This window comes from Lepus europaeus, chromosome 13 (genome assembly GCF_033115175.1).
Source record: "Lepus europaeus isolate LE1 chromosome 13, mLepTim1.pri, whole genome shotgun sequence".
NCBI lineage: Eukaryota > Metazoa > Chordata > Mammalia > Lagomorpha > Leporidae > Lepus > Lepus europaeus.
In genome coordinates, this window is record NC_084839.1 from 34,886,555 (window position 1) to 34,958,643 (window position 72,089).

General features: G+C 42.0%; 1 protein-coding gene across 1 annotated transcript; it reads right to left on the reverse strand.

Moving 5' to 3' along the window:
- Window positions 1–13,754: 13,754 nt before the first annotated feature.
- Window positions 13,755–58,699, reverse strand: HNRNPLL (heterogeneous nuclear ribonucleoprotein L like). The gene is made up of 13 exons (XM_062209292.1): window positions 58,219–58,699; window positions 49,082–49,200; window positions 39,551–39,788; window positions 38,130–38,215; window positions 36,319–36,415; window positions 36,160–36,232; window positions 31,508–31,579; window positions 27,317–27,534; window positions 24,268–24,389; window positions 22,847–23,048; window positions 21,856–21,913; window positions 21,663–21,761; window positions 13,755–15,435 (listed from the first exon to the last, which is right to left on the reverse strand). The coding sequence occupies exons 1-13, from the start codon at window positions 58,411–58,413 to the stop codon at window positions 15,380–15,382; spliced, it is 1,635 nt and encodes a 544-aa protein (XP_062065276.1). The 5' UTR covers window positions 58,414–58,699; the 3' UTR covers window positions 13,755–15,379.
- Window positions 58,700–72,089: the final 13,390 nt, after the last annotated feature.

The following is a 72,089-nucleotide window of genomic DNA, read 5'->3' on the forward strand; positions in this document are numbered from 1 at the left end:
GAACAGAGAGAAATCAATTCCTATGTTTATAAGCTGCCCAGATTGTGGTCTTTTGTTACAGCAGCCCAACTGGACTAAGACTTGCTGAAACTTGGCTCGTTTTCCATCTTTTGCCATTCATATGAATTTTTACAAGCAGCTGTAAATGTCTAACTAGAAACACACACACACACACCCCGCTGGGATCTTGCATTAAATCTATAGGTCAAACTGGGGAGAATGGACATTTTATCTATATTGAATCTTTTGACCCATGAACAAGACGAATCTCTGAATTTATTTAGGTCTTCCTTAATGTCTCTTAGCAGTATTTTATAGTTTTCCGTGTACAAGCCTTGTATGTCTTTTGTCAGATTTATGCCTGATTAGCTCATACTTCATGCTAGTGTAACTGATATTTTTTAAATTGTGATATCTGATTTTTAGAAATCCTCCCCTAGTTTACCCAGAGGTTGCCACAAATCTGAGAGCCTGCTTGGAAGAAGGGGGGCTCGGACTGAGGTCCGGGGAGTCTCAGTCTTCCAGATGTAGATTTTCACCCCGTTTGCATTTTCGGGAGGTTGCCTTTGTTCCTCAGTCTGATGCTTCTCTAGTCGAAAGCTCCCCTGCGCTGAGGTCAGGGGCAGGCTGTGTAAGGGGGTTTGTAGTTCACCTGTTTCTTAAGAAGTCTCTCAACAAACGGTCCTGCTGGGAGCCCGATTCCCTCCAGCAGCTGAGGGTGCCCGCGGTTCGCGAACCTTCCGGGGCTCTGCCGAGCACACGGCTGGGTCAGTTGCTGTTGTCCTCCGCAGACGAACTCCGTGACTTTCTAGTGAGTGACTTCTGCTTCCCAAGCCTTCCATTTGCTTCCCGCCTTCCAATGTTTACGTACATCACTGATTCTCTGGCTTCTCCGTGCTGTGTGGCCTGGAAACACGGTTATCCTTGGCAGGACTGTGGAAACCACAACACCTCTAGGAGCCGAAGTAGCCTTGAGTTATCTAATAATGATCCTAACCCGCTGCCCTGCTCCTACTTCCCCTACAGGCAGTGGAGCCGGGTCTAAGGAAGGGAGTGAGGCTCAATGGTGAGCTCTGGTCCCCTAGTTAATTGGTTATTTTAAAACATTGTATGGTAGTTTCTAAAGATACATAAGAAAATGTAGACAGCCATTTCTATAACCTTTCTATAATGACAAACTGATTTTAAAAATTGCAATGTGTATGTCAGACAGATGGCTCTAATACAAAAAAAAAATGAAAAAATGCTTATAAATCGGCAAAAAGATGAACACCCAAAAGAAAAACACACAAATATGGCTGGAACATTTGGAAATATATTAAATGCATTACATTCAGATTAAAATAATATTGAGCTATTAAATAATATTGAGCTAACCCGCTTGGTGTGAAATAGGTCAAGATTTCCTGGAGGAAGAAATACACTTTGTTATTGTGTTGAAATCTGAAATGTATTTTTCAACAGAGAAATTCCAGTGCACAGGCAGATAAATGGACGCTTGCAAAACTATATCCACAAAAGCATTAGCATGGGATCAGCTATGTAAGTTTCCACTCTTGGGGCCAGTGCTGTTGCCTGGGACAGCAGCATCCCATATGGACATGGGCTGAGTCCCAGCTGCTCCACTTCCGATCCAGCTGCCTGCTAATGCAACTGGAAAACAGCAGAAGATGGCCCAAGTGCCTGGGTCCCTGCACCCATGTGGGAGACCTGGATGGAGCTCTTGGATCCTGGCTTTCAGCCTGGCCAGCCCTGACCCTTGCAGCCATCTGGCAGTGAACCAGTGGACAGAAGGTCTCTCTCTGTCTCTCTCTGTAACTCTTTCAAATAAATAAGTAAAAAAAAAAAGTTTCCATTGCAGCTCACAATGGAGGACTCAGCAGCAGTCTAAACAGAACTGAAATGATTGTTTTTGTTTATACCTTCTTATTAAGACTGCATCTTTTGTAATGAACGTCTTTCTTTCGAATCAGAAAAATCACAAAAGGCATCTTCACTTTATTCCCTTAGAAGCAATTCAGAATAGTAGTGGAGAGGATGACCTTTGGAGCCAAACTGCCTGGGTTCAGATCCCTGGTTCAGCCCTCAGCAAGGTTCTGAATGTCTCTGTCCCTGGCTAACAGGGATATGATAACATCTCCCTCTTCAGGTGGCTGTACGGACTAAGTAATGTAATATATGCAAAGCGCTCAGCAACCTCCTAGCACACCATAGGTCGTTGAAATGCATCCACTGTTATGGTTTCATTTGGGAAACACAGTGATAATTTAGTGATTCCTGTCTACTCTGTGTCCACATATTTCTGATGTCAAAGCAATTGATTCAAATGCCAATAGTCAATGGGAATAACAAAATGACAGGTTTAAAGACTGGAAACAGACAACTTGTAATTATTTGCAGATCATGTAATTGCCCACCTATCCAAGAGAACCAACTGAAAAATCATCAGGACTAAGAAAATTCAGCAGAATGGAGGCATAAAAGATAAATATTTTTATTTCAGGGGCTCATCCTAGACTGGAAATAACTAATTAGAAAGTAAAATGGAGGAGCAGGCATTTGGCGTGGTGGTTAAGATGTCCAAGCCCCACCTCAGACTGCCTGGGTTCAGTTCCTGACCCCAGTTCCCACCAACACAGACCCTGGAAAGCAATGGTAACGGCTCAAGTAGTTGTGTTCTTGCCACCCTTGTGGGAGACCTGAGTTGTGGTTCTGACCCCTGGCTCTGGCTCTGGCTCCAGCCCAGCCCCCATTATTATAGGCATTTGGCGAGTGAACCAGCCGGTAAGATCTCTCTCTTGTTCTCTCACTCTCTCTCTCTCCCCCTTCCCCCTTCAGCACCTCTCAAATAAATAAAAAAAAATTTTTTAATATAATGGGAAAAAGATCTGATTCACAATAACAAAAAAAATGTAAAACATCTAGGAGTAAGTTTCACAAGAAAGATATAAACTCTACATGAAGAAAATCACAAAAAATATATACTGGAAGATTTGCAAGGAGATCTGATTCTTCTGGCTAGAACAATCAAAACTGTAAAAAAAATTGACTTGTATATTAATCTATAAAATCTAATGTAATTGTAATGAAAATTCCAACAGGGCTTTTGAAAATATACTTGGCAAGTTGATCCTTAAATTAATCTAGAAGAATAAGCACTTGAGAATAGGGAAGACAAATGAGAAAAATAAGATGAATGAGGTGGCTTACACCGCCAGATATCAAATTAAACCATGGCACTGGTTCAGGAATAGATGATCTGTAAAACAGATTAGCGAATACAAATCCAGACGTAAGCTTTACCCAACATTTGGTACGAGTTAGTGAGAAAAATGGAATCAAACAGTAGATTTATTTTGGTGCAAAAAACCTTTCAATCCATAATACCTATTCCCCTGAACTTTTTGAAAGTTTCCCCTAATACATGGTAAAGCCCTTCACCTTGCTGAGACTGCTCAGGGAACCGTTGAGATGACTGGTTATGTACACTTAAAAATTTTACATTCGGGGTAAGCATTTGGTGCAGCAGTTTAAGTCACGCCCACATCTCATCTTGGAGTCCCTGGTTAGAGTCACAGCTGCTCTGCTTCTGATCCAGCTTCCTGCTAATGCACACTCGGGGAGGCAGCAGGTGAGGGCTCAAGTACTTGCCTCCCTGTTACCCTGTCACTCACCTGGGAGACCTGCACGGAGCTCCAGACTGCCTTGGTCTGGTCCAGCCTTGGATGTTGTAGGCCTTTGGGGAGTGAACCAGCCAATGGAAAATCTGCAGTGTGTGTGTATGTGTGTGCACGCGCGCGCGCACGCACGCCTTTCCAATCAAATGCAAATAAATTGTAAAAATTTGTAAATTCTTATGTTACATGATACATAAATAAATTCCCAGGTGGATCAAAATATGAATAAAAAAAGAAACCAATAAAGTACAGGGAAATATTTGCAGAATATTAGAATATGTTTTTTCTTTCAAATCAAGATTCATAATCTATCATCATTTTTTTAGTTAAAAAATATATGCATGAAGAGAGGTTATTAAATGTACAAACAAAAAAGTTAGGAAGATCCTGCAATGATAGTGGTTATTGTTTATGATCACAGTGCGCCATCACAATTTGTATTTTGAATCTTTGAATTTTGCTCGATCATCTTTGTAACAGAAAGAAAAACCTATATCGTATAGCTTGATGACTTACATCAAAACTCTTTAAAAAAAAAACATTGGAATCAGGCAAAGATAAGTATGTACTAAATGTATCAAATTTCTGAAGTGTTAAGATTTTGTGAATCCTAGGCCCATCCCTACGTTGATTTTATGTTTGATTCCCTTTAATTTGTTGGTGGCTCTCAAACATTGAATGAGAATTCCAGAAATACTCTGACCATCTACAAAACAGAAGAATATGATCTGAAACTAATGTTTTCCTATCTTTATTTTGTTACTTTTATTTTAGCTTTACCACAATATGGCATCACATTTAGATTGCAGTCAATAAAATTCCTCAACTGCCAGAATGGGGGTTTGGCCTCATGGTTAAGGTGCCCACGTTCCACATCCAAGTGCTTGGGTTCAACTCCCGACTCCGGCTCCTGATTCCAGCTTCCTGCTAATGCAGACTCTGGGAGGCAGTACTGATGGCTCAAATAATTGGATTCCTGCTGAACGTTGGGGAACTGGATTGAGTTCCTCGCTCCCGGACCCAGCACAGCCACTGTGGGCAAGGGAGTGAACCAACAAATGGGATCTCTCTCTCTCTTTCTTTCTCTCTTTTCCTCTAAATTAAATAAATTTTTAAAATATTTTAAAAAGCCAAGCTCCACAACTAGTTTTCTGTTGTAAAATGAATACAAGTTTATTGATTTTTCTATTCTTGCCATAACAAATTATAACAAATGTGATGGCTGGGGGCCGGCACCATGGCTCACTTGGTTAATCCTCTGCCTGCAGTGCCAGCATCCCATATGGGCGCCGGGTTCTAGTCCTGGTTGCTCCTCTTCCAGTTCAGCTCTCTGCTGTGGCCCGGGAAGACAGTGGAGGATGGCCCAGGTCCTTGGGCCCTGCCACCCGCATGGGAGACCTGGAGGAAGCTCCTGGCTCCTGGCTTTGGATCAGCATAGCTCCAGCCTTTGCAGCCATTTGGGGAGTGAACCAGCAGATGGAAGACCTCTCTCTCTCTCTCTCTCTCTCTCTCTCTTTCTCACTGTCTGTAACTCTACCTGTCAAATAAATTTTTAAAAATTTTTTAAATGTGATGGCTTAAAAGATACAAATTTATTATCACTCAGTTTGGTAGATCAGAAGTCTGACCCTGGACTCATTTGGCTAAAGCCAAAGTGTCAGTTCTGGGGAGAATCTATTTCCTTGCCTCGGGCTGTTGGGAGGATTCAGCCTCCTGCCATTGTGGGACTTAGAGCCCCGTTCCCTCGCCAGCTGTCAGCTAAGGGCTGTTCCCAGCTCCTAGAAGCTGCCCACGCTCTTCCAGCTTCAAAGTCAGCAACAGTAGATGGAGATTCTGTGCTTCAAATCTCCCCTTCTGTCTCTTCCCTCATGGAAGACAGGGAAGTTTCTCATAGGATTAGGCTGGACCCACCTGAATAACCCAGGATATTGTCCCCACCTAAAGGTCTATAACTACTCACACAGAAGGTCATATATTGACAAGTTCCAAGAATTAGGATATGAGCATGTTTGGCAGAGCGGGGAGTGGGTGAGGACACACATGGTAGTTAAGAGTGTGTGTTTTGGGCCGGTGCCGTGGCTTAACAGGCTAATCCTCTGCCTTGCGGCGCCGGCACACCGGGTTCTAGTCCCGGTCAGGGCACTGATCCTGTCCCGGTTGCCCCTCTTCCAGGCCAGCTCTCTGCTCTGGCCAGGGAATGCAGTGGAGGATGGCCCAAGTCCTTGGGCCCTGCACCCCATGGGAGACCAGGAGAAGCACCTGGCTCCTGCCATCGGATCAGCGCGGTGTGCCAGCCGCAGCGCGCCTACCGTGGCGGCCATTGGAGGGTGAACCAACGGCAAAGGAAGACCTTTCTCTCTGTCTCCCTCTACTGTCCACTCTGCCTGTCAAAAAAAAATTTTTTTTTTTAAATTTTTAAAAAGAATTAAAAAAAAAAAAAGAGTGTGTGTTTTGGAACCAAACCTCAGGGGCTGGAAATGGGGTTCTACCACTCAGTGACAGAGCAATCTTGTACCAATTAATCTCTCCATCTTCACACATTTTTATAATTTTTATTTTTATTTTATCTGAAAGGCAGAGACAGAGACAGGCAAGGAAAGACCTTCCCTTCACTGGTTCACTTTCTAAATGCTCCCAACACCCAGGGCTGGGCTAAGTGAAGCCAGGAGCCCAGCACTCAGTCTGGGTCTCTCATGAATGTGGTAGGGATCCAACTTACCTGAGCCATCACCTGCTGCCTCCCAGGGTGCATGTTAGCAGGAAGCTGGAGTCGGCAGCCGAGCTGGGATTCAAATCCAGACACTCATATGTGGTGTGGATGTCCCAAGCAGCACCTTAACTACTGTGCCAAGCCACCCCTCTATCTTCATAATAATGACCTTCCACCACATCCAATTGTCACACAAATTACATAGCATGTAGTAGATGTAGATGTAGTAGATGTAGTAGGACATCTAACATACTTAAGTGCTCAATAGATGCTATCAATGTTAAACTTAAACGAGGAGACTTTTCTTATTTCTGTTAGGTTTCATCTTAGTGTTTCCAGTTGGAGCCTATAGCTGTCAAGACAGTTTTTAATCTTGAGTCTGGGTCATCAGCATTAGAACTTCCTTCTAGATTTGTGTTATCTTCCTCTGGATATGCACACTTACAGTTGCAACATTAGGCTAAGTCAAGCCATGACTTTGGCACCAATGGAGACATCCATCATCTGTGAAAACAGCTTTATACAGGTGGTGCTCAGAAGGGGGAGAAAGTGTCAGATCCCTGCCCTAATGGGGTCTGTAGCTGCATAGCCATTTCCATAAATGGGGGGAAAAATAGGGTCATTGCAGCTGTATCCAAGTCCCACTCAAAGCCACTCAATTTGGGTTCAAATGGATAAGTGAAATAAGTAAGGGAGATACTAACATCCCTATGTATAGATTAATCAAAAGCTGAGGTTTGGAGCCAGCGCTGTGGTGTAGTAGTTACAGCTGCCATCTGCAGTGTGAGCATACCATATGGGCGGCCAGTTCGAGTCCCGGCTGCTCCACTTCTGATCCAGCTCCCTGCTATGGCCCTGGGAAAGCAGTGGAAGATGGTCTAAGTCCTAGGGCCCCTGCACCTGCGTAGGAGATCCGAAAGAAGCTCCTGGCTCCTGGCTTCTGGCTTCAAATTGGCCCAGCTCCAGCCATTGCAGCCATTTGGAGAGTGAACCAGTGGATGGAAGACCTCTCTCTCTTTCTCTTTCTGCTTCTGCCTCTCTGTAACTTCGCCTTTCAAATAAATAAATAAATAATATTATAAAAAAAAAAAAAGCTGAGGTTCAGGCCATTTGAAAAGACTTGCCCAGGATCACACAGGGTGGAGGAAAGAGAGCAGCCCAGGACCTCTAACTCCTAGCCCCACCTCCTTCCATCTCAGGGCTCTAGGCCTTTCAAGGATCTGCAAACTAAAATGGAAACAATTTCTTATGTTTATCTGAAACTGGGGTGCAGCGCCAACTTAGTATTTAGCTACTTTTTAATCTATAACCTCCGTTTGTATTGGTGAAAAAAATTCAAAGAAGCAGTTAACAGGCAGATGTTTGGCAAAGTAGTTAGGTCACTGCTTGGGATGCCTGTGTCCCGTATTAGAGTCCCTGGGTTCAAGTCCTGCCTCTGCTTCCAATCCTGCTTCCTGTTAATGCCCTTGCTGGAGGCAGCAGGGGATAGCTCAAGTACTTGGGTCCCTGCCATCTGTCTCTTTCTTTCTCTGACTTCTAAATAATAAATCATTTTTCAAAAAACCAATTTATTATTTATCTGAAAGTCACAGAGAGCTTCCATCCACTGGCTCACTCCTCAAATGGCCGCAATGGCCAGCACTAGGCCAGGCCAAAGCCAGGAGCCAGGAGCGAGGAACTTCATTCGGGACTCCCACGTGGGCGGCAGGGGTCCAAACGCTTAGGCCACCTTCTGCTGCTTTTCCCAGGCCATCAGCAGGGAGTTGTATAGGAAGTGGAGCAGCCAGCACACAAACCAGTGCCCAAATGGGATGCCGGCATTGCAGGTGGTGGCTTTACCAGCTACACCACAATGCCAGCCCCATAAACAATTTTTAAAAAGCAGCTGACTGTGGCTTTGCAAGTGACTGGTTGTGGCAGCCCCGTGTCACTCTAAGATGATGTGGAGACCCCGTCACTCCTGGAGATTTGCATGATCGCCGAAGCCATTTCCCTCCCGATGATTTAATTGTGAGATAAGCACATCAGGTATTACTATTGCTCCCGTTTCACACAAAAGGAACCTAAGGTTTACAATTACCTTCTGTGACTCCATTGTTCAGTGTCACCCAGCTCATTTGTGGCAGAACCGGAATAAGAAGCCAGGTTCTAACTCAGTGCTCTACCGCACAATGCTATTTCAATGTTGTTGGTAATTACTGTTGACCTACCCCAAATGACAGGAATGTAGTGAGTTTCTGTCCCAACACCAACACACTGTCGTGGTCCTTACTGTGCCCTAACTGAAAAATACCACTGCCTCCTACAGAATACCCAGTCACCTGTCAACACACAAATATTTCTTTCAAGAATCTTTAAGGCCAGTAAGATATGTATGTGATGAGAACAGGATTTGGGATTGATACTGTATGTCTATAGTCCAGCTAGCAGGCTATAATCCAAGTCTTACCAGCAAGGCCTCTCCTATGGAGCTGTTTGTAAAATGCTTATGATTGTTCCATGTCCCTACGAGATAGATGATGGCACAGTGATGTTTTGTTGTGACTAGAAATGCTAAGCTCAGGTTTTTTTTCAAAGTCAATGACCTCAGAGGAAAAAAGATCAAAATTCTAAATACTTTTTCTTTTTTCCAAGTCTGAGTTAGGAAAATAGCCTATCCCAGACATTCCTTCAAACTTGGAAAAGCTGGCCCTCAGGGTGGGCATTGTGGTAGGGCAGGTAAAGATACCACTTGGGACACCCACACCAGAGTGCTTGGGATCAGGTCCTGCCTATGCTCTCCATGCTTCGACTTCTTGCTAATAACGTACATCCTGGAGGCAGCAGACGGTGGCTCGTGTACTTGGTCCCTTCCATCCATGCGGGGACCCAGATAGGGTTCCTGCCTCCTGGCGTGGGGCTGGCCCAGCCCTGGCTAGTGCAGGCACTTGAGAAGTGAACCAGTGGATGGAAGGTCTCTCTCTCCACTGCTCTGCCTTCCAGATAAATCAAAACCTAAAAAAGGAAATTGAGTCCTTGAAGAGCACAGCTTTCAAGATACCCAAATCCAATGCCCACACTATCACTCCCATCCCAGTCATGACGACCCAGCCCAGATCCCGTCCCCACCCTCCTTACCCATAACCTGAATAAAAGGAGGTGATTGGTGTCACTGGGGATTCCCTAGACCCACGTGGAATGGATGGAACCCTTGCTGCTTCACAACTCAGCTAGTTTCCAACGTGCTGTTCCCAACCCAAGCTTCTCTCTGACCTACACCAGCTTTAAGGTGGGTGATCCTTTCCTTTATTTCCTAAAACTGTTGCTATAATAGCAAAATTACCTGAGCGGGGGAGGGGAGGGCAGTCATTAACTTGATCAACTTCAGAATCACCTGGATAACTTAGGCAAGAATAAAACTTCTACTCAGTAATAGTTTTACCTGTGTTATCCAAGTAACTTCAACAACTCTTTTTTCCACAAGTGATAACTGCTGGGTCAGAAAAACATATATATACTAGCGAATAGAACTGATTCATGAGCAAACCATGCCATCTAGCCTATAGCCCATGTTGTATAGATGAGGAACTGAGTGACAGGGATTCCTCCAGCCCAAGTCTCCTTCCTCACAGTCTCTGCCTGTTCCCCTGGACAGCGTTATCATCTTCATTGGAAAAGCACTACCAAGTGAGGTAAGGAGGAAGACTCAGAGGTGTTTTCCTTGTGAATTTTCAGTGTCTTGCTCTACAGTTTATAACCCACACGGTCTCCATTCACACACAATGGCAATGCTCCACCTTCCTCCAAAACATAAACCAAAACAATGCGTTTTACTGACCATGAAACTAGTTTGGAGCAGAAACTAGAGGGAGCAATGGGTGTCACACAGGTGCATAGAACAATGCACGAACCATTGAATTTTATATTTTTTTAAAGGTCTCCTAAAGCCCTCTGGAGGATTTATAAACACAGCAATGTTTTTGTTTTGATGCACGGTTGTCTGTACACATCAATCTGTTATTGAAATCCTCCTCAAGGCTTTGGAGCAGCTATGTCTGTTAACCATATGGGTCAAAGTCTAAACGAATCCATGTAAAGTTGGTAAGATAGTCTGTTGATTTTTCATGAAAATGTGAAATTCATGGAAGTCTCATCCAAGCTAAAGGTTCAGTGAGAGTGGCTCCAAACTAGTGAAGGCTGAATCCCAGCACAACCTAACCTGAGCAGCCAGTGCATCACTCCAGTATAGAAACGTACAGAAATTCTGTTTCTACTAATGAAAACCCTCAGATCCTCTTTTCCTAAGTGTCCATTGTGCACAAGGCCCCGCTGGGCTCTCTTCATTGGCTCCAATTCGCTTGCCCCATGGTCCGGAATACGGAAGCAGCCGGCCACCATAGCAATAGAACGATAAACCAGACCTGGAATCCCATCTCAAGCTGGTGCGGGCCTGAACACACATATGACCCCCATCCACCCGTTCTCCAGGTATGGAAGCAGCTATGCCGAAGCCCTGAAGCACTCTGCCAGGTACCAGCCCTTGTTTAAACAGAAGGGTCGCTGGCTGTTCTTTCCTACTGCAGTAAAATGTACGCCACACAAAATGACCGCTGCAGGCATTTCAAAGTATACAATTCAGTGACATTAGTACATTTATAACGTGCACAACTACCTCCGCTCTTTAGTTCCAGAGCAGAAATCCTGTACGGATGAGCACATCCCCAACCCCTTCCCCACCCCATGTGGCTGCACAACTTTGCGTTCTAACCATTTACCACAGCAACTAAAATAATCTGGATTAACATAACTCCATGAAAAGGGCCAATTACTTCAATGCATCAATGGAGCTTCTTGCATATGAATTTTGAGTTAGCATTTAACTCCATCATCTCCTAGGTTTGTTAAACTTGGCAGATCACAAAATCTGTGTCCTGCCCCTAATTTGAATTATCGCACCTTGCTCCCTACTGTCCCACCATTCCTGCACCCAGCTTTTCCAATATATAGTGGAAACCATAAAAGCTACATATTAGAGATTAGAAATTGAACAATGGGGGGGGGGGTGTGGAAGCCCCTGAGGGTAAGATTTACATTGAGTACCACCGAAGCCATTTCTCTGCAGATGATTTAATTGTGCGGTTTAAAATCCCTTACATAAGTTATTCTGTAGGACTTGGGCCATCTTCTGCTGCTTTCCCAGGCATATTAGCAGGGAGCTGGAGGGGAAGTGGAGCAGCTGGGACTCAGACTGGCACTCCTATAGGATACCAGCATCATAGGCAGCAGCTTAACCCACTGTGTTTAACACTGGCCCCTAGTCTATTGACTTTTTATTACCAATCTGGAATGCAGACTGGGTATCATGACTTGTACTACTTTTTTTTTTTTGGACAGGCAGAGTGGACAGTGAGAGAGAGACAGACAGAGACAGAGAGAAAGGTCTTCCCTTTTCCATTGGTTCACCCCACAATGGCCGCCCCGGCCGGCGCATCGTGCTGATCTGAAGCCAGGAGCTTCTCCTGGTCTCCCATGCGGGTGCAGGGCCCAGGCACTTGGGTAATCCTCCACTGCACTCCTGGGCCACAGCAGAGAGCTGGCCTGGAAGAGGGGCAACCAGGACAGAATCCGGTGCCCCGACCGGGACTAGAACCCGGTGTGCTGGCGCCGCAGGCGGAGGATTAGCCTATTGAGCCATGGCACCGGCCGACTTGTACTATTTTTTAAAGATTTATTTATTTGGAAGAGTTACACACGAGAGGTGGTTCACTCCCCAAATGGCCTCAATGGCCACAGCTAAGACAATCTGAAGCTAGAATGGATATGCAGAAGCCAGGACTCAAACCAGTTAACCCACTGTACCATAGCATCACAGCATTGGCCCCAATCTATTGGCTTTTTAAAGCTGTCTGCCTGAACTTAAGTTGGCTGGCACACCATGCACATTTGAGATATTGACACAATAAATTAGTTCAATGTCCAAGAAGCCAAATGGTTTCAAGTGACATATCTGCATTTTTTTTTTTTTTGTAGAAACTAAAAAGCTTTTTGGTTCAAGCTATCATTTCTTTCTTTGCATTTGTTACTTTACATTCATGCTTTGTGACATCATAAAACCCATAACTACCTCTCAAGTAAGTAAATTTTTTTAAAAAAAGGTAATTTACAAAATATATTAGGCTTAAGTCAACACTTGAATCTATTTGTTAGGTTTTAAAGGAAAAAATTATATCATGCATTAAAATTCTTCTAGACTTAAAATCCCAAATAACCTTTTTTTTAAAAAAAATTATTTTTACTTGAAAGTCAGAGTTACACAGAGAGAGGAGAGGTGAGCGAGCAAGCAAGCGAGCGAAAGAGGGAGAGAGGGAGGGAGAAAGGGAGAGAGAGAAAAAGATCTTCTATCCCCCGGTTCATTCCCCAACTGCTGCATAAGCCAGAGTCACACGGATACAAAGCCAGAGCCAGAGCTTCCTCCAGGTCTTCCACATGGGTGCAGGGGCCCAAAGACTTGAGCCATCCTCCACTGCTTTCCCAGGCCAGAGCACAGCTGGATGGGAAGTGGAGCAGCCAGGACACAACCGGCGCCCATATGGGATGCTGGCACTGCAGGCAGCGGCTTTGCCTGCTACACCACAGCACCGGCCCCCCAAATAACCTCTTTAGCTTAAACAGTACTCATCATCTATATTCTATCATTGGAAACCATAGAAAAAAATTTTTGAATAAAACAAAGGGATGGAAACTGTAAACCTTAATTTTTTGTTTCATCTAATATCAAACTTGTTTTTAAAGCTTAACTGAAAAGAATAACAGTAGCACAATGAATAAAACAGCTTGTTACTCTTCACATGGATTCTCATTGGACTAAGTCTCTTGAACCGAATATCTATAGGGAGCTAAGGTTACTGCAGTTCTCTTTCTTAAAAGACCTTTGCCACCTGAGGAACTTTTAAGTAAAGCAAAGCTCCTTTTGTTTTAGATTCTTCATTGTGGAAGAATGTTCTACACTCAAAATGTCTTTATCCAGAAAGAGAAGCATCACTGATAGCTACTAAAAAGCAGTTACCTAGCAACCTCTCTGTCCTTGTGGACAGCACTGAAAGAAAACATGTAGCAGAAGTGACTCCAGTTAGTCATTTTTTTCACTCCTTCTTGGTTTTGTTCAGGAATAAATAACCAAATCACGAAGATGCTGCAGTCTCATGTCAGCTTAGTTGCAAACATTTTTTCTTTGATGGGGTAACACTCTCCACAGGAGAATGGAACTTTAAAACCACCCCCCAAAAACTATAAAACTGACAACCCATATTTGTTTTCAGTGTAGGGAAAGGAGAGAACACAACTATTATGTAAGTCACAAATTACCTTTTAAAATTAAGACATTTCAATTCTGCAACAAAAGTAGAGAAATATTTATTTCTAGAGGAAAAACAGCTTTGTTTATTGTAAAGTTAGGAAAACTTAGGTATTAAATTGGCAATGAATGAGGAACATACATAGCCCAGTATCATACATTTACAGTTCACACACAAATTACCCTTGACATAACTTACTGGGTTCCATGATAAGGATCTACAATACTTCCAGATTGAATTTAAAAATTTTCTAGATCTTTTTAGGGCTAAAGGGACACTGATCCACTGCCAGCAAAATTCAAAGGGAAATAAATGTTAATGTGTATTTTGTTTCCCTCTAAACTTTCTATGCAACAGCTCTTAAATTATTTTAAACTCTTGCCTCATTTTTAAAAGCATAAGGATTTATTTAGAACCTCTGCACCTTTATTTAAAGTCTCAAAACCACAAAACTGCTATAACCAATTGCAGAATTTCCAGTTGTTCTAGATAAATGACACGTATTTTCCCTTCTTAAAGATGAAAATAAAAGTTATGTCAGACTTGTATTATAAAACAAAAGCTGCAACCTTGATAACAAGTGTGCTAGTTTCTTTTACTGTATTTAATCCTTAAATCATATTTCCCTATTTAGGGGATATATTTTAAAAAAAAATTCAGTGGGAGAAATAATGTTTAATAAATGGTACTGAGACAAATAGCTATCTGTTTGGATTAAAAACAAAATTAGATCCTTAAATCTTATACCATATAGAAAAATACATATATTACTCATGGATCCAAGAGTAAAAAATAAAAATGCAAATACCCAAAATCCTACACACAATTTTGGGGGGGGGGGGTTCATGGACTTTCTAAAGCCCATCCATGGACCCTTGATTGTTATATAGAAGAGGAATTGTTAATCATAGTTTCTATTAAAATCTCAATGTCAAATACTAGATGTATTTTCAAGATTAAATCACATGCAATAAATGAAGATGAACACATTAACTCATTGTCATAACTTTATAAAATCTTCAAACTGGAACTAGGAACAGAAGCATATCAATACAAATGGACAATGACTTAAAAAAAATACACCAATTTAAATAAGTTTGAGTGCATACTGTACAAGTGTATCCATATGTCTGTTAGCCTTTCAGAAATATAAAATCAGCTAAATCTGTAGTACTTAACATGTGCAATGTTATTCTCAAACTTGATTAAAATAATAAATACAAGTTATGTTTAATATGAGTAACTGCAACATACTTAAACATCTAAACATATAATAGGTATTCTATAATATTAAAATGCAATACTTTCACCTGCATTAGTCTCATACACAATGGAAAAATACTTGCAGATAATTAGCATTAAGAATGCAAATATATTTTTACTGTGAAAAAAATTATAGTAATAAGGTTAGAAATCATATATTTGCATAATCTACAGTGAGGCTGTAGATGGTCTACATTATGATGTTATATCTTAAAATTAAAACAATTCAATATTTAAGTTTACAACAAACTTACTCAAGGCAAAATATGTTTATTACAGAACAGGATCTTTAAGCAAGGCAACATTAGATCAACCATTTTAGATTATTTTTAATGAAATGTAGTTTTAAAACTGTAATAAAGCTGAACATAAAATTCTAACATGCTCTTCTCTTCTTATAAATGGGATGATGTAGAAAAGCAAAGCTTCAATGTGTACGGATTGGAACCATCTGCAAAAAAATTAAAAATAAAGTGAAGAGTTAGGCAAATTTTCAAAATCACCTTGAATTAGCAGAATAAATTATTTTATCTTTTTAAAGTATTAGAAGCAGGCATAAAAGTTTAAAGGAGGAAAATTTCTATGTAAGGTAAGCAAAGATTATTTATATGTAAATTTTCATTTCATTTTATTTGAAAGGCAGAGAGAGAGAAAGGAGAGAGGTTTGTCTTCTGCTAGTGTATTTCCCAAATGCCTACAACAGTTAAGTTGAAGCCGGGAGTCAGGAACTTAATCTGGATCTCCATGTGGGTGTCAGGGGCTCAATTACTTGAGCCATCATTTGCTGCCTTGCAGGGTGCACATTAGCAGGAAGCTGGACTGGAAGCAGAGTAGCTAGGATTTGAACCAGGCACTCCAACAGGGGAGATGTGAGTCCAAAGGGGCATCCTAATCGCTGCACCAAATGCCAGCCGCAGAGAACACTACTTTTGTTCATATCTACTAGAAGGTGAGCTTCATAAGGCAGGCACTTTGTCCATGCCTCCATTTCTATTGTTCTAAGCATTACCTGGCAAATAAAAGGCACTTCATTATTTTTTAGTGAATTAATCATTAAAGATAAACTGTGCCAGGATTAAACACTGGTCCAGCAGCAAAGCTTACTTTGTGGAAAAAATTGTCAATGGTAACTCTGTATAAAAGCAAAATCAAATACAGTCTAAGAAGTGGGACAAAACTGGGATGTACATGAAGATATCTATGATCCCAGTAGGGTCCAGGAGATTCAGTATTAAACCTCTAATCATCAACAGGGCATGAAGTCCTGAAAGTACTAAAAATTTGGGATATAATCTCCCAAATATTTCCATTTTATAAATTTTTCTTTAATTTTTCAGACCAAGCAGAAATAACTCTTTATCAACTGCTTCATATCTGACACACATCACATATCAGAGTGCCTAGGTCAAGTCCTAGCTGCACTCCTGATTCTAGCTTACCGATAACATACACTCTAGGACACAGCAGGTGATAGGTCCTGTACTTGGGTCCTTACCACCCATGTGGGAGACATGGGCTGAGTTATGGGCTCCTGCCTTCAGTATGACCCAACCCTAGCTGTTGCAGGCATTTGGGGAGTGAACCAGAAGATGGAAGATCTCTCTTGCTCCCAAAAAAATAAAATTTAATTTTTTAATTAGGAAAAAAAAAAAAAGCTATAGTTCTTTAAGGCAACAAAAGAATAAAAAAAATCCTGTAATGGAAAAAGCATATACAATAGTAACTATTTGTAAGACACTTTATTTATTTATTTATTTATTTGACAGGCAGAGTAGGCAGAGAGAGAGAGACAGAGAGGGAAAGGTCTTCCTTTACCATTGGTTCACCCCACAATGGCCTCTGCAGCCGGCGCACCACGCTGATCCGAAGCCAGGAGCCAGGTGCTTCTCCTGGTCTCCCATGCGGGTGCAGGGCCCAGGCACTTGGGCCATACTCCACTGCACTCCCGGGCCACAGCAGAGAGCTGGACTGGAAGAGGAGCAACTGGGACAGAATCTGGTACCCCGTCCGGGACTAGAACCCGGTGTGCCGGCGCTGCAGGTGGAGCATTAGCCTGTTAAGCCACGGCGCCGGCCAGGGGTCTTTTTTTTAAATTTTTTTTTATTTGACAGATAGAGTTAGACAGTGAGAGAGAGAGACAGAGAGAGAGGGATCCCTTCCATTGAACCGTGGCACCGGCTGTTAAGACACTTTAGAGGATAAAAAAATAACTGTCCCTGTCTCCAAGGAGTTTTTAATCAACTTAGTACCTTGGATATTATCTCATATACTCTGAACCTTTTAAAACTTTCTATCAAAAATAAATCATGGGGGCTGGCACTGTGGTGTAGCAGGTTAAGCCACTGCCTGCAGCGCCAAGGTCCTGTATGGACACAGGTTCCAGTCTGGCTGCTCCACTTCCAATCCAACTCTGCTCACTGGGAAAAGCAGTGGAAGACAGCCCAAGTGCTTAGGCTTCTGCACTCATGGGGGAAACCAAGATGAAGCTCCTGGCACCTGGCTTCAGTCTGGCCCAGCCCTGGCCACTGCAGCCATTTGGGGAGTGAATCAGTGGGTAGAAGCATCTCTCTCTTCCTTTAACTCTCTGTAACTGTGATTTACAGCTAACTAAATAAATCTTCATAAATAAATAAAAACTTACTTTTATGAATAAAAATAAGGTGGTATTTCTTTTATTTTTAACTTCTTAAGGAAATTTTTTACATAAAAAATACATATTAGTTTAATACATTCCCACATACCTATCACCCAGCTTCAGTATTATCAACATTTGGTATCACTATTTCCTCTGCCTACCTTCCAAGTACATTTTTGGGGACTAGAATTCCTTAAAACAAATTCCAGATAAGTTTTTCACTCATAAATCCTTCAGAGTGTATTTTTTTTCTTAACCACCATTCACCACCATACAAAATAAAATAATTAGTAATTGTCTTCTATTATTTAAATAAATGAGGTTTGAGGGCAGTTGTTTGGCCCAGTGGGTGAGAAGCATTACCATGCCTACATCCCAAACCTGAGTCCTGGGTTTGATCCCCTGTCTCCAGTCTTTTTTCTTTGAAGGCTTTATTTATTTGGGGCTAGCATGTGGTGCAGCAGGTTAAGGCACTATCTACAGTGCTGACATCCTGTATGGATATCAGTTCAAGTCCCAGCTGCTCTGCTTCTGATCTAGCTCCCTGCTAATCACCTGGGAAGGAGGTGGAGGATGGCCCAAATCCTTGGGCCCTTGCACCCACATGGGAGACCTGGAAGAAGTTCCTGGCTCCTGGCTTCAGACAGGCCCAGCTCTAACCCTTGGAGCCTTTTGGGGAGTGAACCAGAAGATGGACGATCTCTCTCTAACTCTGACTTTCAAATACTTACATAAATATTAAACACAATAAAAAGGATTTATTTATTTGAAAGGCAAAGTGACAAGGGAGAGAGGTGAGGGAGAGGTACAAAAAGGTGGGGGTGAAGGAGGAGGAGATCTTCTATCCTCTGGTTCACTCCCCAAATGACTACATCAACCAAGTATGGGCCAGGTCAAAGCCAGGAACCCACCCTCTGGTATTAGATACAAGTATCCTAAGCAGAAGCTTATAACACATGCTACCACCATGCCCACCAGCAGTCTCTAGTTCTTTTATTTTTTTTAAGATTTATTTATTTATTTGAAAGTCAGAGTTACACAGACAGAGAAAGAGAGAGAGGGAGGGACTGGGGGGAGAGAGAGGGAGAGAGAGGGAGAGGTCTTTCATCTACTGGTTCACTCTCCAGTTGGCCACAACAGCCAGAGATGCACTGATCTGAAGCCAGGAGCCAGGAGCTTCTTCCAGGTCTCCCACGTGGGGGCAGGGGCCCAAGGACTTGGGCCATCTTGTACTGCTTTCCCAGGCCATGGTAGAGAGCTGGATCGGAAGTGGACTCAAACTGGCGCCCATATGGGATGCTGGCACTGCAGGCAGCCACTTTACCCATACGTCACAGCACCGGCCCTAGTCCCTAGTTCTTGATTCCAGCTAATGTGGACTCTGCTAGGCAGTGGTGATGGCTGAAGAAACTGAGTCCTTGCCACTCAGGAGAAGTGGACTGAGTCCCTGGCTCCCAGTGTTGGCCCTAGGCAAGCCACAGACTCCTATCTATGCATCTATTTTAGGAAGGAACCAGTGGATTGTTAAGTGTTTGTTTTCTCTGTCCTTCTCAAATGACAAGTTAATTTATTTTATTTTATTTATTTTTTTTTTTTGACAGGCAGAGTTAGTGAGAGAGAGAAAGAGACAGAAAGGTCTTCCTTTCCGTTGGTTCACTCCTCAAATGGTTGCCACGGCCAACACGCTGCGCAGATCCGAGGCCAGGAGCCAGGTGCTTCCTCCTGGTCTCCCATGCCAGTGCAGGGCCCAAGCACTTGGGCCATCCTCCACTGCACTCCCGGGCCACAGCAGAGAGCTGGACTGGAAGAGGAGCAACCAGGACAGAATCCGGCGCCCCAACCGGAACTAGAACCCGGTGTGCCGGCCACAGGCGGAGGGTTAGCCAAGTGAGCAGTGGCACCGGCTGACAAGTTAATTTAAAAGTGAGGCTTATTATCCTTTAGATATAGGATTAAGGTAAATTAAACAGCACAAAGTTTCTAAAGCTGAACTTGAGTGTTCTTTGCACAATAAAAAAAGACCACTTATCGAGGCCACGCTGTGGCAGGTAAAGCTGTCACCTGCAGTGCCGGCATCCCATATGGGCACAAGTTTTGAGTCCTGGCTGCTCCACTTCCTATCCAGCTCTCTACTATGGCCTGGGAAAGCAGTACAAGATGGCCCAAGTCCTTGGGCCCCTGCACCCACGAGGGAGACCCAGAAGAAGCTCCCAGCTCCTGGCTTCAGACTGGCGCAGCTCCAGCCATTGCAGCCAATTGAGGAATGAAGCAGCAGATGGAAGACCTCTCCCTCCCTCTCTCTGTCTCTTTCTCTCTTTGTGCAACTGACTTTCAAATACATAAATAAATCTTAGAAAAAGACCAGTTACCATTATAGAGACAATAAACAAAGATGAGAATTTCACTTGTTACCAATTAAAACAATGGAATACCATTTTTTCATCAAACTGAAGTATTGGGCAATGTGCATTTTTTTAAAGATATATTTTACTTTCTTTTTTTATTTTGACAGGTAGAGTTATAGGCAGTGAGAGAGACAGAGAGAAAGGTCTTCCTTCTGTTGGTTTACCCCCCAAATGGCCGCCACAGCCGGCGGTATGCCGATCTGAAGCCAGGAACCACGTGCTACTCCTGGTCTCCCATGCAAGTGCAGGGCCCAAGCACTTGGGCCATCCTCCACTGCCTTCCTGGCCACAGCAGAGAGCTGGACTGGAAGAGGGGCAACCAGGACTGGAACCCAGCGCCCCTATGGGATGCCGGCGCTGCAAGTGGAGGATTAGCCAAGTGAGCCATGGCGCCGGCCCCGCAATATGCATTTTCATATACCGCAGGTGAGAATGTAAACTGCTTCAACCGGGGTCCAGCACTGTTGCATAGAATGTTAAGCCACTGCTTGCATCCCACACCAGAGTGCCAGTTTGAGTCCTATATACTCCACTCCAGTTCCCTGCTAATATGCTTGGGAAAGCCCTGCTACCCACATGGGAGACCCTGATGGAGTTTCAGGATCCTGGTACAAGCCTTGCAAAAACTTGGCCATTGCAACTGCTTGGGGAGTAAACCAGCAGATGGAAGACCTCTCTCTGTTTCTCTCTCTCTCTCTGCAACTCTACTTTTCAAATAAATAAAATAAATATTTAAAGCTGAATAAATAAATAAATTTTGGGGCCAGCATTGTGGCATAGCAGGTTAAGCTGCTGCCTGCAGCGTTGCCATCCCCTATGAGCACAGGTTCAAGTTCCATCGGCTCCACTCTTGATCCAGCTCCCTGCTAATGTGCCTGAGAAAGCAGCAGAAGATGGCTTAAGTGCTTGGCCCCGTGCACCCATATGGGAGGCCGGGAAGAAGCAACTGGCTTTGGCCTGGCCCAGCCCCAGCCATTGTGGCCATTTAGGGAGTGAACCAACAGATGGAAGACCTCTTTCTCTGTCTCTCCGTCCCTTTTTCTCTCTGTAACTTTATCTTTCAAATAAATAAAATAAATCTTTTTTAAAAATTTGCTGTTTTAAGTTGCTCTCTTTTTTTTTTTTTTAATTTGAAAGAGTTAGACATTGAGAGAGAGGGACAGAGAGAAAGGTCTTCCTTCCGTTGGTTCACACCCCAAATGGCCACTACGGCCGGAGCTACGCCAATCCGAAGCCAGGAGCCAGGTGGTTTTCCTGGTCTCCCACGCGGGTTCAGGTGCCCAAGCACTTGGGCCATCCTCCACTGCCTTTCCGAGCCACAGCAGGAGCTGGACTGGAAGAGGAGCAACCAGGACTAGAACCGGCACCCATATGGAATGCCAGCGCCACAGGCAGAGGATTAACCAAGTGAGCCACGGCACTGGCTTCTTAAGTTGCTTAATTTTATAGTGACTTGCTACACAGCAATTCATAAACCAACAGAAATTATGTGGGTTATAGAATTACACACCTTTTTTTCTCCTTTGTCCTGCTCAGGATTAAAAACAAACACTAATAAGCCATTATTTTAAAATTATTGTCAGTATTTAAGATAATTCCCATTGAATAATTCTGAGACAAACAAAGCATTTTACTTACTTGGGACTCTGATCTGGTAGTGATTAAGTGCTGTAAGAGCTTCTACTGCATCAGTTTTGCATTCCCATTCTAACAGACCGGAAAGTGTTTTGGCAGAAGCTAAAACAAATAAAAAAAGACAAACCCAGCTGTTACTTGCTTGTCATCAATGTAACCAGAAAACTTTAAAGGGAAAGAAGGAATGTTAACTTACGTTTTGCATCAAACACTTTATATTTGATAAATGTAAGAACTTCATGGTCATTACACAACTGCCAAAAAAGGTAAAACTTCATTAAAAATATGGCCAAAATGATATTGCTACTGTCCTATTTACAGCAACATTTAAGTTTTTGCAGCAGCAAGAATGAAGTAGGTTTTCATATTATAATCAAACTATATGAGAAAAAAATTTAAAAACTAAAAATCTGAAACTATGTAAGTAACTGCACTGCGCAGAGTTTACTAGGATTGATCTACTACCAAAGGTAGGGAACAGAGTTCAGAGAATTAATTCTTTTCTGAAGCATTTGTAAAGTTAGGGGGGAAAAAATGGCAAGGGCACTTAACATTGTTATGAGTAATACTGAAAGTCCTGGTAAAATATCTTTTTTTTTTTTTTTTTTTGACAGGCAGCGTGGACAGTGAGAGAGAGAGACAGAGAGAAAGGTCTTCCTTTGCTGTTGGTTCACCCTCCAATGGCTGCCGCACCGCGCTGATCCGATGGCAGGAGCCAGGTGCTTATCCTTGTCTCCCATGGGGTGCAGGGCCCAAGCACTTGGGCCATCCTCCACTGCACTCCCGGGCCACAGCAGAGAGCTGGCTTGGAAGAGGGGCAACCGGGACAGAATCTGGTGCCCCGACTGGGACTAGAATCCGGTGTGCTGGCGCCGCAGGCGGAGGATTAGCCTGTTAAGCCATGGCGCTGGCCATAAAATAACTATCTTAACCACCAGGCTAAATGCCTGTCCCTAGGTAAAATAACTTTCTCAATGTAGAAGTGAGAGTATCTCATTCTAATTCCAACTTTTAAAAGGATTAAGCACAAACCAATGAAGAACAGAGGCCAGAAAAGTATAATGGTCAGAATAAACAAACAATAAATAACCAAATAAAGAACGGAATACTAATAGTATCAAAAGCAGATGTCAGATCACAAAAACTTTAAATGGGGCTAAAATACTCACTGTATTTTAGTGTCTTACCTTTGTGAAGGTCTCTTCTGTGACACACAATGGAACATTATAATAGTGCAGCACACATGAGGGTGGCTGGATTATATTCTTAGATGCTTGGCCAGCACTTGTAAAGCGATTATTTTTGCTCATTGCAAAATCTTTATAGCTACTTGTACCATCTTCCAGCTCAAATATTTGACTTGGAACAACTGAATGTTGTTTAGATACACTGAAGATTGGGGGGAAAAAAAACAGAACATACATTAAGTAAAAAGCAGCAGAGGTAGTTAATCTCAAAATGCTAACATATTTTGCTTGCGTGGATCTTAACAAAAGAAGGCAAGTATAATTATTTAAGCATAGATAGTATAGAAGGCAGGACCACAGTTACCAAACTGAGGATGTTCAAGTCACTTATGTGAAGTGTCATTGTATCTGCATATAAAAAATATACATCGGCCGGCGCCGTGGCTTAACAGGCTAATCCTCCGCCTTGCGGCGCCGGCACACCGGGTTCTAGTCCCAGTCGGGGTGCCGGATTCTATCCCGGTTGCCCCTCTTCCAGGCCAGCTCTCTGTTATGGCCCAGCAAGGCGGTGGAGGATGGCCCAAGTCCTTGGGTCCTGCACCCGTATGGGAGACCAGGAGAAGCACCTGGCTCCTGGCTTCAGATCAGCGAGATGCGCCGGCCGCAGCGGCCATTGGAGGGTGAACCAACGGTAAAAAGGAAGACCTTTCTCTCTGTCTCTCTCTCTCTCACTATCCACTCTGCCTGTCAAAAAAACAACAACAACAACATACATCCTCCCGTATACTAAATCATCTCTAGATTACTCATCCTTTTAATATATTCTCATAATAGAAAACCTGAACATAAAAACTTGCCCATCTTAAAATGATATTTTATGATCACAAAACTAAAAACTAGGTATGGATAATCAAAATCTGAATTATATACCCCTAAAAATCACAATACTACAGCTGATAGTTTTAGATGGGTCCTTAGTTACATTAAAACATTCTAAAGTAGAGGGGCTGGTGTTGTGGCATAGCAGGTAAAGCCACCGCCTGCAGCACCAGCATCCCAGTTGCTCCACTTCCAATCTAACTCCCTGCTAATGCACCTAGGAAAGCAGCAGAAGATGGCCCAAGCATTAGGGCCTTTGTACCCACGTGGGAGATCTGCAAGTAGCACCTGACTCTTGGCTTCGATCTGGCCCAGCCTTTTAGCCATTGCGGCCATTTAGGGAATGAATCTGCAGATGGAAAATCTCAGTATCTATCTCTCTCTCTCTCTCTCTCTCTCTCCTCCCCTCCCCTCCCTGTAACTCTGCCTTTCAAATAAATAAAACATTTAAAATAAAAAATAAAATACTCTAAAGTTGAAATGCCTAATAAAAAGGACAAAGATTTTATAATATTTTCAAATATTATCACTCAAATAATTACCAAACATTAAGCCTCTTTCCAAATAATTTGACATTATTAAGGTGAGTGACAGCTCTTTCCACAGCATACTCATCACCCATTTCTACCAGTGCTGTACCAGGAATGGTCTTCATAAATTTTACCTATAAATACAAAATCCCAAAAAGGTTACCATTTAATTACTTTTAAAATAACAGAATTTTTAAAAGATAGTATAATTTATTCAGCAGTACAAGACACCCTTAATTCTTACCAGAACTCAAGAAATGTAAAAAAGAAGAATATCATTCTATTATATAATATACTCAAGAGGAACACAGGCTTATTCTGGCTCTTTTAATAACTGTATGATTTTGAACATTTAGTTAACTTCTCTGAGCCACAGACCGTACCTGTAAAATGGAGATAATGATAACATCTGGCAGAAGTCATCAATGCTTACTCACTCAACAAATGTTAACTTTCTAATTTGTTTTGATAAGCACAAATTTAATGGTAAACCTGGGGATTTAATGGTAAACCTAATTGACATTATCTTTCTGAATCTTATATTCTAGTAGAAAGGTAAGAAATCCAAAAGTAAACAAATAGTAGTTACAAACTACATAGGGTTCTGTTAAGGCAATATATAAGATGTTATACAAAAAATAATAGGCGTAGGCACTTGGTATAGATGTTAAGATGTCCCCATCTCATATTGTCTGGGTTCCAGCCTCAGCTCCATACTCTATTCCAGCCACTGCTGATGCACACTCATGGAGGCAATAGGTGATGACTTAAATAGTTGGGATCTAGCCAATCAGAAGAGATTTGGGACTGAATTTAGTGACCTGGTATTTGGGGAGTGAAACAGCAGATGGCATTTTTCTCTTCCAACTAAAAATTTTAAAAAATAAAATAAAAGTAGGAAGTTAGCCTCATTATTAAGACATCTGTGTTCCAAACTAGAATGCCTGGGCTGGACTCCCAGCTCAAGTTACTGATTCCAGCTTCCTGTTAGTGCAGATCCTGAGAGGCAGCAGTGATGGCTCAAGTGATTGGATTCAAGCTACCATGTGGGAGACCTGGCTCATGCCCTGCCCAGTGATAGCTGTGGATATCTAAAGAGTGGACCAGCCTAGGGGAACTCTGTCTTTTACCTCTCAAATAAATCAAACATTTTTTTAATTTTTAAAAAGTACAAAATTGTCTTAAGATGGCATGGCCAGCAGGGAGATTTGTGCAACACAGGAACAGTTTAAAAACTAAGCAATACTTCATGAGTTTTCACCAGCTCTTGAGCAAAGGCCACACTTACTTCTCACACCATTCCAACTTGTAAGGATTAGATGGGATAATGTATGATAACTCATTCAGCATAGTGCCCAGCCCTTGACAAGTCCCTACATAGTTATTAAACACCACTAATATACATGACATCATGAATGTACTTCCTTCTGACTGGTCAATCTCAAAGGAATACTGTCTCCCTCTCCTTTTCCCTCTCCCTTGCCCTCCCCATCTCTCCCTCTCTGTGGCTCTGTCTTTCAAATGAATAAATACACCTTTAAAAATAAATAAAAATGTTTAAAAATTTTGAGGAGATATAGCATGAGAGACCAGAATCAAAGAGCACATAGAAAACAGTTTCATGGAAAACAGTGATTTGGTTTTCTTACCATTTGAAACAACCAATAACACAAAAGAAACATCCACTAAACACACTGATTAAACTACTTGACTGTCTACATATGTGAAAAAGCACAAATACAAAAGTAGCACTGTGTCATGAAAGTCACAATATTCACTAAAGCCCATTTAGACACCAAACATGCAGTTCCCCGACTTTAAACACCAGTGCCTAAGAAAAATGTCTGTGTGAAAAACTTCTTTTCCTAAGCAGAAATAACTTACATATTATTCCCTAGACCAAATGTGGAAATTTTTTTTAGTATGATTGAATAATTGAGAAAATTCTCATTTCAAAAATTGGAAAAACTACTCCCTCAGATCAAGATTTTAGAAGTCATATATAACAAAGATCATCAACTCTCCAAGCCACACTAGCCTCCCACAATTCACATGTCTGTACTTTCTTATCCTTGTGAAAAGAACACTAAAATCTCTTAAAACAAGAGAAAATCACATTACTACAGTACTGATATTTAAATTAGCAAGTATATCAAACAACTGGTAATTCCAGATTACCACTCATTTGCCTAGGTCATTATTCTTAAAAAACAGTTTATCTTCTGCTTGCTGTCTGGCACTATATTCTAAGTTTCTGTGAAGCACTAATGAACAAAACTGTCACACAATTTGGGGAAGCCAGAGTTAGCTGGTGAAAATAAAGTTATAAATTCAAAAAGTTATAATTTCAAAATATGTAGATTTGAAATGTTTTACTACTACCAGCATCCCACATGAGTGCAGGTTCAAGTCCCTGCTGCCGCACTTCAGATCCAGCTCCCTGCTCATGTGTCTGGCAGAGCAGAGAAAGATGGTCTGAGTGCTTCGGCCCCTGCCGTCCGCATGAGAGACCCAGATGGAGTTCTGAGCTTCAGGCTTTGGCCTGCCCCAGCCCTGGCTATTGTGGTGATTTGAGAAGTGATCCAGTAAATGGAAGATCTCTCTCCCTCTCTCTGTAACTCTACCTTTCAAACAAATACATCTTTTGAAAAAAAAAAATAACACTTCTAGAGACATTTATAAATAAGTTAAAAGAAATAAAGAAAAAATCATAAATTAAACCACCATATATCAGACCATCTGGTAAAATTTTGAGTCATTGTATATAAATTAAGAGTTCAAATTTTAAAAAAAGAAAAAAAATCTGATATAAGATTTTATGCCCATAATACTCTACACATTAAATTACTGCTTTGAACTTTTTACATTTATTAAAAATACTTTTAGTATCAATCACTAATAAAAAACCCTTCTGAAATTCATATATATAATAGCTTTTAAGCTTATGTGGTCATTACTGAAGAATTTGGATGTTCCTGATATAAGAGGACACATATTTGCAGCCTGTTTAGAATTACTACTACAAACCCCAACAAAAGAATTAATATACACTGAAACTTACTTTTTCAATATTCCCATATAAGCAGAACAGGTTGAAGACTCTTGAACAATTCATCTTCAGTTGATGTAATCCACTGACCATTACAACTGAACCAGAGGGATTTCCTCCATGCATGTAGGAGGAAGAAGCCTGTGGTAATGGATAGGCAACAAGCTCAGGTGTATCTCGAGAACCCATTCTGTAACGACTTGGTAAAGGCAACAATGGTCCATGGGAGCCTAGAAAAATGAACAAAATAAATAAATATAGTACCATTTATAAACATTTTAGTAGATGCACTTCATCACATAGAAAATTAACTCAATATTAGCAAGTCTGACACATTTTAAACGATCTCAAGTGTATAAATAAACAAATTGTGGAAAAATAATTATATTTATTTGCACCATATATATATTTGTACAGGTCAATGGTACCTGGATGAACCAGGTTGTAAATTTACACTTTTAAAGACTATTTTAATCAGAAAAGTATGTAAGATTAGGTTATGCAAGGAATCAAGGTAAAATGTTAGGTCACTGTATTTAGACCTTAAATTTTCAAAAAATAGGCCGGCGCTGCGGCTCAATAGGCTAATCTTCCGCCTGCGTCACCGGCACCCCGGGTTCTAGTCCCGGTCGGGGCACCGAATTCTGTCCTGGTTGCTCCTCTTCCAGTCCAGCTCTCTGCTGTGGCCCGGGAGTGCAGTGGAGGATGGCCCAAGTGCTTGGGCTCTGCACCCGCATGGGAGACCAGGAGAAGCACCTGGCTCCTGGCTTTGGATCAGCGCGGTGCGCTGGCCGCAGCCTGCCAGTAACAGCGGCCATTGTGGGGTGAACCAACGGCAAAAGGAAGACCTTTCTTTCCGTCTCTCTCACTGTCCACTCTGCCTGTCAAAAAAAAATTTTCCAAATAATAAAAAAACTTCCTGTGAATATCTTTTGGGAGAGTAATATAAAGTGAGATGTAGGAAGCCATTTCTATACAGTTATAACAAAAAGAACACCTACTGTAGTTCCACTACAAAGTTGTCTCCTTGGATACACTGTACTATAACATACTTTCAGGCTAATATTTTATTCCGCTAATTCTAATTATTTTATCTACACACAGATATCTTACTATTCTGCAACTTTTACTTTTTTAAACAACATCAAGAATCCAGAAGGAAACAAAACCTATCTAAAACTGTTGTCTCTGTCTCTCACAAACACACACACACACACCCTACATCTCTTAAACTGAGAATCCTAAGAATCAACTTGCTAACTTTCGAGTCTTTCCAAACAACTTTATCTAGTTTTCCCATCCAAAACAGATTATTAGTAACAAGAAAAATAAAGCCGGAGTATGGAATGGAAAAGAATCAGTGTGTGTGTATAAACTGTGATACTACAGGTAGGCATAGAGCACATTTACGGCAAAAAGAGAGGCAGAACTCAGCAAAAGCAACTAAGACTGGGACACCTCGCTTAGAAAACATAAACCCTACACATCTTAGGTGCTCCAGCATTACTCAGCACAGAAGCAAAGTCCGAGGCACATGCAAGTGTCCTACAGATGTGCCAAACACCAGTCCAGAAACCTAAGTTCTTTCCTCATTTCTCAAGAAGTAAAGGATATGTAAGGCTACTACTTTCATTTTTATGTAGGACTAAGGGACACCTGTCATCTACTGAGTTACTAACAACTAGTAAATTTTGGTATTCATGCTGCTAAAGCTTACGGTAGACTCCAATTTTCAGTATTAAAAATATAGCTGCAATACATAAAAATACAGCAACTTTAACACTGAGCATACACTTATCAATACATCATATTCAAATGTGTCTTAAGTTGGTCATGGCTTTCAACTGTTCTAACTCCTAGTTTATCAAAACAATCAATGTAGTTCATGGTTAATGAGTTGCTATTAATTATATATATTCAGGCCCCTAACTTAGATAGTTACACATATATCAATATTCAATTATCAATCATTTTTATCCTATTGCAACAGTATACATATATGAGGGAGTTTGGGAAAGTTATGGAAAAACATAATATACATTTTCCTTAACTTTCTGAAGCCCCATCATACTTATTACACTGCCTTCCCCCAGTACTATATGCCTGTAATGATACTTCATTATTATCACTAAATTTTATTTTCATGGGAAGCAGACAGACATGCAGTACATGTCCATCCCTTTATTCATTCATTCTCCCTCTTCTCCTATGCCCCACTCTGTTTACTTTCCCAGGAAAGCCATATAAAATAACCTGAGTTAAATGTCTTAATGGACATACCTCAGAACAGATGCCCCTAAACAACCCATCACAACTATTCCCCCTCAACAGAACTCTCCAATCTCAATGATCCCTAGTTAACATCTGTCACTTCAAAGAATTTTACACTTCTCTTTATGTAAGTTTTTACTTAAAATTCACACACGAGTACAACAGGGCAGAAAACTGTCAATTTCACAATAGGTTTTTATAAAATAAAAAGCTCAAATAAGGCATATAATGTATTTTTGTTTGCATAATTTCTCAGTAAAATATATTTTATAAAGGAAAGCAAACTTGAGGCCGGCACCGCGGCTCACTTGACTAGTCCTCCGCCTGCGGCACCGGCACACGGGGTTCTAGTCCCAGTTGGGGCACCGGATTCTGTCCCAGTTGCTCCTCTTTCAGGCCAGCTCTCTGCTCTGCTGTGGCCCGGGAAGGCAGTGGAGGATGGCCCAAGTGCTTGGGCCCTGCACCCGCATGGGAGACCAGGAGGAAGCACCTGGCTCCTGGCTTTGGATCGGCGCTGCGTGCCGGCCTTAGCAGCCATTTGGGGGGTGAACCAAAGGAAGGAAGACCTTTCTCTCTGTCTATCTCTAACTCTGTCAAAAAAAAAAAAAAAAAGGAAAGCAAACTTGAAAATCTATACTAAAAAATCATTTGACACTACTACAGTAGTTTCTTGTCCTTCAATAATTGTTTCAGATTTTTCTAGTACATTTGGCAAAACATTTAACCAGTTTTCAGCCTTCAGCTGATTGTCATAATATATTTGACTCCTTAACTACATTATCAACTTTGTAAACTTTTTGTCACCCTCCATTATGCAAAGCACAACAGGCTCCAAGTCTTTATTGCAGAATCAGAATTATCCAGACAACTATATTTAATATTTATTCTATTACAGGAGAAATGACCAAGGATCATACTCAATAAAATAACTGTAGTAAAATGTTTTTGTTTTGACATAATATAAAGAGTCTCTCCCTCTCCTCTGCCATATAGACCATTATGGTACCTCGAATAATATCTAGTCAAAGTCTCTCTTTGAGACTTTGTACGCACGCGCGCACACACACGATAAATTCCTAGAGTTAAAAAAAGAAGACATTAGGGAATAAGCTAAAACATCTAAGAATGGTCATTAAACTAAACTAGGTAATTTGAAAACATTTAGGACAATAGGCAACACCAAGAACTTTCTACAGATAAATTCTGAGAGTACAGTATAGCAATTTCTATTTTCTACCACTTCTCATAGTACTATACGTCAACTACATACCACAAAATAGGTGGGGATCAAAACCACGAAAAACTAAAAAAAAAAAATACTTAAAAACAATTTACAGCCAGTTACAATCTTATCAATTGAAATTCTCAACCATCTACCTACAAGAACAGTCTGATACCTAAATTTACCCAGAGGAAGATTCTTATTCTAGATTTCATAATTTGAACTTTATAAACAAAATTAACCAAAACCAAAATACCAAGTCCAGAACTAAAACCAGACCTAACAAGAAGCACGTTCCTTTTTGACAAATAACTCAATCTTTCTGCCTTTATTACTCAAAATTCCTCTTTGCTCCTAATTGCTGGAAAGAAAACACACTTACTGAACAAAAACACTTTTTTGGTTATCTTTCAAGCCAGAGCCCATTACAAATCAAAACCAAACCAAACCAAAATACAATGGCAAAGAAGTTGTCAATCCCCAACCGAAACTCTCAATTTATCTCAAACATTACTAGATATATCAATATCCTAAGAAAATAAGGATTTTGGACAACTCCCAAGAGGCATATTATAAGGAACTGATCCCATGGAAACCAAATCAGGTAAACAGGAAAAATACAGAGATAAGAAATGTGCCATTTTTCATCAGAATTGCAAAAATTCAAGTAATTCATCTATACTACCTTCCTTCTGCCTTGACAAACTTACCATAGCCATCATGTCTAAACGAAGAAGGGTGTTCTCCCAAAATGGCTTGTCTCTGGCGACCCTTTCCTCTATCTGACACAAAAGTAGAAACATGGTTTTAACAATTTTGACTCAATTACTTAACAGAGTTCTCACATGGGAAACACCCATTCAAAACATCTATTACAATTCATAAAAGAAGTATGATTCCTGGTTAACTTTAAACATCCATTCATATCCAATTTAAATACAAACACCAAAAGTTTAAGAAAAAATTCTACCTAACAAATTCCACTTAACTTGAAAATAACTTTTTGGCAAATGCCAAATACAATCACACTTTCAAATTTAAGGGAAGAATGGATACTTTTCAGCAAATGAATGTACACAATGCTAGAGTTTGACACTGTACAGAAGTTTTACCAATGCATGTCTTTAAAACAAGCTTTAAGTGCAGTACTTTTGAAAGACAGTACCTGAATCATACTATTAGCTTCAACAGCAACACATTTTCAAAGTGGGCTTCTTTCAAGAAGTTTCAGCATAAGCCAACAACAACCTGTATTACATGGTTTCACAATCAGTAAACACAGAGTATTTTGTATGTATATACACATATTTACAAACACCTACTGACTTGAAAGCTGAAATTATGCACATCACTGGCTCATATTGTATCATGGAAGGTCATTGTCTATAGACCTTAACAGCAGGCAGAACTATGAGCAACCCCAAAGTTTAAATATGCCAAAATAAAACTAACCAAGGGGGCTACATTATTGGGTGAGAATACTACAATACTCTAAAGGATAATTTTTATTCTAGCTACATTTTCAGGGAAGGCATGCCAATTTTCCCAAATCTAATTTGAAGTCTCAACACAAAAATTACTTGGTTTGTAAAATAGTGCTTCCTATGTTGGTTAATAACTTTTAAAAATCATTGAACAATACTTTTAGAAAGTTTGCCCATCAAATTATAGTGCCAAGTAAGATTTTTTTAAATATATACATCTTGAGACTCTGGCCATTCTAATCCTTGACAATTCAGAGGTAGGCTTTTTATATTATCCTTAGTCACCTAAACAAATGAGGTTTATGGGAGATGAGAAATACTTTAATTTCACTTCAGTCTAAAGAAGTAATATTAAATACCTATTCCAAATTACCATAGCATTGAAAGGGACTGAGGAGGTCATCTAGCTGAACTTTCATTTAATGTAAAAAAATCTCTTTATATCATCCCTAATTAAGACTACCTAGCTTCTGCTTACCCAGTATCAGTAACAAGACACTCATTACCTTCTCTTACATTTTCAAATATCCTAAGTCATGAGAAAGTTAATTTTCCATACTGTATAAAAACTGATCCTATACTCATATTCTACCTCACTTGGGGCCTCACAGATAAGTTTTTTGTCTGAAAACTCTTCCAAACACTTAAAAAATTATGGTCCTCCCCCATTTCATCAAAGTCACTTCTTCAGTCACAAATCACAATTCCTTCTTTTAATTACATGCCTTCCTGTATTTCTTATCACCTAAATCTCACTCCTCTTCAACCATTCTATTCTGCTAATCCATTCTATTACTCTTCCTCTACTTAAGCATATGCCATCACACACTACATTCCTTATGTGATGGAGAATCTTAACCAAAACCACCATAATACCTTCATGGCTGTTTTACTGATACAATTACAGTGTGCTATAAGGAAACAGAACTGTATTGGGAATCAGAAGATTCCAATTTAACTGATTTGCTATATTGTCATAGAAACTCATAATTTTCACTCAAAAAAAAAATGAAGGAGTTAGAGCAGGTGATTCCCAAGGTATCTTTCAGTAAAACATCTTGTTATTAATTCCCTTTATTTGAAATACTCACTACCTAGTGTAAAATCACATAAAACAGAAATGAGCAAAAAAAGTCAAACACTGAATATGTAGGCCTCTAAATAGTGACTGGCAAGCTTTCATGGATTCAACTGAAGTCTAATGGAAGCTGTGCACTTTCTCCCCTAAAAGATGCACATATATACAAGTCTTGCTTAATACTGGTGGAGAGGGTTCCCTGGATTCCTGCCTAAGGATTCTTTGCACTAAAATGCAAGTAGGACTGAAAAAAAATTAAAAATTAGGTTACATTTTTAAAATGGCTTCTTTGAGGGGAGGTAGAAAAAGTTGGTATAAAAGCCTCCTTTTAGGGATAGCAGCTTAACAGTTTCAATAACCTATCAACTTGAGTACAAGTGAAAAACACTACAGAAAACAAAAATGTAAACTGCTACAGCCTCACCAAAAACCTAAACTTCTGTAGTCTAACCAGACAAATATCTATCTGCAAGGAATTCGAAAATAAGAATTTTTTCCCTTGATAGCCTGAACTAAAATTATGACTTCCTTTAATTACATTTCACTATGTAAATATCTTTCTTCCACATTTCTAAATTTATCTGACTAGAATTATATTAAAAAACTATGCTAATTATATTAACATCAGCCTGTTAAAGGAATAAATATACACACCATAAAATAAGAAGCAAATCTGCAACTGTTTTAAGTGACATCAAGGGACTGGTGTTAGGGTATAGCAGGTAAAGCCGCCTCCTGCAATGTTAGCATTCCATATGGGCACCAGTTCCTGTCCCAGCTGCTCCACTTCTAATTCAGCTCCCTGTTAACAGCCTGGCGAACGCAGAAGAATATGGCCAAGTGTTTGGGCCCTTGCCACCTATGTGGGAGACTAAGATGAAGCTGCTGGCTTCATCCTGGCCCAGAGTTGACTGTTGCAGCCATCTAGGGAATGAAGCAGCAGATGGAAGATTCTTTCTCTGCAACTTCTTCAAAATAAAATAAATAAATCTTAAAAAAAAAAATGACACATTAAGAAAAACACAACCCAAACTCACTATTTCAAATGAGTAAAAACCACCAACACAACAAAACCACAAAACAATTCAAGTTCAATAACTGACTATAAATTGACAGAAGTAAGAGATTTCTCATCAACCACTTGCCCTGTTGTTTGAGTGCTAAGGCTTTGTTTTCAACTGCACCAAGCCTAGGCCAAGCATATTTCTGTTAAGTAGCGAAAAATGAAAGGGTCTAGCCAAAGCTGCATTACAAAACAAAACTACCTGCAACCTCATGCATAAGGCAAGATATTTGCCTGGGAATTAAGGGTTAAAGGAGTCAATCATTCAAAAGTCCTAAATATCTGAACATGCAAAGGAGCATCACATGGCTTTTTATATTTTCTTTTGCTAGAATACATGCACTATAGGGTATACATTGCCCAAGATACTGTGGATGCCATAAAAATTTCTTCTAATTGACTTTTACACATACTCATCTTGAGTTTTACCAACACTTGGTTCAAACACTAATATTGTAGTTGAGATGTAGCCAATACTGCAGCCCCCTTGTTTTTACAAGATCCACATTTTAATTTGTATATTCCAGAACTGCCACAGGTACTTCAACAAATTTATCAGTCAAATCTATGCTCATGAAATTTAGCATTTATAGACTATAAGTCAAAATGCATCTCAAATGAAATGCTCTTTTCAGATTTATCAAGTTTAAATATATTTTACCTTGAACAGACATGTTATTTTCACCTACATTTGAAATCTCAAAATTTCTATTTACACAAATTAACACAAATGATAATTTTAAATTGTTACAAAAAGTGACAACTTATAAACAGCCACTTTACAAAAATCAAACCACACAGAAAAAACATCTTTTACATGTAATTCACCTTTTCATTAAGTTGGAATTTCTGTTCAATATCCACAATTGAGAAAAAACAAAAAGGTATACTTAAGTGCATGCAAGAATGCACCTTTCTAATCCTTTTATCTTTATCTGTGTGGATTGGTTGAGCATGATCAATTCCCAAGAACTATAGATATACTGGTTCTGGTTATTTGCCAATTAACAATTTGAATCTAGGCTGTAAACAGTTACAGTGATGGGCATGAAAATTTACAACATTTTAGTCTAGTTTCCCTTAGTTAAGACTTAAACTCTACAACTGAAACCTTAAGGGAAATTAGATCAATATACACATACAACTTCAGTAAGTGGGCACAGTCTATCATGGCTTTCATCCCATGGAAGTCTGAAGTACTGTTAAGTGTCCTTCTTTAAAAACTTGGGGTGATGGTGCATGCAGTATGCAGTCAAGGTGAATTGCAAGTCTGAGTTTTTCAGAGGGCTTTTTGCTGATGCCGATGTTGTGCATGATGAAGTGTAGAGTCAGCCTGCCGGAGTCCTCTATCCTTCTTAATGCCTTGTCCAGCTTGGGGGAAAAGTCCTTTCCATAGAGAAGCAGTGTGCAAGTTTGCAGTTTGTAAGGAATATTCTGAATCAGTTTCCTCTCCTCCAAAGAGAGAGAGCTGCTTGGAGAAATGCAAGTCCTTGAACTGCGGGCGTGCCTGTATGTGTGGGCTCCTTCTTGAACTACATATAAATAGCTCAGTACATACCAGTAGGGGGCACTAAATCAAGGTTATTTTCCAGCATTATCAATCTTTTGCAACAAAAGCATTCATCAACAAAGTTTTCATATGAATTAACTAGCTCATCTCAGGAAAAAAGGAATCTAACCACATGTAAAAATTTGTCAGCAGACATAAATATATTCTAAAATGCATAAAATACCTACCTCGTCTTCCCAAATACGGTTTAGTGTAGTCCCAACTGTCATTGTCATTTCTAATAACATTTAGACGAGTTGGCTGTTAAGATTGAAAATAAAGTAAGTTCAAATTGTATAACCAAAGCATAAATTTTTCAATGGTAAAATGTTGAAAAAAATATTTACCCTTGCATATTCAATTTTTAATGTGCAACATCCAGCATATATATCTGCTCCATTGAGTGCTGCTTTAGCTTTCTGGGCACAAAGGACTGATTCAAACATAAGTTCTATTAAGGAAATTTGGTTTAAGATATCTGACATCTGACATTTAATCACTACACTGAAGAATAGCACCGAAAACAATCAAAAATAACTTTTCTGTAAATGTTTTACCAGATAAAATTTCTAGATGATTTTTAGTAGAATTTATTTTTACAAACAAGAACACTAAAGAGAACTAATGTCTACATCCATCTTTTTAAATCGTAAGAAGTACTTTATCAAAGGTAGAGAGGAGAAGCAATCATGGTCCCACTCCCTAAGACAGATGATCTCCAAACTCAAAACAGGAAATATTTTATCTTAAATTAGGAAAAACATATAAGAACTAAAGTAATTTGGATATGTGAGTTTTATGTCTTCTAAAAAGGCAGAGTTTTATAATGATTCAACTATTTTATTAGTTCTTTAAAGATTATGTAAGTCCATAATTGTTTAAACATCAAATCACAAGAGTATACAAATTAAAACAAAACAAAACCACACTGCCAGAAATTATAAGAATATGCTATATACCCTTACCTTTTTCTAGGCATGCAAATGCACATATTAAGTTAGAGTTTGCTCTTTATTAATTATTTTTTAAATGGGTCTAGACTATACATACTATATATCCATTTTGCAACTTCTTTTTACTGAATTACAACAGATTTAACATAGAGAAGTGGTTCTTACATATTTAAAATGTTCAATAAAAAAAGGTAAAAACAAAGATTTTACAAACTTCAAAGTTTTGGTATTTCCAACTATTTTAACAAAAATCAGAAAAGTTCATTTGGGATAAACGTCAAAAAGATATAAGTTTCAATATTTTCAAAGTGTTTTATACTGTAAAAAGCACTGTGGCGTAGCAGGTAAAGCTGCTGCCTATAACATCAGCACTCCATATGGGCACCATTTTGAGACCTGGCTGTTCCACTTCCAATCTAGCTCCCTGCTAACGTACCTGAGAGAGCAGTGGAAGATAATCCAAGTGTTCAGGCTCCTGCACCCATGTGGAAGACAAGGAAGAAGCTCCTGGCTTTGGCCTAGCTCCAGTCATTTCGGCCATTTGAGGAGTGAACCAGTGGTTGGAAGATCTCTCTGTCTCTCACCCTATCTCTGTAAACTCTGCCTTTCAAATAAATAATTTTAAAAAACAACAACAAAAAAAGGACAGGGCCAGTGCTGTGGCATAGTGGGTAAAGTCTCTACCTGCAGTGCCGGCATCCCATATGGGCACTGGTTCAAGTCCTGGCTGCTCCATTCCAATGCAGCTCTCTGCTATGGCCTGGGAAAGCAGTACAAGATGGCCCAAGTCCTTGGACCCCTGCACCCACATGGGTGACTTGGAAGAGGCTCCTGGCTTCAGATCGGTGCAGCTCTGGCCATTGTGGCCATCTGGGGAGTGAACCAGCGGATGGAAGACCTCCCTTTCTCTCCCTCTCTCCCTCTCTCTGCCTATGCCTAACTTTTTCACATAAATAAATATTTTTTAAAAATGCAGCATCGGCAGCACTAGACTGTTTTACAGCAGCAAGTTAATCTTAGCCAAAGAGTAAAATTCTCTATGAGTACTGTTGTTTCATTTTTAAAATCAACCAAGGAGATTTTTTTGCAGGAGAGAAATGTAAACACCATTCATATAGAAATGCTTAAGCAGGGAAAAAAATAAGACTTATATGAATTACCCGGAATTCATACACGTCAATAAAAGATTTTAAAATGAAGGATATTCAACCATTGCTTGTATCCCATTTCTCTTGAATATAACAATGCGTTGTACTTTTCCAACAGGGTTGCATACAGTATACAAAACATCCTGTGAAGGAAAAAAAGCAAGATTTCTTCATATTTTACATTTAGAAAAACATTAAAGCTATACTGCATTTTGTTTCATCTAAAACCAGCAACTGTCAAAGTGTCGTTTTTATTACACATTTTTTAAATTGTTACACTAAAATTTAATAAATCTATTTCCTCACCTATACAATATATCCACATTACAGAAGTTCCAGTGAAACATTTCTAAAGCACTGTTACCTATTTTATCTCCTAAATGAATCCTCAATTTTTGTCTTCTTAACAGGTGACTAATATCTCTGGCAATATATAATAAACCAAAATAGTAATCCATTAACTTATGCCTTTTTCCAAATGTGACTCTAAAATATTTAACATTATAATCATCTGAATTACAGCAGTAAGTATTAAAGTGGAGTATTAGAACAACTCTGGTATTCATTTTTTAAGAGACAACAGAAATAGAGAAAACACCCAAGGAAGAGAATTCATCCTGTTAGACATCACCAAACTAGATGGCTCAATGCATCTAACTATCCCCTGAGGAATAATTATTCAATTTTCAAGAAATTTCTTCAACACCTATAAATACAAAGCTGTACTGTCAGGTACTAGGGATAGGCTAAAATAACAAATCAGACTATCTGCACTATTCTTCTTCCCAAAACATACACATTATAAATATATTAATGCTGTCTGTTAATATTACAAAAGTAAATACATAACATCTAATTAAATCTAAAAAGTTAACTTGCAAGAGTGGGCATTGGGAGTGTCTTGGTTCAAGTCCTGGCTCAACAAGTACCAGCTTCCTAGTAATGTGCATTGTGGTAAGCAGGCGATATAGCCCAAGCACTTGAGTACCCACCACCTACACGGGAGACTGATGGAGTTTTGGGCTCCTGGCTTCAACCTGACCCACTGAGGGCATTTGGGGAATGAACCAGCAGATTTTTCTCGGGATTGGCAGTGTGGTACAGTGGTTAAGTTAAGCTGCCAGCTGCAAAGTCAGTACCTCATGTGAGCACTGGCTCAAGTCCTGGCTCCTCCACTCTGATCCAGCTCCCTGCTAATATGCATGGGGGAAAGCAGCAGCATATGGCCAAAGTCCAGATGGAGTTCCAGTTTCCCAGCTTTGGCCAGGCCAGCCCTGGCTGTTGTGGCCATTTAGGGGAAGAACCAGCAGATGGAAGATTCTCTCTCTCTCTCTCTCTCTCTCTCTGTAACTTTGCCTTTTAAGTAACTAAAATCTTTTAAAAAATAAAATAAAAGCTATCTTCAAATATGTAGATGGCAGTAAAGAAAACTGTAAGTCAGTCCCTCTAGAGGCAGTCTGTCATGCAAAAATACATACCACTGTAATTGGATAAAGAGGATTCTGAATTGACAGCAGAAGGACTTTGTTGCCTCCCGATGGATCATCGGTATTTCCTGGTCGAGTGATCCTTTTGCTTGTAGAATAGTTGAAAAAGGCCTGTTGCCCAGCAATGTACACAGGTTCATCTGCAGCAAATGTCACACATTCTTTGGCACTATCTATGTTTTCAAATTCCACTAGAGCCTGCCGTTTAAATGGCATCATCATCACATAACTGAAAAAAAGGGAGATGGAGAAGGAACACCCAAGTATTCCAAGTTTAATTAACATTATTCTCAATCAAGTAAAAGCACACTTAAATGTGTCAAGTCATATATATCGGTATACTTGACTACTAATATCTAATGTAAGTCATATCTAATGTAAGTCAACTCCTAAATCATTCAAATAAATTATGGTGTAGCAGGTAGAGGTATATAGCTGAAAGTTTATCTCCCAATGATGTAAAGCTTATTTATGTAAGACATGCCCTTCCCCCAAGCACAACTCTGTTATTAGTTACTAATGACAAGACTTCTTCAGGCTGCTACTTCCAGGCAGTATTAGAAAATATGAAGATATAGAAACAAGGGCTGGTGTTATGGCACAAGGGGTAAGTCACCATTTGTGACACCAGCATCCCATACCTGAGTGCTGGTTCAAGTCCCAGCTTCTCTGCTTCCTCCTGTTAATGTGAGCAGGAAAGCAGAAGATGGCTCAGTATTTAGGTTTCTGCCACCCAAATGAAAGACCAGGATGGTGTTCCTGGCTCCTGGCTTTGGCCTGTTCCAGTCCTGGCTGTTGTAGCCAGGGGAGTGAACCACTGAATCAAAGATCAATTGATCAATCAATCTCTCTCTCACTCACTTTCTTTCAAATAATACATAAAACTTAAAAAGTTATAGAACGCCGCGGCTCACTAGGCTAATCCTCCGCCTTGCGGCGCCGGCACACCGGGTTCTAGTCCCGGTCGGGGCACTGATCCTGTCCCGGTTGCCCCTCTTCCAGGCCAGCTCTCTGCTGTGGCCAGGGAGTGCAGTGGAGGATGGCCCAAGTTCTTGGGCCCTGCACCCCATGGGAGACCAGGATAGGCGCCTGGCTCCTGCCATCGGATCAGCGCGGTGCGCCGGCCGTAGCGCGCCTACCGCGGCGGCCATTGGAGGGTGAACCAACGGCAAAGGAAGACCTTTCTCTCTGTCTCTCTCTCACTGTCCACTCTGCCTGTCAAAAATAAAAAAAAAAATTAAAAAAAGTTATAGAAACCAACAGAGATAAGACACAATAGAGGGGCCAGCTTTGTGGGTAACAGGTTAAGCCACAGCCTGCAATGCCAGCATCCCTTATGGGCTCCAGTTCAAGTGCTGGCTTCTCCACTTCCAATCCAGCTCCTTGCTAATGTGTCTGGGAAAGCAGTGAAGATGGCTCAAGTCCTTGGGCCCTACACCCACATAGAAGACCCAGATGAAGCTCCTGGCTTCAGCCAGGTCCAGCCCCAGCTGTTGCAGCAATTTGGAGACTAAATCAGAAGATGGAAGATTTCTATCTCCTTCTAACTCTGCCTTTCAAATAAATAAAACAAATCTTAAAACGATAAACCACACAATAGAAGGGGCAGGCATTTGGTATAGCGATTAAAAGACCACTTAGGACATCCATACCGCATTATCAGAGTGCCTGGACTGGAGTTCCAACTCCACTTTATATTAGTTTCCTTCTAATGTGCACCCATAAAAGATAGCAGGTGATGGCTCAAGTACTTGAGTCACTGCCACCCATGTGGGAAACCTGTTTGATTCCCAGCTCCTAGCTCCTACTTTGCCAAGCTCCAGCTGTTGCAGACACTGGAGAAGTAAACCAGTAGATAGACTATCTCTGTGTCCCTTGTTTCTCTGCCTCTCAAATAACTTTTTTCTAATTAACAAAAAAATTTTAACAGGTTGTCAGAATCCCTACTTAAATAGCAGAAACTATTACTTATCTTGAATTTTGCAAGTATCCACTTTAATAACTAATAACTATTTTTACTTATGAAAAGAGAATCAAAAGATAAACAGAAGCATTTGCAGACTAAGTTTATATACATAATCTCCTCCAAAATGTTTTTAAATGTTAAATAATTCGGCCAGCGCTGCGGCTCACTTGGCTAATCCTCCGCCTGTGGCGCCGGCACCCCAGGTTCTAGTCCCGGTTGGGGCGCTGGATTCTGTCCCGGTTGCTCCTCTTCCAGTCCAGCTCTCTGCTGTGGCCCAGGAAGGCAGTGGAGGATGGCCAAAGTGCTTGGGCCCTGCACCCGCATGGGAGACTAGGAGGAAGCACCTGGCTCCTGGCTTCAGATCGGCGCAGCACGCCAACCATAGTGGCCATTTGGGGGGTGAACCAACGGAAAGGAAGACCTTTCTGTCTAACTCTGCCTGTAAAAAAAAAAAAAGAATCCATAAAAAGATAGTCACTAGAATACAGCAATAATCTGACTGCCTATGGGCAGATGGGTAAGATATTTATTTTTTATAATTTACTCTTAGAGGAGAATTTATTCTAATACAGAGTATAAAGAAATGAAAGACTGGAATAGAGAAATCAGAACACAAGGATCACAACAGCAGAAACATGTTCTCTTCATAACAATCTTAAAAATATTTTAAAATATAATTAACAGTTTAATAAAGTAATTTTTTGATTTTTTTTTTTTTTTTAATTTTATTTGAGGGACACAGAGAGATTCAATCTGCTGTTCACTTCCCAAAAGCCCACAATAGCTGGGGCCGGGTCAGACCAGACCTGGGAGCCCAGAACTCAATCCAGGTCTCCCATGTAGGTGGCAAGGACTCAACCACCAAGTCATCAGCACTGCCTCCCGGATCTCCATTAGCAGAAAGCCATATAAGGAGTGGATCCAGGACTCAAACCCATGCACTCAGATTTAGTATACAGGGGTCCCAAGCAGTATCTTAACAGGCCAAATACCTGCTCCAAACATGTTTTTATAATGCAGAAAGCCACAGAAATTACATCAGGTCAGGCAGTCAGTGACATCACTCCTTCTCAATCAGGCATCTAGGACCTACTGCCACCCTTTAGAAACTACAAAAATGATAAACTAGTAGTAAGAAACAGACTACTATAGCCTGGCAAGTTACTATTATTAATTCCAGCCCCTACATTTATAAAACTTGGAGAACTATCAAGATTAGAGATATGGCACATAACCTGTTTAGCAGAATTCCTGGCACCTTGTAGGCCCTCAAAAAAATTCAACTGTTACTCTATTTTCTACAGACCTTGCCTCATTCATTTTTTAATAGGAAACTTGTATTTAATAAATGTAAATTTCGTAAGTACAACTTTTGGATTAAAGCGGTTCTTCCCCCCATAACCACCCTCCCACCCACAAACCATCCCATTTCCTACTCCCTCTTCCAACCCATTCTTCATTAAGATTCATTTTTAATTATCTTTATATACAGATCAACTCTATACTGAATAAAGATCTCAACGGTTTGCACCCACACAGACACACAAAGTATAAAGTACTGCTTGAAGATTAGTTTTATCTTTAATTCTCATAGTGCAGCTCATTAACAGAGGTCCTGCATAGGGAGCAAGTGCACAATGACTCCTGCTGTTGATTTTTTTTTAAGTTTGCGAATTTTTTTATTTTTACCGTTTTTTGTGAATTTTTTTTATTTGACAGGTAGAGTTATAGACAGTGAGAGAGAGGGACAGAGAGAAAGGTCTTCCTTCTGTTGGTTCACTCCCCAAATGGCTGCCACGGCCAGCGCTGCGCCGATCCAAAGCCAGGAGCCAGGTGCTTCTTCCTGGTCTCCTATGTGGGTGCAGATGGCCCAAGTATTCGGGCCATCCTCCATTGCCCTCCTGGGCCACAGCAGAGAGCTGGACTGCAAGAGGAGCAACTGGGACTAGAACCCGGCACCCATATGGGATGCCTGCATGTCGCTGGCTCCCCCTGTTGTTGATTTAACAATTGGCACTCTTATTTATGTCAGTAATCACCTGAGGCTCTTTCATGAGCTGCTATGGAACCAAGGCTATGGAACCCTCTTGTGTTCACAAACTCCGACCTTATTTAGACCAGCATGATCAAAGTGGAAGTTCTCTCCTCCCTTCAGAGAAAAGTACCTTCTTCTTTGATGGCCCCTTCTTTCCACCGAGATCTCACTCACAGAGATCTTTCATTTAGGTCATTTTTTTGCCATAGTGTCTTGGCTTTCCATGCCTGAGACACTCTCATGGGCTTTTTAGCCAGCTCCGAATGCCTTAAGGGCTGATTCTGAGGCCAGAGTGCTGTTTAGGGCAACTGTCATTCTATGAGTCTGCTGTGTGTCCTGCTTCCCATGTTGGATCGTTCCCTCCTTTTTAATTCTATCAATTATTATTAGCAGACACTGGTCTTATTTATGTGATCCCTCTGAGACTTAACCCTATCTTTATGATCAGTTATGAATTTAAACTGATCATTTTTTTTGACAGGCAGAGTTAGACAGTAAGAGAGAGAGTCAGAGAGAAAGGTCTTTCTTCCATTTGTTCACCCCCCAAATGGCCACTGTGGCTGGCATGCTGCACCGATCCAAAGCCAGGAGCCAGGTGCTTCCTCCTGGTCTCCCATGCGGGTTCAGGGCCCAAGGACCTGGGCCATCCTCCACTGCCTTCCCAGGCCACAGCAGAGAGCTGGACTGGAAGAGGAGCAACCGGGACAGAACTGGCACCCCAATCAGGACTAGAACTTGGAGTGACGGCGCCGCAGGCGGAGAATTAGCCTAGTGAGCCATGGCGCAGGCCTAAACTGATCATTTTAACTAGTAAGGTGGCATTGGTACGTGCCAACTTAATGGGATTTGGATTCCCATGGCAAGTTTTTAGCTTTACCCGAGGGAGCGTATACACCTCTTCCTTCTCTTACTCCCATGCCTCATTCATCTTTGTATTCTCAGAAGCTAGAAACAAAGCCTGGCAGATACCAAGTACTCAATCAGTATTTGCTGGTCTTGACTTGCTTCCCCACCCACATCATTCAAAATTAAAGAAAATATAGAAAAAAATAAAGCCTTAGGTTTCAAGATTTACCAACTATTAAATTCAATATACAAATCCCAGGAGAGAAAAAAATTTCTTTACAAACACAGTTCCTCACTGAAACTCTAACTTTTAACATATGAAAAAATAGAATGGGCCAGTACTAAGAGGGTAAAGCCACTGCTTGCAGTGCCAGCATCCCACATGGGCACCAGATCAAGTCCCAGCTGTTCTACTTCTGATCCAGCTCTCTGCTATGGCCTAGGAAAGCATCAGATGGCTCAAGTGCTTGGGCCCCTGTACCCAGTTGGGAGACCCAGAGGAAGCTCCAGGCTCTTGGCTTTGGATCGGACCAGCTCAGGCCGTAGCAGCCATTTGGGGAGTGAACCAGAGGTTCACTCTCTCTCTCTGCCTCTGCTTCTATCTCTGCCTCTCTGTAACTCAGCCTTTCAAGTAAATAAAAATTTTTTTAAAAAAGAAATAGGGGCCGGTGCCATAGTTCACTTGGTTAATCCTCAGCCTGCAGCGCTTGCATCCCATATGGGCGCCGGGTTCTAGTCCCAGTTACTCCTCTTCCACTCCAGCTCTCTGCTGTGGCCCAGGAAGGCAGTGGAGGATGGCCCAAGTGCTTAGGCCCCTGCACCCACATGGGAGACCGGGAGGAAGCACCTGGATCCTGGCTTTGGATCTACGTAGCTCCAGCCATTGCAGCCATCTGGGGAGTAAACCAGTGGATGGAAGACCTTTCTCTCTGTCTCTCTCACTGTCTAACTCTGTCAAGGAAAGGAAAGGAAAAGGGAAGGAAAAGGAAAGGAAAAGGAGGGGAGGGAAGGGGAGGAGAGGAGAGGAGAGGAGAGGAGAGAAAAGAAAACAAAAGAAAATAGACTGGGGCCAGCGCTGTGGCACAGAGGATTAATCCTCCACCTGCAGCGCCAGCATCCCATATGGGTGCCAGTTCTAGTCCTGGCTGCTCCTCTTCCAATCCAGCTCTCTGCTATGGTCTGGGAAAGCAGTAGAAGATGGCCCAAGTCCTTGGGCCCCTGCACGCATGTGGGAGACTGGGAAGAAGCTCCTGGCTCCTGGCTTCGGATCAGCGCAGCTCCAGCCATTGCAGCCATCTGGGGAGTAAACCAGTGGATAAAGACCTTTCTCTCTGTCTCTCCCTCTCACTGTCTGTAACTCTACATCTAAAATAAAATAAATAAAATCTTAAAAAAAGAAATAGACTATTTAACTTAGTGACTAATTTGAATTACTCCTGATGGCCTGTCTACTTTTACACTCTAGACTGTTTGATACTTAATTTATGGTAAAGCTTTCCATATGTGAATGTCATTCAGTAATTCGTGTAATGTATCATTCTGCCTTCTGATAGTTATGTGAATAGAAAAATCATGGAATAATTGGAACAAATTAGTGTATAATTAAGAGCTTACTTAACATAAATAAGTAAAATAGGAGTTGTGGGGGCCAGCACTGTGGCTTAGGGGGTTCGAGACCCGGCTGCTCCACTTCCGATCCAGCTCTCGGCTATGGCCTGGGAAAGCAGTAGAAGATGGCCCAAGTAATTGGGCCCCTGCACCCCTGGCTCCTGGCTTCAGACTGGCACAGCTCCGGCCATTGAGGCCAACTGGGGAGTGAACCAGTGGATGGAAGACCTTTCTCTCTGCCTCTCCTTCTCTCTCTGTGTAACTCTGAATTTCAAGTAAAATAAAATAAATCTTTAAAAACAAAGTTGTATGAAATGATCCTGAATAAGACGCAGCTGCTACAATGCTGAAATAAACCTGAACAGCCTCCAGTTTGGAATTTTTGCTCCATAATATGTCATTTATAGAGCTTTTCCCTATTACTTATATGTTTACTTATTTAATGGCACATATAGAGTATAACAATGATAGAATTGCTCATATTAGAAAGATAAATCACCAAGATTCTTAAGAAAGAAATTAAAAAGGAAATATAACAAGTGTTAAGAACATGTTGGGGCCAGCGTCCAGCATTGTGGTAAGGCAGATTAAGCCCCAGCTTATGATACACACATCCCATGCTGGAGAGTCCGGGCCCTTCTGGTTCCCATCCAGATTCCTACTAATGTGCCTAGGAAGGCAGCAGAAGATGGTCTAAGTACTTAGGTCCCTGTACTTCCCACACGTGAGACCAGAACGGAGATCCTGGCCCCTGGGTTTAGTCTGTCCCGGACATGGCTGCTGAAGTCATTTAGGGAGTGAACCAGCAGATAAAAGATCTCTCTCTTTCTTTCTCTCCCTGTTGCTCTTTCAAGTAAATAAATCTAATAAAAAAAAAAAAAGTGTGTCAGGATAATTAAGGTGCTATATTTTTACTTTTTACTTTTTATTCTGCAAATTATGTACTATAATCAAAAAATACTGAACTGGCCGGCACCGTGGCTTAATAGGCTAATCCTCAGCCTTGCAGCGCTGGCACACCGGGTTCTAGTCCCTGTTGGGGCACCGGATTCTATCCCAGTTGCCCCTCTTCCAGGCCAGCTCTCTGCTATGGCCCGGGAAGGCAGTGGAGGATGGCCCAAGTCCTTGGGCCCTGCACCCGCATGGGAGACCAGGAGAAGCACCTGGCTCCTGGCTTCGGATCAGCATGATATGCCGGCCGCAGCGGCCATTGGAGGGTGAACCAACGGCAAAAAGGAAGACCTTTCTCTCTGTCTCTCTCTCTCACTATCCACTCTGCCTGTCAAAAAAAAATACTGAACACACACACACACTCAATACACAGTGTTTTTTCCTCTCCCCCCCCCCCATTAAAAAGATATTAGGTAGTGATTAGTCATGCTAGTTTTGATAGGCAGAGAGACTTTCCATCCACAAGGTCTAAGGGACCTGTTTCAATAAATAACTCACTGAAAAACTTGAGTTCCAATATCCATTCCAAATCACTGAGAACTCATATAATTACTTTAGTGATATGTCAACATATGGGCTTTATTATGCCCACGTAGATTCTTAATTTGTACCTCTAAGGATAAATAATCTGAAACAGTGGTTTCTAAAGAACAAAGTGAGATGGGAGACCAGGAGAAGCACCTGGCTCCTGGCTTCGGATCAGCACGATGTGCCGGCCGCAGCGGCCATTGGAGGGTGAACCAACGGCAAAAAGGAAGACCTTTCTCTCTGTCTCTCTCTCTCACTATCCACTCTGCCTGTCAAAAAATAAATTAAAAAAAAATAATAAAAAAATAAAATAAATTTAAAAAAAATAAAGAACAAAGTTGAGCATAATAGGTTTTCCAAGTCATCTACTTCTCCAAAAGGTCACCAAAGGAAGCAATAAAATGATGCCATGGTGGAAGGTGTCAACTAACACTATTCTACTCCTTTGAAGGAATGCTCTATTTCTGCTGGGTATATCTGGTCACTGCATGATCTGCTTATGTATTATCCTTTCAATATTCATAAACTGTAAAAAAATTTATTCAAAATTGTTATAAAAGTGAAGCAATCAGACGATTTCAGCAAATACACTAAATTTTCTCTACTTATATTTTTCAACTTAGTCTGAGTTTTGGATGTTTTAAACAAATACCCCGAACATACTTTTTAAGAAAAAAATAATTACATCAAGTCTAGATTCTCCATGCTAAGAAGTAAATAAAAACTGGGTAAACTCCAAAAATAGTTTAAGATTTTTTAGTGTATTTTTGACTGCAGAATCTCTTTTCTAATTATGTTTTCACTTAATATTCTCAAGCATATGTCAACTATAAGAAGAGAAAGGAGGAGCCTGAAAGAATACAAAACACAAAAGGCAGGCAAGTTAGGATATAATAGTGACTGCCTATGCTCTGTATGAAGAACTCACAGCAACATACAACTAAGCAAATACCAATACCATGTTTAGCTGTCAACTCCTAAATATTCCAAAATAGACAAAAAACAACAACAACAACAACAACAAAGAGTCAGTATTCAAGTACCATGACTTGGAACTCCAAAAATGAAAGGCATAATCAACTCACTGGTTTAAAGTAGTATTAAGAAGAATGACATAATGCATTTGAAAATCAGATGAAAAATGCACATAATTTTACATTCTACCTTGTTGGGCAGTGAGAGGTGATCAGAGAACCACAAAAACATCATCTATGCATCACTCCAGAAAGGTTAAGAATAAGAGAATTAAAAGTCCGTAAAGAAATACAGTCACAGGGCCAGTGGTGAGGCTTAGCAAATTAAGCTGCTGCCTGCTGTGTCAGCATCCCATATGGGCACTGGTTCATGTCCTGGCTGCTCCACTTCTGATCCAGATCACTGCTAATGCATCTGGGAAAGCAGTGCTTGGGCCCTTGACCCCGACATGAGAGACCAGGAAGAAACTCCTGGCTCCTGGCCATTGCAGCTGTTTGGGAAGTAAACCAGTAGATGGAAGCGGCAAATGTAATATGTATATTTACTACACTAAAAATCAAGGTTTGTTCTGTCATAATGTTTTCAATCTGTACAAAGTCACTACTGGCCTTACCATATCGTCCCAAATTTTTCCAGAGCCTCCACAAGGTCTGCTTCCACCACAGATTCACAGAGTCCTCGAACATGGACAACAGGAGAAACAGAAACTTTATGATGACTTCCACCTGCCTCCTAGCAAGAGAAAATAATTTCCAATTAAAAAGTATAAACTAAAGTCAACAGTGCAATAAAAAAGGAAACAAAAAAAAAAATCCCAAACCAAACTGCAATTCACTGATTGACAAAAGGACCTGAGAATAAAATTAATTAAACATTTTGCTTGAAAATTTAAATTTCTAAAAAGGGGACATTCTATATCAAAATGAGCTACAAAAATCACTTAATAATAACATTTCAACTTCAAAGAAATCTCTCAGAAAAAAAAAAAGGCAGTTATAAAAGCCATGCTACAACTGGAAATGTACTTAATATTCATAATTCATAGTTTTACTGCCAGTTCGAGACCCAGCTGCTCCACTTCCAATCCAGCTCTCTGCTATGACCTGGGAAAGCAGTGGAGGATGGCCCAAGTCCTTGGGCCCCTGCACTGGCATGGGAGACCCAGAGGAAGATCCTGGCTCCTGGCTTCGGATCAGCGCAGCTCCAGCCATTTCGGCCAATTGGGGAGTGAACCATCCAATGGAAGACCCCTCTCCCTCTCTCTCTCTGCCTCTCCTCTCTGTGTAACTCTGACTTTCAAATAAATAAATAAATCTTTTAAAAACATATATATTATGTATTTTTCCTATACTATAGATTTTTATTTTGTCCTTGTTCAATTGAAACTCTAGTCTCACTGTAAGTAACCTGAAGTTACTCTCTTAGCATTTCACAGAGCAACTTAAATTTATGCCAGGTATCTTCATCTTTGTTGATGAACAAGGAGTACTCAATGGGCACGCATAACTGAACATTTTATATATTATTTATATTTATTGGTTATTTTATATATATCTTATATTATTTTATAATAAAAAGTTGACAATTATTTTATATTTAAGACCTACAAAAAGTTCTGAAGAATATAAAAATACCCCCAAAGTACCCCATTTAATAAACAAAACATTATCAATCAATTCCCCTCCTACTACTGCTCCTCCTTTGTCATCATGGTTAACCACTATCATGAATACAGCGCTAAAAAATATGACTATTTTCAAGTTAGTTTTTCTCACAAAGAAACAGATTAAAGGGCCAATTAAAAAAATCTCTCAAAAGATCTTTTTATATGAAGAGGTATTCAAAGAGTTCCTGGAAATACATAGTGTGAAAAAATTACACATGGATTTTAAAAATTTTCAGTACCAGAATAGACACATGGTAATATGTTACAACACATCTGAACAGGACCTAGTTTCTGGCACTAAGCAGGCTAAGACATCAGTTTAAAAAGAGCCCCTATCAGAGCAACATGAATTCTGCTAAAATTGAAGAAAAAAACATCAAATTAATAATGAAGCTTAGGTTGAAGAATGGTGAAATAACGTTACAAAAGGGTCGATGCTGTGGCATAGCGAGTAAAGCTGCCGCCTGCAGTAACAGCATCCCAGATGGGATGACCTGGCTGCTTCACTTCCAGTACAGCTCTCTGTTGTGGCCTGGGAAAGCAGTGGAGGATGGCTCTCTGCACCCACATGAGAGACCAGGAAGAAGCTCCTGGCTGCTGGCTTCAGACTGGCCCAGCTCTGGCAGTTGAATCTATCTAGGGAGTAGACCAGTGGACGGAAGATCTCTCTCTCGCTCACTCGCTCTCTCTCTGCCTCTTGCCTATTCGTAACTCTGCTTCTCAAAAAAATAAATCTTAAGAATAAAAAAAAAGTGTATGGGGATAATTCCCCAAATAAATCAGCAGTTTACAAATGGATAACTCACTTTAAGAAAGGATGAAACAATGTTGAAGATTCTTAAGTCTACAGTGGAAGACCATTCACATCAATTTTTTTTTTTAAGATTTTATTTATTTGAGAGGTAGAGCTGCAGACAGTGAGAGAGAGAGAGAGACAGAGAGAAAGGTCTTCCCTCTGTCGGTTCACCCCCTAAATGGCCACAACAGCAGCAGCTGGGCCAATCCAAAATTGGGAGCCACACGCTTCTTCCTGGTCTCCCATGCAGGTGCAGAGCCCAAGCACCCAGGCCATCTTCCACTGCTTTCCCAGGCCACAGCAGAGAACTGGATTGGAAGAGGAGCAGCCGGGACTAGAATCCGGCACTCATATGGGATGCCAGGCACCACAGGCAGAGGATTAACCAAGTGAGCCATGGCGCTGGCCCTCTCACATCAATTTTTGAGCAAAGAATTTTATCTGTGCCCTACTTGAAGAAGACTGACAAACAGTACAAGCAACTTCCAATCCCAGACATCTCAACTGGTTAAGCTTACACAATTCTGACTGTGTGATCTTGAAGACAAAGGGCAATCAAAACAACAACCAAGAGACAGAAGTGGCCCAATCCCCAGCGCCATGGCTCACTTGGCTAATCCTCCGCCTGTAGGGCCGGCATCCCATATGGGCGCTAGGTCCTAGTTTCAGTTCGGGCACCGGATTCAGTCCCGGTTGCTCCTCTTCCAGTCCAGCTCTCTGCTGTGGCCCGGGAGGTCAGTGGAGGATGGCCCAGGTCCTTGGGCCCTGCACCCACATGGGAGACAGGAGGAAGCACCTGACTCCTGGCTTTGGATCAGCGCAGCGCCAGCCGTAGTGGCCATTTGGGGAGTGAACCAGCGGAAAGAAGACCTTTCTCTCTGTCTCTCTCTCTGTCTCTAACTATACCTGTCAAACAAATTAAAAAAAAAAAAAAAGTGGCCCAATCCAAAGTAAAATCAAACTCATCAACAGCAAAAGTCATAGCAGGAGTTTTGTGAGATGCTCAAGGCTTGTTCACTTTCTGGAGGGCCAAAGAACAACAAATAACATTCTGCTTATGGGACCAGACCTGTGGCATAGCGGGTAAAGCCACTGCCTACAGTGCCGGTTCAAGTCCCCGCTGCTCCACTTCCAATCCGGCTCTCTGCCAAGGCCTGGGAAAGCAGTTAGAAAATGATCAAGTCCTTGGGCCCCTGCACCCACGCGGGAGACCTGGAAGAAGCTCTTGGCTTCAGATCTGCGCAGCTCCAGCTGTTGTGGCCAGTTGGAGCATGAACCAGCAGAAGGAAGACCTCTCTCTCTCTTTCTCTCTTTCTCTCTCAGTTTAACTCTGACTTTCAAGTAAATATATAAATCTTTTAAAAAAATATTCTGCTTATTAGAAGAATGTTTTGAGAAACTTATCCAAACTGTGGCAGAAAAATGCCCGGGAAAGTCTCCCCAGGGTCCTTCTCCAGAACAATGTTCATTCATCTAATCAAACAAGGGCAATTTAGGGATGAACATTTGGCCTAGTGATTGATACACTGGATACAGCACCCATGTACCATACTGGAATACCTGGGTTCGATACCCAGCTCCACTCCTAACTCAAGATTTCTACTATTGGAGACCCTACAAAGCAGTGGTAATGACTCAAGTAATTGGGTTTCTGCTACCCATGTTGGAGATGACTTGGATTGAGTTCCTGGCTCCCAGCTTTGGGCCCAAAAGGGTGCCATGTTACAGGCAAATGGGAGCTCTTTCTATGCCTCTTAAATTAAAAAACAAAACAATTTTGCAAAAGTTTCACTATTGATTTGACTCCCTCAGACTTTTTTGTTTCCTAATCAAAACAGTCTTTAAAGGGCACTCACTTTTCCTGTTAACTAATGTCAAAACCCAAGTCCTGAATTACTCAATTTCATGGAGGAGAAAAAACATAAGATACAGAATCATGGATTTTTATACATGGAATATTTCTTTACTTCTACATGCCCATAGCTGAGAATTACACCTGGCACATGAAAGGAGCTCAATTATTTAACAAGTTAAACCATCACAGAAATCACTAAGTCCCAGAGAAGTTAAGTCAAAAAGCTTACTGAAAGCACAACCAGGAATTCTGCCGTGGTTGTGCCAATGGCTCTAATACCGGTTTTCACTACAGTCATCAAATGTAGTAACATGAAGAAACCTGAGTACAGTCACTTGCTAAAAGCAAAAGCAAAACCTACTACTTTTCATTTCTTTCCCAGAACTAGGTCCCCAAATTCTCTCTCTACGGTAGCAGACACAGGACACTATGGCTACACATGCCTTAAGGCTCTGGCACTTACTTCCAGTCACACATCCCTGACCTTTTATTTCTAGGAGCAGAGTTACTATGCAGTCTTCTCAACTTCTCCTGTGATAGATAAGCTAACAAAGTAACCTTATCATATCTCCTGTTTCATATTCATCAAATGACCATTGTAATAGTCCTGACATTTTTGCTACATCAAATACAATAATGTATCTTAACTTCAAACTGCACTGTCTACACAGTATATAATCCTTCAACTGGAAATTCTAGGAACTACAATTTTATCTTGCCATTTTGCAAGTATACAATTCATTAAATGTTGAGATACTTAAATTTTCACCTAAGCAGCAAACAATAAAAGCAATATTTGATCTGCCCATTTTTTTTTTAAAGATTTATTTATTTTACTTGAAAGTCAGGGTTACACAGAGAGAGGAGAGACAGAGAGAGAGAGAGAGAGAAAGAGAGAGAGAGAGGTCTTCCATCCCATAGTTCACTCCCCAAATGGCCACCACGGCCAGAGCTGTGCCAATCCGAAGCCAGGAGCCAGGACTTCTTCCGGGTCTCCCACATGGGTACAGGGGTCCAAGCACTTGGGCCATCATCTACTGCTTTCCCAGGCCATAGCAGAGAGCTGGATTGGAAGAGGAGCAGCCAGGACTGGAACCGGCGCCCATATGGGATGCTGGCACTTCAGGCCAGGGCGTTAACCCACTGCGCCACAGCACTGGCCCAATCTGCCCATTTACTTACTACCAGAATAGAGTAAAACAAAAACTAACATTTCCACAATATATTAGCACTCCATCCCAATTCAATCCAACTGGTTTCGCCAGGTGAAGGCTAATAGTTATAAATTAAGCTGCTTCTTCAAAGTAGGAAGATATACAAACTTAGTATTAATATGTTCTCCAAGGTCATGGCTGATAAAATTTTTTTTGACAGGTAGAGTTATAAACAGTGAGAGAGAGACAGAGAGAAAAGTCTTCTTTTCATTGGTTCACTCCCCAAATGGCGGCTACGGCCGGCACTGCGCCGATCTGAAGCCAAGAGCCAGGTGCTTCTTCCTGGTCTCCCTTGCGGGTGCAGGGGCCCAAGCACTTGGGCCATCTTCCACTGCCCTCCTGGGCCACAGCAGAGAGCTGGACTGGAAGAAGAGCATTTGGGACTAGAACCCGGTGCCCATATGGAATGCTGGTGCCACCAGGTGGAGGATTAGCCAAGTGAGCCACGGCACTGGCCCCAATAATTTTTTTTTTTTAAATATTCATTCATTTGTTTGAAAGGCAGAGTCACAGAGAGGGAGAGGCGCAGAGAGAAAGAGAGTGGTCTTCCATTCCCCAGTTCACTCCCCAGATGGCTGCAACGGCCAGAGTTGGGCCAATCTACACTGCTTTCCCAGGCCATAGGAGAGAGCTGGATCGGAAGTGGAGCAGCTGGGACTCAAACTGGCATCCACATGGGATGCCGGCTCTGCAGGTAGCCACTACACCACAGCACTGGCACCCATGCCTGCTAAATCTAAGAACATTATTTACTCCACATGAATGAAGTCACTGTAAAATACATAGCACGACCCTCTGTTATCAAGCTCTATTCAACAGTATAGCTCAGGGAATCTAAAATCGGGAGGCTGGGGGAAGTGTCTTATTAAAAATAAATACCAGAAATACAAATTTGAAGACTGTCCAATTTCCCATATCCAAAATACTATTATCATGCACATGTATTAATTCATATTTAAATTAAGAACGTTTGTAGGGGCCAGCGCTGTGGCATAGTGAGTTAAGCCGCTGCCTGCAGTGCCTGCATCCCATATGGGCACCAGTTTGAGTCCCAGCTGCTCCACTTCCGATCCAGCTTTCTGCCATGGCTTGGGAAAGCATGTACGTTGGAGACCTGGAAGAAGCTCCTGGCTCCTGGCTTCAGATCAGCACAGCTCCGGTTGTTGTGGCCATCTGGGGAGTGAACCAGCAAATGGAAGCCTTCTCTCTCTCTGCCTCTGCCTCTCTATAACTCTGCCTTTAAAATAAATAAATCTTTTTAAAAAAATTGTAGAACCAGTATGTTTTTCCTACTCACTTTCTTCTTTAAATTTAGTTATTAAAGAACTCACAGAAATTTATCATAAGAGGCCAGCTTTGTGATGCAGTGGGCTAAACCACTGCTTGCAACACAGGTACCCCATTTCTGAGTGCCCAAATGTCCAGCTCTCTGCTAACCTGCCTAGGAAAGCAGTGGAAGACGGCCCAAGTGCTTGAGCCCCTGCCATTCTTCACATGAGAGTTGGATGGAGTTCTGGGCTCCTAGGTTTGGTCTAGCCCATCCCTGGCGGCTACAGCACTTGGAGAGTAAACCAGGGGATGAGACTGATCACTCTTTCACTCTCTCTGCCTCTCCGTCCCTCACCCCATTACTCTGCCCTTCAAATAAATATTTTTTAAAAAGTTTAGTCATGAAAATTCAAACATGTAAAATCTCTTATGTCTTACTTTGAACTTTACAAACTTCTGACCAGATTAGAAAAGACTGCCATCACTAAATCTAATCTGTACTTATTTTAATAGTTTGAGCACAAAGTATTTCTTCTCTGACCTAAATGACTACTGAGGTTGAACCAAACCCTTTTAATTGAGATGAATTACCGTATTTCTGCATGAAGAAGCACTAGACCATAAACATGTATCTAGGAAATGCCTATCCTAATAGAATTGTATTATACACAGGTTTCTACAGTTGCTATAATTTCAAAATAGTAACTAAAATTACACTAGGAAAAATGTTTTAAAATAAGAAAAATAGAGCTTCTTTAGATTTTACAGTACATTAGTTCTACTGTTAAATAAAAGCAATGACACATATCAGCAGAAAGATTTTAAAAATTAGAATTTATAACTCAATCTACATAAACCAGTTCCTACCTGGGTAACTTAAAAGCTGCATTATGTAATCACTGAAGTACAGCTTCAGGTGAGGAAGGCTTACAGTTCAACTTCCACATTTCACAGGCTAAGAGAATAGCACACTGACTTTCTCAAGGTCACTTAACTTGCGTGCTAGCTTCAACTCCTGACCCTCCTCAAGCCCAGCTCACTGCCATTTCCACTGCTCCACACAATTCACGTTGAAAGCATTTTCTTCCCTACATCCAAAATTGATTCAATGCTTTATTGGTTTTTCAAAAAAAAAAAAAAAAAAAACTGTTTTAAGTATCTTCCAAGACACTTGCAGACACTTCATGCTGTTACATGAAAACCCATGCAAGATGTTTAAGTTAACAGGTTTACTGATCAAATACATCTAAACATCAGTTGCATGATAATTTCCACCTTCCACAGAAGAACTGACTTTGAACTGTAACTTCCTAAAAATAAATTTCCTTTATTCCTACTTCCAAGTTTGCCTTTTGAAAATTTCAAGCAGTTAGGCGCAAAAACCAAAACTATAGCTTATAGTCGGGAACGTTTTTATTTAGAAAAAGTTCCTTTCAAAATTTTGTTGGATGGGGCCGGCGCTGTGGTGTAGTGGGTAAAGCCGCTGCCTAAAGTGCCAGCATCCCATATGGGCACCAGTTTGAGATCTAGCTGCTCCACTTCGATCCAGCTCTCTGCTATGGCCTGGGAGAGCAGTGGAGGAGGGGCCAAGTGTTTGGGCCTCTGCACCTGTGTGGGAGACCCGGGGGAGGGTCCTGGCTCCTGGCTTTGGATGAGCGCAGCTCCGGCTACTGCAACCATTTGGGGAGTAAACCAGCTCGCTCACTCGTTCACTCTCTCACTCTGTAGCCCCGCCTTCCAAATAAATAAATTTAAAAAAAAAAAAAAAGATTTTTGCTGCAAGCTTATCCCTCACATTCTCCTACAGAACTTGCAAATTCTTAACAATGGAGACTACTGATCAGAATTTCTTTCATAGAAATTCAAATAGTAGCTACCAAAATGGCTTCTAATTTGTCTAAAAGATTAAAAAGAAAGAAACATCTTAACCAAACGGTTGAAGATCTGTGTACAAACTTCATAAAGTTTGCGGAATGAATCGCAGCTCGAATGTGTTAACATCTAAGCCATTAGGACCGTTAAGCTGCAAAAAAAAAAAAGGGGGGGGGGGCTTTGCTGTTTCCTCCTCAAAGTCTCCATTCAAGTGAGACTGAGCGCCTGTTGTGGATAAAATGCTTCTCCCATCCCTTCTGCCTCCAGTCAACATCTCTGATGAGAGGATGAGACCCTGGGAACGGGTATCTAACACAGCCCCGAGGGCAGTTCCTCCTTTCACTGGGGGCCAATCTGAAACATGTCGCCCATGAAGAACTGAAGCGACTTGAACGCGTCCGGGCAAGCGGGGCTGTATTACCACCTGCCAACACGATTCTGTAATCGACGAAGTAGAACCTCGTCCCGAGCATCGTCACAAAACTAGGGGCACGGCACGCACGCCATGCCTGAAAAGAGTACAACTGCTTAAGGCAAACCTTCAGGGGAGCCAGGGGGTGAGCGCCGGGCCGTAATTCGCCCTTAGTCAGGGATCGCCCCAGGACCAGGCAGAAGAGCCCCCGGTATTAGCGACGCAACCATCCCGCGACGGTGACCAGCGCGTGGATGCTGCGGGCGGCCGGTGGCCTCGACGCCGGCCCCAAGCCCGAGGAGTTCCAGTTAACAAAGAGCGAGTCAGCCCGAAGCCCCCCGGAGCGGAAGCGACGCCTCCCCGCCGCGCCCGCCCCGCGACCCTCCCCAAGTTCAGGGCCCGGCAGGCGGAGTCGCGGCGGGGCCTGCAGCCAGGCCGAGGCCCGCCCGGGCCGGAGCCGGATCTGCGGTCGGGATGCGGGAACCAGGTAAAGCCAAGAGCAGAAACCCCAAAGGGAAGGAAGGGCCAGCGCTTCCCGGCCGGGGTCAGCACCGCTGAAGAGGGGAACGAGCACAGGCGGGAGGTCCCGGGCCGAGGCGCCGCCGCCGGGCCCTGCTTTCTGGGGGAACCGCCAAGCACAGCGGACTGGGCGCCGCGCTTTGTTACCGGCTGCGAGAAGCTCCGGCCGCCGCCGCCGCCGCCATCGCCCCCGCCCCGGGGCGTCGCTTCCCGGCGGTTCTCGCTTTCCTCGGCCGAGTAGTCGATCTCGCCCTCCTCGGTCTTGAGGCGCTTGGCCTGGCTCTCGTACTCCCGGTCCTCCTCGTACGTCTCCCTGGGGGAGGAGGAGGAGGAGGAGGACATGGCGGCGGCCGGAGGGACTGGCGGGCAGGCGGTGGGGCGCGGGCCTCAGATGCCGCCGGCCAGTCCCTGCCGCGGACTGCGGTCTCGGCGGCCCGAGCGTCCGCGGCGCCGGGCGCCCAGGAGCCGGGTGCCTGAGGAGAGCCGGCTGACTGAGGGGGGCGCCCCAGGAGGAGGCTCCCGAGCGGCCGCTCCCCTTTATCACCGAGCCAACATTCAGCCTTTCCCTCCTCCTCAGTCTCCGCTCCCAGCCCCGGGGAGCGAATCTAAGGATGGGAACGCAACCGTGGCTTCCGGTCTTCCCTCCTCCCCCCTAATGCGCTCTCCGCCGCCCAGGCCGAGCCTCCGCCCCCGCCTCCGCGGCCGCCGTGGAGGATCGAAGCCAGCCGCAAGCCCCCGGGAAGCGCCCCCAAACCTGGGTGCCCGTTCCCTATTGGCAGGAGGGGAAGTGGACCAGCCTTCCAATTGGCTGAAAGGGCTGTTCGTCAAAATCACTCCCTGCGCCTTCTGAACTCGCCGCCGGCCTGCGAGTCCCGGCGGCGCAACGCTTGCCGCGCGCGGTCGGGGAGCCGTTTGGTCGCCGCGGCCGTTGGCGCAGTTGGGCTCCTGCCGAGGCGCGGCTCGCAGTGAGCGAGCTTGGGCGGGTGAGGAGGCGTGCAGCGGGGCCGGGGCTGCGGGTGTTAACCGCCCTCCCGCTAATTTAAATGCTTTTATGACTTCTCTTCTTCAAACGAGAACGGGAAAACCCTCTGAAGTCCCTGCAGACACACACACACACACACACACCCCGCAGCCAGAGATGAGGGAGACAGGGGTTTGGGGCCATGAAATTTGCCTTCCCCCTCGGTGGAGCGCAAACTCTGGTACAAGTGGGTGGACTGCGCCGCTAAGCTGCTTTCCAGCCTTTACTAACTGCCGGCGAGATGCAGGCTGGCGGTGCTGCCAGCGCCTGTGGGCTGGGTCGGTCATCACTCACGGGGCATCTGTACTCCTCTTACAACTCGTAGGGGGAACCTGTGTAAGGGCCCAGATAAATGTGTGTTTTCACCCTGCCAATTAAAACCTCAGCCCGATTCGTTCCCTTCTGGACACTCTAGTTCACTTTTTTTTTTTTTTTTTTTTTAGATTTATTTATTTATTTGAAAGGTGGAGTTACAGAGTGGCAGAGGCAGACAGATCCTACATCCACTGGTTCACTCTCCAAATGGCAGCAATGGCCGGAGCTGCACTGATCAGGAGCCAGGAGCTACTTCCAGGTCTCTGAGGCAGGTGCAGGGGCCCATCCAGGACTTGGGCCATCTTCTACTGCTTTCCCAGCCACAGCAGAGAGCTGGATCCGAAGCGGCAGCCAGGACTCAAACCAGAGCTGCAGGCGGTCACTTTACCTGCTGTGCCACATCGCTACCCCTCATTTATTTTCGAGACTTACAAAGCCCATCAAAATTGTATTTGCCCTTCAGATCACAGCTCACTTATGTGGAGCCCTGAGGATTTTCCCAGACCTTTAGCTGCAACAGGGTCTTGTATACCTACCTCCTTAGATAGCCTATTTTTTTTTTTAATTCATTATCTGAAAGTTACAGTTCATTCCCCAGATGACCACAATGGCCAGAGCTGAGCTGAGCTGAAACCAGGAGCCAGGAGCTTGGTCCAGGTCTCCCACTTGGGTGCAGCACTTGGGTGCTGCTTTCCAAGGTGCATTAGCAAGAAGCAGGACCAGAAGTGGAGCAGCCGGGACTCAAACTAGCACCCATACTGGATACTGGTGCTGCAGACCCTCTGGGCCACAGTGCTGGCCCCAAGATACCCTGTTTTAAAAACCAGGAGCATGCAAGGACAGAAGCTATGCACTTTGCATCCTAAACCCAGTTCCTGTCCAGTCCCCCTGCACATTTAAGGTTTTTGAGAATGCTGAATGGGTGGTCCTTGGGAAATAAGGGCCCAGCGTAGCTTTCAGGAGAGAAACTGGCAAATCTAAGGCAGCCCAACTGCCCTGTTTCGTAAGCTTGGAGGACTGCCTAAGATGGAGAAGCCCCTGCATTCCTGTTGCCCTTGTCCTCACGCGCTTTGCCAGGGCTGTCTCTTCCAATCCTAACTGGATTTTTTGCTCCTGAAGCCTCGTTCTCTCCAAAGTTATTTCTCCTCACCCCCTGACCAAAAAAAAAAAAAAAAAAAAAAACTTATTGCTGATAGAACTTTAACATACATTGTCATTTTGGAATCCAATTGCAAGCTTTTCCTCAGTACTGTATAACATCAAATTTGAGCACAGCTACAGGTATACATTGACAAAACAGTGCACTTAAGAATTTTTTGTCTAAATTAAGATAAAATGGAAGTAGACAAAAGAAATCTGCAAAAGGAGCTGTAACACTTGCTACAGGTGAGAAAAATAACCTGAAAAACTGCTGCAATGGATTGTGAAAGCAAGTAACAAGTGAAACAATTATACAATTCTGTGTAAAATCTGTTCTGTTTGATTGAAATTTTCCCCAAGATTCATAATGCAAAGACAGTGCCTGACCTTCAGAAAGCTGGACGATAACGATAAAAAAAAAAAAAAAAAAAAAAAAAAAAAAACTAAGGTCTTAAAAACCTAGGTTGTATGTTACCTTTAGCATCCTCTGACCCTTTTTTAGTAGGTTCAGGATCAAAGATAAGAAAGAAAGGTGAATGAATTAGTAACTGCTTATTGAGGAATCTACCTTGAAAGGTGAGGTGGCCAATCCTGAGATATTTTCATTTTGCTCCAATTAAAAAAAAAAAAAAAAAAGAACCATGAGCTTAAGACTTTGAATTATTTTTGCTTTAGGAGAAACACTAGAATGTTCTGTGAAATGATTGGGCATGATCAGTAGCACTGGTTATTTGTTAAGTATGACAAACTACTTGTTACTTTTGTTTTCTCTGTTTTCATATGTAAGGTGAATTTGAATAATTCTGTGCACTCCCAACCGTTAGTTTATTAGGCCTTTTACAAACATTCCAAATATTTCTTGTGATGCTGGAAATCTTTTACGTTCTCAAAGTCTGCATTCAGCCTATGGATTCCACCAAGAGAACATGCAACTCTTAATACCCATTGGATAAGGAACCCCAGACTTGCTGAGCCTAGCTAGTGTTCACTGCAACAGTGGGCAGAAGTCAATATATGCTATTATTAAACTTTATCCTTTTTTTAATAGCTCAAATAAAACTGCTGAGTTAAAAAAAAAAAAAACTGAAGAAGTAAAATTTAGCATTTTGAAAGAGTGTCAGTCAGTTCATTGACCATGGATGATATCCTGGCTCATTGCAGAGGAATTGCTCAGATAGTGACTGTAGGTTCTTTGTTAAGGAAAATGCTAGCTAGCTCATCACCGCACCATGACAACAGCCAAAGAAGGAAAACATAAATTATATTGTGATTTAACTTAGGTGAGATAAAGAAATTACACCCCACGCAGGAGCCAGAAATACCTTAGAAAATCAGAAACAGCTCCTGAGTCCCATGACCACTTGGAGCCTCTTGGATATTCTGGCCTCAGACCGTTGGCCCATTTTCTGAGGGCTTGATTGGGTTGCCTGCTGTTTAGGGCAGGCAGCAGCCAAGAACTCCCGTTCCACCCTCAAAGGGGACCCAGAAATTAACTCAGTGTAGGAGACAGACCTAGGGAAATTGACAGTCAAAAGTCTTTCATAATGTACCCCCAAATTTCCCTTTAGTTTAAATCTCATTACCTTTGTAAACTATTAGTGTGCTGGGTGATTAGGCATCTAAAAGTAACATGAGTTGATACCTGCCTTCTCAGAGCTAGCAATCAAGTTGAGGAAACAAGACACATAACCAAGAAATAGAGTACAAAGAGCATATATGTAATAACACCTGTGCAAGAGTAAGTGCAAGCACTTAGAATGTGCCAGTCACTCTGCTAACCACTTGAAGAGCCGCGTCAGTAGATTCTGACAGAAGCCCTCTGCCAGAGGCATTGTTATTACCCTGTGCGTTACACACTTAAGGAAATAATCTTGGTTTCTGCTCTAGAACCCCCATGGAGTAAACTGGAGAGCCAGGGTGGGCAACCAAGCCATAATTATTCATTAGAAGAATGGTGGATAAATTATTGTGTGGTTTACTACCATGGACATAGAGATATAGTTTATAATTACTTATCACGATGCTAATTTATCCACTAAATGTTATTCTGGGGGAAGAGGTGGGTAGGTTATCATTTTCACCATTTTCATTTGTATAAAGAAATTTAATTCACTTCCACAGGAAATTATAATACTGTGTTGGGTTTTTTCAATTTCTGTAGAAAAAGCCCAGAAATTATGTGAAAAGTGCCACCATTTTCTAGTGGATAGATAATTTGAGCAACTAACGATGTAAATAATGACTTTTTCATACCCAAACTCAATGACCAGCATTGTTCCTATTTCATCAGATACGTAGAACTTTCATTTGCTGCCTCAGCTCCTGTAAAAGTCAAACAAAACCTTCATGCACTCCTTAGGTGAGCCACATTTCCAAAGGATCGGAGCTATAAAAGTGTATCATGAAAATTGAGACGATGTATTCAACGTGAAATTCAGCTGTTCAAAAACAAATCAACATGTTCTTTTGAAATTTTGTTAAATCCAGGGTTCCTTGTTCCTGATCATACCACTTTCCTTGTTTGACAGAGGTCACCAAGAAAGAGCATATGGCTGGGTTTCAGATGGCAGGCCCTTTAATTCAACCCACTTTGGTTAGCTATGGTGAAAGGCAGCCCCGGTTCCAGGAGGATGCGCCTGCAGGAAATGCCTCGAGCTCTATTAGTTCAGAATGTAGTCAAGTGTAACCACAGTGGTTCCTCTTTCAGGAGCTGTCATGTACATCTGCTTTGGGGTTCCAGCTGCCAGTGTTTGGCCTGTATTAAAAAAAAAAACAAAAACAAAATCTACAAAAACAAGATAGGTTAACCTTAGAACTGCTCAGTCGCACACCAGGTAACATCAGGTAAAGTTCAAGTCCTTGGGGCTTGTTTGTTTATAAGGTTTTCATTTTTTAATTTTTAAAAATTTATTGGCGCCGGCGCCGCGGCTCAACAGGCTAATCCTCCGCCTTGCGGCACCGGCACACCGGGTTGAGGCACCGGATTCTATCCCGGTTGCCCCTCTTCCAGGCCAGCTCTCTGCTATGGCCCGGCAGTGCAGTGGAGGATGACCCAAGTGCTTGGGCCCTGCACCCCATGGGAGACCAGGAAAAAGCACCTGGCTCCTGCCATCGGATCAGCGCGGTGCGCCGGCCACAGCGCGCTGACTGCGGTGGCCATTGGAGGGTGAACTAATGGAAAAAGGAAGACCTTTCTCTCTGTCTCTCTCTCTCTCACTGTCCACTCTACCTGTCAAAAAAAAAAAAATTATTGGCAATACAAGGGCCAGCACTGTGGCATAGTGGGCTGAGCCTCCACCTATGGTGCTGGCAGCCCATATGAGTGCCAATTCCTGAACTGGCTGCTGCTTTTCCAATACAGCTCTCTGCTACGGCCTGGGAAAGCAGTAGAAGATGGCCCATGGGGGCTGGCACTGTGGCATAGTGGGCTAAGCCTCTGCCTGCTGTGCTGGCATCCCATATGGGTACTAGTTTGAGTCCTGGCTGCTCTACTTCTGATCCAGTTCCCTGCTAATGGCCTGGGAAAGCAGTGGACAATGGTCTAAGTGCTTGGGCCCCTGCACCCAAGTGGGAGACCTTTCCCTCTGTCTGTCCTTCTCTCTATCTGTAACTCGACCTCTCAAGTAAATCAATAAAATCTTTTTTTTAAATGTGTTTATTTGAAATACAGATGGAAATCTCCAATTTGCAGGTTCACTCTCCAAATGCCTGCAACATCTGTACCTAGACTGGACGAAAGCCAGGATCCAGAACTTAATCTAGGACTGCCATCTAAGTGGCAGGGATCCAAGTACCTGAGCCATCACCTGCTGCCTCCCAGGGTGTGCCTTAACAGGAAGCTGGAAATGGGAGTAGAGCCAGGACTCGAACTCAGGAGCTCTGATGTGGGATGCAAGGGCCCCAAGTTGTGTCTTAGCTTCTACGCCAAACACTCACCCCAAAAATCATATTCTTGACAACAGTTATAGCCACTTACCTTTAGTCTTAGAATTAATATTTAAATTATTTTTACTTTTATGTGAATTGATATTACTTTGGGCATTAAAAATAATTGTGATAAATACAGACTAAAATGATAATATTCTGTCCATAGATGGAAGTGAATGGAATATGTCACTTAATTCACCTTGCATATGAAAATATAGATGAAATTAACAAGCCAGTGCTCATACTTAACAAAAATGCAATCAGTGCTACTGATCACTCCCAATTATTTAACAGAAATAATTTATTGTTTCTCCTAAAAAAATAGCTCAGGGGTTAGTATTGTGGCACAGCAGGTTGAACTTGGCAATGCTGGCATCCCATATCAGAGTGCGGGTTCAAATCCCAGCTGCTTCACTTCCAGCATATTGCTAATGCACCTGAGAAGGCAGCAGATGATGGCCCAAATGCTTGTACCCCTGCCACCCATGTGGGAGACCCGAATGGAATTCTGAGCTCCTGGCTCTGACCTGGCCTGGCCTGGTGTGGCCCAACCCCTGGCTGTTGCAGCCACTTGGGGAGGGAAGATCCATCCCTCTCTCTCTCTCTATCACTCTGCCTTTCAAGTAAGTCTAGAAGAGAGAGAGTGAGAGAGAGAAGAAAGAAAAAGGACGAAAAGGAGGGAGGGGAGAGGGAGGGAAGGAGAAAAATAATTCAAAGTTTTGAACTCCCAGTTCTTTTCTGTCTTCTTTAGTTTGAGCAAAGTGAAAATATCTTGGGAATAGCCCAGCTCATCCCATCAAAGAAGTTTCCTTGGTAGGCAAGTTACTAATTCACTCAGTCTTCCTTCTTGGTCTTTGAGACTGAGACCGCTATAAAAAAGGACAACAAATGACAAAAATAACACATAAATAGACCTCGGTATTTTCACCCTTGCAGTCTTCAGCTGTCAGAGCCAGCACCATCTTTGCATTCTGAATGTTAGGAGACATTTGAACCAATTAGGATTATCAAAGAGACAATTGGTATATCAAATCAAAATAGAATATACAAAATTGTATCATTGTTTCCCTTGTTGCTGCTCACTGTCCCAAAACATTACAGTACTTTCCTTATCCTCACCCCTAAAGAAAGCCAGAAAAATAATGGGTCACCTTTACTTTAAAACAGAAAAAAAGTGTTTTACCCCTACATCTTTTCTCTGATAACCACAAGTCAAATGTGGGGTCTGGTTTAGACCTGAGCTGTCCAATATAGTGGTCACTGGCCACATGCAAGTACTTAAATTTAAATGAACTAAAATAGAATAAAATTTGAAAGTCAGAATTTGAGTCATGCTAACCACATGTAAGAGTGGCTGCTGCATTGAACAGGACTTCTAGCTCTACCTCATTCATCTTATTAAGTCATTTTTTTAAGATTTTATTTATTGGAGAGGTAGAGTTACAAACAGAAGGAGAGACAGAGAGAAAGGTCTTACCTCTGCTGGTTTACTCCCCAGATGGCTACAACGGCCGGAGCTGTGCTGATCCAAAGTCAGGAGCCAGGAGCTTCTTCCGGGTCTCCCACGTGGGTACAGGGGCTCAAGAAGTTGGACCATATTCCACTGCTTTCCCAGGCACATTAGCAAAGGGCTGGATTGGAAGTGGAACAGCTGGGGCATGAACTGGCCCCCATATGGGATGCTGTTACCTAGAGGCTTACTCTACTATGTCACAGCTCTGGCCCCTGAAGTTTTATTTTTTATTTGAAAAACAGAGAAAGAGAGAGATCTTCCATCCACTGGCTCACTCCTCAAATGGCTGCAACAGCCAGGTCTGTGTCAGACCAAAGCCAGGATACAGGAATTCCATCCAGGTCTCCCACATTTATGCCAGGGGTCCAAATACTTGGGCCATCTTCTGCTGCCTTCACAGAGCCATTAGCAGGAAGCTGGGTCGGAAGTGTAGCAGCCAGGACTCGAACCCACACTCATATGGGATGCTGGCATTACAATCAGAGGTTTAACCCACTTGTGCCACAACACCGTCCCTCATTTATCTTTGAGCCCTCAACCCTTTGAACATTGTCTGGTACATAACAGGCACTGCTAGACATTTGTTGATTAATTTATACTTCTCTTTCTGTGGCTCAAGAAGTAGCAGCATGTGAAACAAAGCATGTAAACTCTGCAAATTACTTCTGCTCAGGTGTCTCAAAACCTGACCTATAATTTAATTTTCTCCTCATCTATATTTGAAATGAGGTCATTTGAAAAGTATAATTTCATTTTCCAATGAACTAAACAGATACACTTCGTTTTGTGCACTGGATGTACCAATATGTGTATGATTTAATTTAGTAAGTCAACCAATTATAAATAAATGTGAGAGGCATTTCAACAAAAGATTGCCTATTGTGAATATTTTCAAAAGTGTAAAGTCCTTTACAAAGCACATCATAGTATGAACATCAGAATTTGCAGTGAATTGAGTGATTATCAAACAGAATAGTTTTCTTTAAATGTGCTATTATAACCATCTGATGCTGAACATTTTGTAGGATTGTTACTATTATTATACACAAATACACAGTACCGTGTCATATGTCACCGTGTGTGACATACATGCCTCATTTTCTGTTCACAGCAATGTTGCAAGATAGGGCAGGTCCTCACTGCCTGTATTTGGCAGATGAAGATCAGAAAGACTGATCTTTTTTCTTTAAATTCCCATCTTGTTTTCACTATACCAACAGGACACATGCAGTCTATGGTGATTATGTTGAAAAGAGAACTTTTAATTATTCTGCCCCATTTAGATGGAACCATTTTCCAGGTAATTCAATTTTTAAAAGATTTATTTATTTTATTTGACAGGCAGAGAGAGAGAGAGAGTACACGCTTCCATTGCTGGTTCACCCCCCAAATGGCCACAATAGCTGGAGCTGGGAAAGACCAAAGCCAGGAGCCAGGAGCTTCCTATGGTTCTCCCATGTTGGTACAGGTGCCCAAGGACTTGGGCCATCTTCTGCTGCTTTCCTTGGGCGCATTAGCAGGGAGCTGGATCGGAAGTGGAACAGCTGGAAGTCAAACTGGCACCCATATGGGATGCCAGTCTCATAGGTGGTGGCTTAACCTACTACACCACAGTGCCAGCCCTGGTAATTCAATTTTTAAAGCAACTTGTTATTTGTGTGAACAGAAACTAGTATCGTATATCTCTGGAAAAATGATATCTCAATACCTGTTCACAGAAGGCCTTCAAGGAGTAGATATTTGCTGAAATATCCATGAATATGTGAGTGGTGCTGAAAACAGAGTGGACTGCATCAGTCTAACTGCAGAGAACAGGATCCGCTCAAGCTGGTTTAAGATAGAAGTATCAAAGCATTTAAGTAAGAGTTGAGAGTGCTTAGGGAGTGACTCTCAAACTACGCCTCAGAACTGGAAAATCAAGTGCTGTGCTCATCCTCTCTGAGAAGCCAACAGACCCAGCTCTACTCCGCTGTGGCCACAGTCTGGAAGCCACCATGATCAGGAAGGTGCCACTTCCATGGCCGGCTGCAGGATCACACAAGACCAACTGTAATCTGCGGAAAGATGCACCACCACACTTCCTGATATTAACAAAGTGCATAACTGCACACTGGACCCCTACGGGAGTGGACCTCTGACACCCCTGTTACAGAAGACAAAAGTGCCTCCTCAGCCGTGCCAAGCGCAGGGACAGCTTTCCTGATCTTACACAAAAGCATCTGATTGTTGAAACCTAAGTTCTTGCATAAGAAGAGATGCAGGACAGGATGCAGTAATAGCTGGAGGATGCAATTTTTGGCTTGCCATCTACGGTACAGGAAAGCATGGTTGAAGGAGGATGAAACAGTTATTGGGTGAATCTTCCTTATCCTCCACACTCACCTAAAGAACTCAAATGTTTGGTTTAAGTACTCTGAACATTAGTAGAATACTGAAAAATCTTATGGGGAGATCAGAGGAGCTCTATGACAAAAGAAAGGCTATAGGATTAAATAAACCTCAGATCCCAGGCAATACCATTTTAGTACAACTTCACCAGCAGAAAAATACAACATTTAAATGATTTGCTGTTTTGTTTCTATTTTTTTAAATAAGGATTTCATTTATTTGAGAGGTAGAGTTACAGAGAGAGGGAGAAACAGAGGGAGGGGTCTTCCATCTGGTGGTTTACTCCCCAGATGGCTACAATGGCTGGAGCTGAGCTGATCTGAAGCCAGGAGCCAGGAGCTTCTTCCCAGTCTCCCACGTGGGTGAAGGGGTCCAAGGACTTGGACCATCTTCTACTGCTCTCCCAGGGCATAGCAGAGAGCTGGCTCGGAAGTGGAGCAGCCAGGACTTGAACCAGCACTCATATGGGATTCCAGTGCCACAAGCAGAGTCTTAGCCCACTAAGCCACAATGCCAGACTCGCTATTTTGTTAATGCCCAGTAGGAGCGATATCCCATCTGGTAGTATTGCTACACCGCCACCACCATTGTCTAGATTGATATGCTCATGTAAAACTGCATGTAAATCACCTTGGAATCTTAGGAAAATGTGGATTCTGACTCAGCAGATTGGGATAGAACTTGGGATTCTACACTTGTAGTAGGTGATGTTGATGCTGCTCACACAAAGACCATTTTGGGTAAGTCTTCAATCAGGATGCTCAGTGAATGGGATATGCTAAGATAATGTTCCCCTTGGTCCTTGAGGCAGCTAAGGTCAGGTACAGGCAAAGCCTCTAGGCCAGTTGATTCCAGCTTGCATCAGTATGTGATCATAATAGTTGCCATCTGTGCCATGATATAGGAAGCATCGCACTACTTCAATAAAATATATCAGTTGAGTCTTGGTCAAGTATGCCAACACGTCTGCTCTTTTTAAAATCTTGTGTTAAGGATGGATGTTAGGCGCAGCTGTTCAGATGCCAATTGGGATGCCCACATGCCATGAGAGTTCCTGGAATCAAGTTCCAACTCCATTTCTAATCTAGTTTCCTTCTGATGTACACCTCGGGAGGCAACAGATGATGGCTCATGTAATAATGAGTACCTGTTACACACGTGGGAGACTTAGATTGAGTTCCTGGCTCCTGGCTCCTGGCTTCAGCCTGGCCCAGCCCCAGCTGTTGTGGGCATTTGGGGAGTGAACAAAGAGATAGAAAATCTCTCTCTTTTCTCTCTCCTCTCTCTTCTGTCTCTCTCTGCCTTTCAAATAAAAAGATTTAAATATTTTATTAGTAGCAAAGATAGAAAAAACATCAAGTGTCCTTGCAATAAGTTGCAGGTACTAAAATAGCAGTAAGTAACTAAACTATTACCAAATCAACCTTACAATAAAGATTTACAGAGAGGAAAAATACTAACGTCATTTTATCAATCTGAAATCAAAGTCTGTAAGATGGCTTCAGATATTCTGCCAGTGATACCACAATGACTATAGGAGGGAAAAAGTTGATCTGCTTGACTGTTTCCATACAACGCTCTTTGCATAAAAGTGAGAATTTGCAAAAAATTACTTTGTGGGAACACCAAGCTTTCTATGCTGTGTGCTCAGAGAAAGTAGGTTTCACTTTGTCGCTTCCTGTGTTACCACTCATCCCCCTCCCCACACATTGCACACACTTTTATGACAGTTTCAACTCGACCTTGTGGTGGGCACTGATAGAAAAATGAATAAGACACAATTGCAACCCTCTCTGAGTCTTTGGCAGGTGCCATAAACTTAAAGATGGCTAAGGCATATGTGTGAACCATTTTCCACATGCACTTACGTAAAATCAAACACAGTGGGTAACATAAAGGAGAATGAAAAGATATCCTTCCTTGCCTGAAATCACATTGTCTATTCAAAAAGCTAAAATTGTCACATATAATCCTACGCCAGCATCATCACTTCCCATACACATAAGATGAGAAACTGTAGTCAAAGGTAGACTTTAATTCTCTTTGATAAACTACTAATCATGTGGTTTGTCAAAGTTAATGTCTATACAGTCTATACTCTCTATACAAAGGATAAAATCCATAAAATATTTTGACAAGTAAAATATCATCAATATTTGACAAGTAAAAATAAATGTTACTTAGGAGAAGTTAAGTTTAATCCAAATTCACATAGAAGCTAGATGCCTGGAAGTGTTTGTAATGTTAAAATCCATGACATCAAAGAGTAGGAAAGTCATTAGATAAATTATGATTGTCAGCTAGATGTACTCAGAGCTAATTATAAGAATTTTATCACAACAAAAATGTATTACTTCTTGGAAAGTCTTTAAAAGCCCAGTACAAAAACTCTGTGTGTGCGTGTGTGTGTGTCTGTGTGTGTGTGCGTGTACACCAGGGTTTTTCAGTCTTGGCTTCAGTGACATCTTGGACCAGATAACTCTTTTCTAAGATGGGGCTGTCTATAGCAGGATATTTAGCAACATCCTTGGCCCCTCCTCCTTAGATGATATAGTACCACCCACACCTTGGAGATAGAATAAAAAAAGTCCCAAGGGGTAAATATTTGGCATAGTAGTTAAGATGCCAAGTTGGGACCCCCCCACAACCCACATGGGAGTGCCTGGTCTCTATCCCTGGCTCCACTCTCAATTCTAGTTTTCTGCTAATGTGCATCCCAAGAGGCAGCAGATACTGGCTCCGGTGCGCAGGTCGTGCCCATATGGGTAACCTGGATTCTGAGTTCCTGATTTCAGCCTGGCCCAGCCCAGGCCACTGTGGGCAGGTGAAGAGTGAGTCAGCTCGTAAAACAGTTCTCTCTCTTTCTCACTCTCTCTCTCTCTCTCTCTCTCTCTCTCTCTCCCCCTCTCCTTCTCTCTCTCTCTCCCTCTGCTTTTCAAATAAAATGAAAATCATTTTCTAAAAAAAATGTCTCCAGACATTCCCAGCTCTCCCCTAGGGGTGAAAATCATCCCTAGTTGAGAACTATGATAAACCCCATGATCGCTGATAGGTAAAATATATGCATATAAAAAGAAAGCTGGAAAGAAATTTTGAAAAATTTTAGAAGCATTTCAGTAAGACGAATTTATTGAAGCTTTTAAGCACTCTAATATTTTCTTCAATAAAAATATTAAGGGGATTAAAATAAAAATTGAGTGCTGTTATGATTTGCAAACTCTTGTAAGAAGGTTTAATCTTTTTTATTTTTAAGATTTACTTGAAAGACAGAGTTACAGAGAGCAGAGGCAGAGAGAGAGAGAGAGAGAGAGAGAGACAGAGAGAGATCTTCCATCTGCTGGTTCCTCCCTAGATGGCTGCAATGGCTAAAGTTGCACCAGTCCGAAGCCAGGAGCCAGGAGCCAGGAGCTACTTCTGGGTCTCCCAGGTGGATGCAGGGGCCCAAGGTCTTGGGCCATCTTCCACTGCTTTCCCAGGCCATAGCAGAGAGCTGGGTTGGAAGTGGAGCAGCTGGGACTCAAACCGGCACCAATATGGATGCCAGCGCTGCAGGTGGTGGCTTTACCTGCTATGCCACAGTGTCGGCTACAGAAGATTTAATCTTTAATTATTATACGTCCCATTACCAGAGATAATTTTAATTTTCTCACTATAATATCATCAGAAAAAAAACATTATTTATGTTATTGCAACATCATTTTAAAAGCCCAGAAG

What these genes read in the sequence shown, in the direction of transcription:
- HNRNPLL (XM_062209292.1), bottom strand. Translation starts at nt 58,413, where the DNA reads ATGTCCTCCTCCTCCTCCTCCTCCCCCAGGGAGACGTACGAGGAGGAC. An exon ending in ACCGTATTTGGGAAGACGAG is followed by an intron (nt 31,580 to 36,159) that starts GTAGGTATTTTA and finishes CTTTTGTGTCAG; the next exon opens with ATAGAGGAAAGGGTCGCCAG. An exon ending in TAAAGTGTTTGATGCAAAAC is followed by an intron (nt 21,762 to 21,855) that starts GTAAGTTAACAT and finishes TATTTGTTTTAG; the next exon opens with CTTCTGCCAAAACACTTTCC.